Source organism: Sminthopsis crassicaudata, chromosome 2 (assembly GCF_048593235.1).
Source record: "Sminthopsis crassicaudata isolate SCR6 chromosome 2, ASM4859323v1, whole genome shotgun sequence".
Taxonomy (NCBI): Eukaryota; Metazoa; Chordata; class Mammalia; order Dasyuromorphia; family Dasyuridae; genus Sminthopsis; species Sminthopsis crassicaudata.
In genome coordinates this window covers 560,129,062-560,201,150 of record NC_133618.1, presented here as the reverse complement: position 1 = coordinate 560,201,150, position 72,089 = coordinate 560,129,062, and positions in this window count along the sequence as shown.

Genomic DNA, 72,089 nt, shown 5'->3' with positions numbered 1-72,089 from the left:
CAACTATGTCTATATGGTGTTTATATTTTCAGCACATGAAAGTCATCAGTAAATAGAAGAGGAATACTATGAAAGCTGATTGAGGTACTTTGGATGTTCATAATATTTATTTTATAAAAATAAACCTAAGGTGCTATAGTAAAATGAATGAAAGTATGCAAAAATTTTGTTAAATAAGGACTTACTATGTGCCAGGCATTGCACTAAATATTGTTCTATCTACCTTTAGATTATAAATTCACTAAGAGTAGATTGTTTTTGCCTATTTTTGTTATCACTAGCATTTATCACAGTGCCTGGTACATAGAAGGTATCTAATAAATGTCTATTAATTGAGTGATTGAGATAAAAAAGACAAGACAGTTATTTCTTTGCAAGTAACAGTCCCTGCCCTCAGGGAGTTTTTTCAAAAGGGGAAAAACAACACAAATCTGGAGAGCTAGCCAGAAAGAAGCATTATGGTCTGAGATGTCATTGATAGGATGAGTGGAGTAGTGGGACAGCTGATTAACTGGTATTTTTCAGGAATGTTGATGTACATTTAATTGGTAGAAAATGAAGGTGAGGGCACATGAATGGTGATATGGCATGAAGCTGGCCAGAGAGCAGCAACAATTATGACATTAGTTAAGCAAATAGAAAGTGAGATATACTCCAAGGTATTTTATACTGTCTAGAATGATTTTAAATGGGGTATCTCTTAGGAATTATGCCTAAATAGTTATCTATCTGTCTATGTTCTTTGATCTAAAAATGCCACTACTAAGTTTATTTCCAAAGGTGATTAGAGTAAAAAGGAAAAAAAAACCCTACATATTCTACATATTTAGAGCAGCTCTGTGGTTGCAAAGAACTAGGTTGTAGGGATGCCTATCAATAGGCTAGTGGCTGAACAGGTTGGGTATATGATTGTGATAGAATACTGTTATACTATAAGGAATGATGAACTTGTAAATTTTATAAAAACATGCATAGATTTGCACAAAATAATGGAGTGAAATGAGCAGAACCAAGAGAACATTATATACAGTAACAGCAACGTTGTTTTATGAACAACTCTGAGCTAAATCATTTTGACTATTATAAATACCAAAATTAACTACAAAGGACATATATAGCAGGACACTATATACAGAGAAGGAACTGATAAACAGAAGTATGTATAGAATGATTTTACATTTGTGTGTATGTGTGTGTGTGTAAGTGTAATGGTAGTAATCTCTAGGGTTAGAGGGGAGAGAGAAGATAAAGGAAAAAAATACATGATAACTTTATTATATATTTGAAAGGAATAGCAAGTTACACATAAAAATAAAACAAATTTCAATAATAAAAATAAACTCTGAAAAAAAGATGCATGCACAAGGGGGTGGGCTGGACTAGTTATAATGAATGCTCACTAATCAGAAGTTGGGGTGAGGGCAGATTAAGAATACCTCAATGGAGGTGGAGGTGGAGGCAGGAGTACAAGAAAATACCATGAAGTTGGTCAGAAAGAATACTGGATATGGACAGTTTTGCTTGAATCCAGCTCTCTGGATCTCATTGACTTATCTCAGAATAAGCAGATTGATCTACATTATCTGTGAGGTTTTAATCCAATAACCTCATATAATGTTTAGGTTTTTATAATGAGAGCAACACACTCTTGTCCAACTCTTTTCTCTATGGCACCTTTATGTCGGAAGCAATAAGAATTTCATTATCAATTTTAGATTTGAAGAAATTAAGATACTGAAAAGGTACATGGTTAGTTGGCTTATAAATGTGAGAGGCAGAAGGGAGTTGTGAATAGTGACCTAGCTTTAGATTCAGGAGGACCGAGCTTTCCAATCTGCCTATGACATATCCTAGTTATGTGATCAAGGAAAATTACTATTTTTTTCCTGAAAAAACTATATCTCAAACCACATAAATTGACTTGCCCATGGATACCCCAGAATTGAATGCCAGAAGTAGGATTTTCCCTGTATTTTATTTTTTCCACTGCTCCATACTGCCCCTTCCATATCTTTATCATCTATGTATTATCTATCTTTCTACCTGTCATCCATCTATCTATCTGTGATCTATCAATCTATCCATCCCATTTATCTAATTTTTCCCTGTTAACTCCACTAAGAACTAATCATAGGGTTGAGGGTAGCCAGTCACAATGTGTCTACTGGATTTGTAGTATCTGAAATCCATGATTTGATTGGGAAGGGCTGTTTAACTCTCTAGTCCCCAGATAAGAAGTTTGTATGGTAGAAAGTAAGGTGTTAATGTCAGGAAGATATGTCTCTAACACATGGTGACTGTGTGATCGTGGTTGAGTCACTCAACATCTCAGTGGTTCAGGGAATTCTCTAAAAAATTGCACAACAGGTACTGACTTGCATTTGCAGAGGATGTTTCCTTGCAATCAGTTTCTTATGCCAATGAAATCATGGCTCTGGTCAAAAAGACTAGTGTCTCTGGAGAACTGTTAATTGTGTTTGAAATGTGCCTTCTAGTTTTCACTTTTTTTTCACCCTTCTCTGCCTTTCTCCAGATTTATTACAATTCTTATGTGGAAAAAAGTTATTTTCCTAACATCTGCTCTTAACTCAACAGTCTGGAATGATCAGGTGTGCCTCTCTTGTCCTATGTCACTAGTTTATAAAAATAGTAGGTTGGACTGAACTTATAGACAGAATACTACTAGGATTTTGGTTATTTTGTGCATTTTCTCTCAAAGATATTTTGCCAAGAGAAGCAGAGAAGTCCTTTTTTTTCTTCTAAATTTGTTAGTTTTTATGTCTATGGAAAATCTCTGCCTGGCATGGACCTGCTATTTTGGATACCTGTGTTGCCAAAGATTCTGCCATCTGGGGCTGTCACAAATGCCACAGAAGACTTTAAAAAATAAAAATTTCCAAATTCCTGCTACAATTTTAGGATAGCTTGGTATTTATGTAAACAGGCAAATCTATGCTTGTTCCACCCTCTGTTAATTTGTTTAAACCTTTCATTAATAGTCACCTTCAAATAGTACTTTATAATTGAAGGGCTTTGCCAATATTATTTTATGGGGCCCTAACAGCAATCAGGTACAAATGCTGCTGTCCCTAGATTAGTAATATGGAAATGAAGCTCAAGGAAGGTAGTTAACTTGTCCATAACCAGTAAAGGGCAGAACCAAAATTAGAACTCAGTTTTCTTTCCCAATCCAGTGTTCTTTCGAATATACCAAACATTTCCTTCAAATGTACTTCTGAGCCACTGCTGCCCAGCACAATTTTTGTACAAGATTTAGGAATATTTAACAAGATAAAAAGAATTGTGATTTATAAGCCAGAAGACCAGGTTCTACTTTTGGGCTTGCCATTATCTTGTATAGTGTTCAAGTTACTTCATTTAACTGTCCCTCAGTTTCTTCATCTGAAAGGAGGATGTGTTAGACTAAGTGATCTCTAAGTTCTTTTTAGGCTAACATTTGGCTGTTCAAACAGTTTTCTGACAAAGAAATTACTTCTTTACTTTGAATGTGGAAATTGTGGTTAGAATATTACAAAGTGAGAGAAATCTTGATCTTTGACAAAAAACATTGGAATCAAACCTAAAACTGGACACATTGTAATAAAAAAACAGAATAATTGAATAATTTCTAATTAGAGAACTCTATTTCCTATACATAGAATTTCTGCTTTAGTGAATGTGAGCCAATCAAACCATAAGCACTTCATAAGCATCTATTATGATCCAGAAAAAATAGGTAGGTGCTAGAAAGGAAATGTCAAGAAAAAAAAAGCAGTTGGAGTTCTTAGATAACTGACATTCTATTGAGAAAGATAACAAGTACATGTATAAGTATAGTTAAAAAAATACAAGGACACTTATGGAAGCTGGGAAGTTGGGAAAGGTTCTTAAATCAGGCATTACTTGAGTTTGAAAGGGAACAGGAATCTTAAGAGGAAGAGATGAAGAAGGCATGACTTCTGGGAATGATAGAAAGCCAGAACAAAGAAAAAGATAGGAAAGAAAGTACTATTTGAGAGGAATGTAGGACAATTTGGTCCTTCCCACAAAATATAAACTCTGTGAGATCAGGGATTATTTAATTTTTTTGTCTTCATATTCCAAGCACTTAGCACAGTGCCTGAACATTGTAGGCATTTAATAAATGCATGCTGATTGATTTACTGACTTCAGAGTAGATGAAGGGGAATAATATTTAATAAAATTAGGATGCCAAGCAGAGACTTTGGGGAGTCAATGAAATTTACCAAATAGGAGAGCAAGATGGTCAGATCCAGATTTTAGGCTGATCACTTTGGCAGCTGTGTGAGGATAAATTGGAGTAAAAAGAGATTTATAACAGAAAGACAATTAGGGGATCTTTGCACTAGTACAGGTAAGAAATGATCAGAGCTGGACCTAAAGTGGCTATCATATAAGTAGAGAGAAGATGAATGTGAGATATGTTAGTGAGATAGAAATGGCAAAATTTGGCAACTGATTAGGTATATGGTGTGAAAGAGATTGAGGAGTCAAATTTAATAGTGAAATTATGAACCTGGGAAATTGAAAGGATGGGGATGCCTTCAACAGAAACAGGTACATGACTTTGATGAGGAGAAAAATGAGTTCTGTTTTAGTTGTTGATGCTCAGAGGAATCTAGTTTAAAATGTTCAATTGACAATTTATGATAGGGACTGGAAATTGGGAGAGCTATACAGATATCTGAAAAACACCCACATAGAGATGATTATTAATCCCATGGGAATCAATGAGTTCACTAACTATTGGAGTGTAGAAAGAAGAAAGAACTTTGGAGTACTCTCGCAGATAGCGGGCATCCAGCAAATAAAACTGAGAAAGGTAGGAGAACAAAGAATAGTATCACAAAAACCCAAGGGAGAGAGTATCCAGGAGAAGAGAATGAGGTTCAAAGAATGGCATAGTTTTAGTGAAGACTTAACTCTCTCTTGTTCTGTAATATCTACTCAGAGAATACAAATTAGCATTAACACAAGTCAATGCAAAGTACTATGAAGTTTAATCTGCTATGACAAGAATCACATTATGTCATGTCTTCTCAAGTCACAATTTTGGATTATACATGTCATCATTCTCCTATTAGTATAGGTGATAGATGAGTAAATGTCCCTATTTGCTAAGATCTCTATGGTTTTGGTAAATAAAAGAATTATTATTTTAAAAATATCTTTTTATATTATATATATAATATATAATATTCATGTAGCATTTATAGAAGACAATATAAAATTGGTGATCTATTTGAAATGAATTGAAATTGCAGTGAGAAGAGTTAAATTTGTTTTCTATAGGTATAAGTAGAAGGAGCTGGAGATAATTAACTTGGAGATGGGAGGACAGTGTGTGTGTATGTGTGAAATTGTGTGTGCTTGTGTTGGTCTGTCTGTGTGGCCATAGCCTTCTAACTTATGAAGAAATCATGTAGAAGGATTGACTTTTCTGCCTTATTTCAGATCAGTTTTTGGAATAATAAAGAGGTAGATTTGGTCTCAATAGAAAGAAAAAACTTCCTCAAAATTAGAGTTATTGAAAATGGGATGGAATGCTTAGTTGGATAGTGAATTTATTATCCCTGGAACTATTCAGGAGAACTGAATGAGTATTTCCTATGGATAATGTGAAGAGGATTTCTGAATGTTGTAAATTAGTCTAGATATCCTCTAAGACTCCTTGACATTTCTGTGGCTTTCTAAGTAATATGAAATCCAAGAGTAAAGGAATATCATAGAGCAATTTCTCTTTCCTTAAACTATTTTTATTGCTCATATTAAGTTGTTTAAATATATATTTTGTAATAAAATATTACTACTTTTCAGTAATTCTTACTAAGCTCAAATCATTAGCAAGCATAATGACTTTACAACATATCTGTGATTGAAAATTACTAAGCACTTTGCAATTAAATGTTAAATCGTAAGCAATAGCTAGTAAAAAGTACATTTTCTTTTAAATCCATCTTGCAAAGGGTGAGTGATTTTATAGGGATAGTGAAACATGTGAAAACTTAAGAACATAACATTTTTCTAGTATTCTAACTAGCTCAATATTTGACCTCTGAGAGTGGTTATTTTTAGAGGAAATAGTTTCATGGTGGGAAATTTAAAAGGTAGGGGGTTTTCCAATTGTTTCCTTTATTTCTTTGTGGATTTATCATCTGTGAATTTTTTGAAATAGTGGACTTTTGAGACTTGGAATCAAGAGATCCCTGAGTTTGTATCCTTACTCTGAGACTTATTATATGTACAACAGTAATATATCTTATTTGTAAACTATATTCAGATTTGTCAAGTGCTTTTGTCATTTAAAAATCTTTTTGAAGTTATCAAACTGTGCATACCCTTTGACCCAGCAGTACTACTACTGGGCTTATATCCCAAAGAAATACTAAAGAGCGGAAAGAGACTTGTATGTGCCAAAATGTTTGTGGCAGCTCTATTTGTTGTAGCTAGAAACTAGAAGATGAATGGATGTCCATCAGTTGGAGAATGGTTGGGTAAATTATGGTATATGAAGGTTATGGAATATTATTGCTCTGTAAGAAATGACCAGCAGGAGGAATACAGGGAGGCTTGGAGAGACTTACATCAACTGATGCTGAATGAAATGAGCAGAACCAGAAGATCGCTGTACACTTCAACAACAATACTGTATGAGGATGTATTCTGATGGAAGTGGAAATCTTCAACATAAAGAAGATCCAACTCACTTCCAGTTGATCAATGATGGACAGAAATAACTACACCCAGAGAAGGAACACTGGGAAGCGAATGTAAATTGTTAGCACTAATATCTGTCTGCCCAGGTTACTTATACCTTCGGAATCTAATGCTTATTGTGCAACAAGAAAATGGTATTTACACACATGTATTGTATCTAGGTTATATTGTAACACATGTAAAATGTATGGGATTACCTGTCATCGGGGGGAGGGAGTAGAGGGAGGGGAGGATAATTTGGAAAAATGAATACAAGGGATAATATTATAAAATATATATATAATAAAATTTAAAAAAAATTAAAAAAATCTTTTTGAAGTAGTGCAAATATTTTTATGACCATTTTACAGATGAGAGAACAGGCTCCAAGAAGGGAAGTAACTTGTCCATACCTAATGAATAATGAGGTTGCAAATCCAAGTCTCACAACATCATTTTTCAATGTTTTATGATTAACAGCATCTCTGAACCTTAGAATATGAGGCTTGGAATCATTTTTATGAGTTCAAATCTAGACTCAGATACTTGCTAGCTATGCGACTCTGCACAAATCACTTAACCCTATTTGCTTCAGTTTCCTCATCTGTAAAATGAGCTGGAGAAAGAAGTGCCTGGAGTTGTTAAGAAAACCCCAAATGAAGAGGTGGACACTATTGAAACTACTGAACAATTAATTGATGTAACTATTTACTTCACACTGATGTTGTTTGGAATCCAGTGAAATCATGTAAGGAAAGTAATTTAAATTTAAATAAAATTTAGAATGCTATGGATATGCAAGTTGTTACTATAATAGTCATATTTTCTGATTTTTTTTGATAGGGTTCAGTTGGGGGGACTCATCACTATTTTGTAATAATTATTTATTTTCATGTTCTATGAATGATTACATAGAAAGATATAATTTTTTCCTTTGTTTTTATTATTCTAGCGTCATAGCTGTCTTTCAGGTCCCAGATAGATTAATACTCAATTACTATGAGGAAAAAAACTCCTCCCCTTCTATTTTAAAACTTTGTTATTACAATTTTTTCCTGAACATATTTATATAAATATTTTCAATGTTCTATTTTTATTTATATGACTTAGGATGTTGAGCTAACTTTCTATGTCAAATGTAAATCCAAAATTGGCCATGATGAAAAATTTTCTTGATATTTTGTTATATTCTGTGGTCTATTTAGTATTAACTTTTTGCAATTCTATTATGTCAATAATTTCTCCTTTTGGGGTTTTCTTTGAGGAATTAAAAAAATAATAGCATACTTATCTCATAAAAAAGTACTGAGAAATGGTGCATGTTTTTCTATATGAATAATATAGAACATAAGAATTATTTCTTTTTAGAAAGCTTGACTAAATCTGGAGGTTAGGGGCAATTCTTTGATGAGATTTTATTTTCTAATCCATGATTGATCTATTTATAACATTTATTTCTTACTGTATGTTTTAGAAATTTGTTTTTTCATAGAAAATTGCCTATTAGTTAAAGTCTTTTTCTTTGAATGTAGCTCTGTATTATGTTTCCTAATAAAATTTAAAAATATCTTTGGTGTTTGTAATCATCTGTGTTTTTTTCACTTACAATTTTATTAATTTGAATTTTTCTCTCACTTTTGATGAAATTTATTAATAATTTATCAATTTGTAGGTTTTAAAACTTCTCTCTTAAAACTTTTTCTAGATTATTATATTGTTCTTTTTTCTGGAGCCTGTTGTTTCCTTTTCTTACACAGGAGGCACATAATTGAGATCAATTTTTCCAAAAGAGGTATCTTTGTTTTTATCCATTCATTTTTCATAAATTATATAATCATGAGTCATTTAAATATTCTGTTGTACTTTTGATTTTTTCTTTAAAGAAAACAACAGTTATTTTTAGTTTCTATATAATTTTAAACTTTTGAGTCATTTTATTGTTAATTATTTCTAAGTTTCTTACAATGTAGTTAGAAAACACAGGATTGTGTAATTTTGACTTTTTTGAATTAATTTAGAGATTTTTTGTGACATCATAAGTTTTATTTTCACATGCATTTAAAGTGTATATGAAATTAATTTGTAGCCCTTATTTCTTCCATATAATTATCTTTATATATCTAATAATTATAACTTGCTGAGTGGGTATTAGCTTTTAATATTTTATTATCAAATTTCAATGTGAATTTTCATATTTTGAAAGTAGAATTTTATAATGTGATTTTGTGAATTTTTTATTGTCTGTATATCTTTCATGTATGAATTAACTGTTGAATTATCCATGTTTGTATGAATTAAGAAATAATATATTTATCTGTCATTTATTTTTCCTTTTTTATTATGAAATGTCCTTGTGTTTCTCTTTCAGTTTTTCTTAATTTAAATTGCATTTTCTCAGCTGCAATTTCTACAACTTTTGCTTTAAAAAAAACTTTAAACATATAATTATATGATATACAACATAGCATAGTGAATGGAATATTGCCTTAGTACCAGGAAAACTTATGTTTAAATTTTTTCTCTAACACATACTGGCTATGTGATCCTGAGTAAATAATTTAATCTCTCAGTGATCCAGGCTGTACTTTAGAACTGTAAATTTCTGAGAAAATTCTAACCTGTATTGATAGAAGGAGTTTTCTTCTTTTAGAGTTTCTTATACTAATTAAATTTTAGATGCAGATTCTCCTCTCTATTTTAGAACAACTTCTGCATTAAAATTGAATAATAAACACACATATTTTCACATATCTAAACAGCATATCAACAAATTTTATTCTATATTTTGTAATCTTATTTCTTTTAATAGAATTGCAACCATTTACATTTATTGTTATAAGTTCTAAATTGTATTCAACTTAGATGTTTTTGCTCTGTTGTTTTTTGAATAGTCTGATGTTATTTTAGTATATATATCATTAACTATGAAAATAAAAAGGAACTTTTCACAAAGTCTGGCACATAGTAAATGCTACATGAAAATATTTATTCTTTTTTCCTTTTCATTGTAAATAGTAATTATTCCTTTCTTTTCTTTCTTAAAAAAAACCCAATTTTTAAAAAAATTTACTTCATCCTATCTAAAGGGGATCAGTCTTTCACAGTTCTAGTTCTTTTTCAATTAGTGAAATATATTTCTGTAATTTAGAAGCTGTTAATTCTTTTATTTGCTGTGATTTTTTATCTCTTTTAAACAATTTTAAATGGAAGAGTATTATTCTTAGAATTGTCATTCCCCATTTCAATTTTTCTTTTCTTTTTATTGTTGTTCCTCTATCAAATACATTTTCATCGGTAGATATAGATTTTGGGATATTCTTTACCTTCTTGAGCTAATCCTTAAAATATACATTTTTCAAGCACCAATTTGAAAATTTTCTTTTACAATAACCTATTTTTTCTAGGCATATTTATATTAAATATTAGCCAAAGGTAATTCATGGACAAAGTATATTATGATTTTGGATAGTCAATCATTGTTCAGTTAGTTCATATTTCCTCTTTCTCTTCTAAGGATTCCTTTATTGGGTTTTTTATGATAAATTCTTTCAGATCTTATTTTTCTTTGAAATCAGCTCTGAGTTTCCAAACAATGCAATCATGTAATTAGAATATGCAATTTTTTGGAGGAAAAGGGAATGACACTGATTGCCATCCAAAAGGCTGAAGTAGATGAAAGAGAGACTATGATGTCAAGGGAGGATTTTCCAGGAGATGGGAATGGGGGAAGGTCTATCCCTGACTGAGGAGCGTTCAGCATTGCAACAGGGAGTCCACATGACTTTTATGCTCTAGCTATATCCTGATTGTGAAAGATAGATATTGAGGAGTAAAGTCTCTGGCACCCTTGGCTAAGGTAGGGCAAGACAGGTTAGACCATTCATCATGCTTTGACCAGCACTGGAAAGATGAAGCTGGGGGCTGCCACTTCTTCTGCTCAGACCTGGATTCTCTGACAGGGTGCCAGGTCATTCCAAGATCATCCATGGAGTCAAAGATCCTAAATGAAGCAGGTGAACTGAGAGGACTAAGTAGAAAAAGGTTCCCACTGCCCCTTATCTCCCCAAACCAGTCTTTTGGGGGACATGCAAGGGATAGATGAAGATGAAGAGGAAAGCAGCATATCAGGGTAAGCTCAGCACTGGTTTAGGGTTATAGGTCACTGGAGCACTTGAGGCAGCATTTCTCCTTACAATCTTTCCAAGATGGGTCTCTAGTCTTTACTCTTTTTGTGTTTTTATTCTTGGTCCTTCCCTCAGCATTCTGGATGGGATGAGTAGGGGTTTGAATAATCTTTCTTAATCTGTGAAGGGGTTTGGGAACCTATCTCTATGGGCTTTCTTACTGTTTTGCTGTCTTTACTGGAAGTCCAGCCCAATAACTTTATAATCATGGCTTCTTTCATATAACTTTAGAAATAACAAATTGAATAGGTTTTTCCATAAGAAGGTCCCTACCCCATCTAACCCCTCCAAAATATTAAGGGTCACATTGTGAGTTAAGTGGAGAATTGGCCTTAGAGGCCTGACTTTCAGTCAATGCAGTGACTTCTCTGTATACTTAACTAATGGTTGGACTGCTTTTTCTTCATAATTTGAACTGAAAACTTTAAAAGAGGAGTTACACTTTTAAAAGTGAGCCAAGAAAATGTCTGCACCAGAATAAATACGCTTTCCGTCCCTCCCCACCTCCAGGCTCAACTTTCACTTTTCAATTCTTTCACACTTACTAATAATCTTGGGAGAAGCAGCTTTTTCAGTCAGAAATTTTTTCCTTTTGCGAAGTTCTTGGGACATTCTGAATCATAGGATTTGGAACTAGAAGGGATCTTAGAAAGCATTTATTTCAATACCCCTCATTTAGCGCTTGAGGAAATTGAGACCCTCAAAGGGTTAATTGACAGTCAGGGGTCACATAGATAATAAGTAATAGGGTTGGAATCCAGACTGAGGTCTTCTGGCTTCCAATTCAGGGCTCTTGCCACTATACCAATCCATCATCTATGTATTTAGAAGTTAGGCCTTTGAATATGACTCATTTTTCCTTTTCTTCATCTATAAATTGAAGGGTCACACTAAGTCATACAAAAGCACTGGCATTTGGGTTTTTATGATCCTAGATTCTAATTATGGTAACAATATTTAGGAAAGAATTTGGTTGTTATTCAGTCATGTCGGACTCTCTTTGACTCCTTTTGGCATTTTCTTGGCGGAGATACTGGAATGCTTTTGCCATTTCCTTCTCCGAGTCATTTTACTGTTGAGGAAACTGAGGTAAATGGGATTAGGTGACTTTTCAAGAGTCACACTGCCAGTAAATGTCTGAGATTGGATTGGAACCCAGAAAAAGGAGCCTTCCTGATGCCAGGCTGAGAGCTATATAAACTGTGCCATCTAAGTAGGGAAGACTATCCAAATGCATATGTACAAACAACATTCATGACATACGTACATACGCGTACCAGTAAGTTCATAATGTACATACTATAAATAACAATAATAAACAAAGCAAAAACAAAAAGTAAACAACATTATTATTAAGTTAAGTTATGATATGAAAATATATAGGTTCATGCCTTCATGGGGACAAATAGAGAGTTACAGATTCTTGTCTTGTATTATCCTATTGCAAAGGCTTGAACAAAAAAGGTAGTCAAAGAGCCAAATATGAGAACTCTTTAGCAGGCTTCCAAATAGGCTTAGTCTCTAGTGATAAAAGTTGCAGTGAAAAATAGGTTCTAGCTTCTTTCCTCTGACCAAGTATTTAACAAAGTGTGTGTGTGTGTGTGTGTGTGTGTGTGTGTGTGTGTGTGTGTGTGTGTGTGTGTCTGCAAACTGTCAAGTCAATATTGGTACCTAATGGCTTTAGAAAATTGTCTTGCTTGCATAGATCGTCTTGAAATTCATTTCATTTAGACTACTAAAATGGATCTTTATGACATTCTGAAAAAGTTAAGGAAGTTTCTAAAAGTGTCTAATGTACTCTTGGGGAGTATGTGCATGGGGAGAATTTGACTTTATATTAGATGTTAAAATACTAAAAAAAAAAATAATATGCAGTAATTAGTGACCCCTCTGTGTTTTGAACAACCTAAATAATTTCCCCTCCATTATTCTGCCAAATAGTCTGACTTTTGCTGCCTTTCATGGTATGAATTTTAATTCAAAGAACATTATAGCAAAGTGTTAATAGGACAGTTGGGTGTTCATTAAAGCAACATAGTAAAAAGAGACTATTTGTAGTTGGTAAAATGGTATTACAAACCTCATGCACATGTCTAAAGAAGTGTAGTTTGGAGATTTGTGTTATCACTTAGAAAATAACTTGTATTCTATTTACTTTGAACAGAAATGGATTGCTTCAGTAATTATCAAATCATGCTGTTATTCCTGAAAAATTGGAATATGATTCTCTTTCTTCTGCTAGAGCATTTTTCCAATAGCTTGCTGTGGTGTGGCGCTGACCCCATGGTTCTTAAGGGCTGTTAATAGACTACAAATATTGGCAGGTCCCACCAAGCTGGGAACTGCAGGTATGAATCCAGTAACAGTCTGTAAATGGATTTTGTCCAAGGACAAGCTTAATTAAATTTGGGAAGACTCATTAACAGGTTGGCTTTAAGGTGATACTGTTTTTGGTCCTAGCATTTTGTGGAGCCCTTCTGTGAAGGTATGAAAAGTTTCTGATATGTGTTGATAGAGGTAAGGCCCCTTTGGATGAATTCAGAGGTCCTGGAAATTTTAAAGTATGATTCTTTCTACACTAATGAAGTAGATTTTAGGCAAAAATCAACAAAGATGTGCATTCAAACATAGTCACTTAAAAGTTGCCAAAAATTACTTTTTGATAAAGAAAATTACATTTTGATAAATGTAATCTCCAATGTCTTTTTTAATATTGGAAAATATATAAGGATGGAAGAGTATTTAAAATTATTTTATATATAGCACACCCTAATAATACAATAATGTTGTTACAACCTACTCATGAACTATGGATGTTTTGGGGGGAAAAACAAAACATCAAAAAGGCAATTAGTTTCCGTGTTTTATCAATAGATTGGATATTAATCTATCACCGTTTATTCTTAGCAAAAAGCCCTAGGAAATGATCTTCAGTTTCCTCCTGGGAATGACTGGAGAAAACTGAATTTTAAATTTTGAGTCTGCTTCATGCTTTTGTGGTAGAAACTAAGAGTGAATTTATGGGACTAGAAAATGTACAGGCTGGTCGTTCCACCTAAATTCTCTTTTACTTCTGGGTTCTCATGATTGCTCTCATCTGTTCTTTTCCCATCTGTCCTACCATTCTTTCTCTGTCTTCTTTTCTTGTTTTTCATACATACCCACTATGGATTTCTCCCATGGTTCTGTCTTGATTCCTTTTCTCTCCTCCCTCCATACTATTTCATCTGGTGATCTTAAAAGCTCTATGAATTCAATTATCATTCAATTGCAGATAATTCCCAGATATATCCATCTAGCTCTCATCTCTTTCCTAAGCTTCAGTCTTACAGCTGCCTTCTAGATATCCCTAATATGGGTTGGTGTTCACTCAAACTAAGACCCCACTAAGACAGATTGATAGCCTTCTTCATTCTCTGATAAGTTTCTATTAAAATTATTATAAGCACCTATTTATACAATTTTAATTGAGTATTAAGAATAATCATAGTAAGTTAATATCTATTGAGCCCAGTTAGTCAGCAAGCATTAATTGAACTCTTACTAAGTATTTGGCACTGTTAGACACTGGAAATATAAAGAAAGGCAAATAATAATTCCTGTGAAACAACATGTAGATAAACTCAGTTCATATAAAATATAAATAGTAGATGGAAGATAATATGAGAGATGTTACTACAGATAAGGGAAGAAGCTAGAAAGGACTGCTTCAGAGGGTGGAACTTAAGCTGAACTAGGAATATCAAAGATGAAAGCAAAGGAAAATAATCATTATTGAAGGGCAGCTGAATCTGGATCATTTTCTGTGGAAATATTAAGATAATCAATAAAACATAATAGTTAAATTTTAGCTGTTTAAGTTCTGTTGCATTTAGTTTTTCTGTAGGTCACCTAATATCTGACAAAATCACCAATATTCATGGGTGCCATCGAAGATATTGAGTGACAATCTTCTCTAAAAGACTCTGTTCAATGAACACAGTAATATATTCTCTATTCTCTTCTTCTGTCAGGTTCCCAGAGTTAAGAAGTAGAGAATTGGGAAGGCAGAGTTTTGTTGTGATACAGATGGTGAACCTGACAAATTTGTTAAGCAAATTAGATGTTTGGTTTTTCCCCCCACTGAGGAATCTTAATTACTTTGGGATCTTCAGAAAAATAACAGTCTGTTTTCGCTGTCTTTTTATGGATGGTCTGGGTCCTTTTTGTTTACCAGGCAGAGGCCATGAACACATCCTTGAACACATTTGAAAAAAAAAAAAAGGAAATAAGTTCTGGCAGGCATAGTTGTTAGAACAGAAAGAAATTGAATTGGATGGGAAGAAGATAGTTAAAATAAAATTAAAAGTACAGCAGTATTTTAAGTTAGAAGCCCTTACTAGCTAAATGACCAAATTTTAGTTCAAAAACTTATTTTTCTTTGGAATAAAAAGTTTTTCTCTTAAGGAGGAAGTTATTGATATAATAGTTTCAAATATATTTTCAAATATGGGGCTTTGGATAGGAAAAACCAATCTCCGTGAATTTTGGCTAGAGATTATCATTAATTCCTCTTCTTCAAATTTTCCTTCTAGGATCGATCAGCAAAGTCAACAATCAGCAAGTTAAATCCAAGGAAGGACTAGCTCTCTGCTGGCCATAGTTTACTGGCAAAAAAAGTTCCTCACTCCAGGGCATTTTAAATGCCATCTTAAAAGTCACTGCCCATGAGAGAAAAAGAAGTTCCAATTTAGGCAAAATTATTGGAAGCTGCAGGTGTTTTATCCTCATTTAACTTTTATAGACATGTATGTTCTGAAAAAGTTACTGGACAAAAAAAGAATAGTGTGTGGAATATTGGAAGAAAAAGAAATGTATATATTTTATAATTGAAATGATCTGTTTCCACATTTATCATGGTGCACAAGAAAAATCAGGTATCCATCTCTAAATGAAAGATTTTTGGCTTCATATGGTAAAACTTATATGATATACTTTTGTTTATAGTCATATATATATATACATAATCTATATTTACATACATATGCATGTTCATATGCATACATACATATACATGTGCATATAAATATATATATATATATATATATATATATACACACACATATACACAATGTGGTGAGCAGCTCTACTTACTGAGAAAATTTTCAAATATTTCATTGAAACTTGCTTCCCTTTAAGTATAAAGCATTAGTTCATGTTTTTTCCTTTGAGGAGAAACTAAAAAAATATGCATGACAATACCTATAAATATTTGAAGGGACCAATTCTTTTCTTTGTATTCATTTTTTTTTCTTTAAGATACAAGTCTATATAGCCCATCTCCAAGTCTATAGGTGGTGTTCATATAGTAAAATATTTAGTCCCATACCTTTCAAGATGGCTACTTCTGTATTTGTCAGTCTTACAATGTGCCAGCCACAGAGGGAAGTTTATACTGTGTGTGTGTGTGTGTGTGTGTGTATAAATTAAAAAAACAAAAACAAACACAAAATGAAACCTAAAGAAACAGAAAAGCAATTCCTGTTCTAGAAACTCACAATCTAAGAGGAAAAACAACCTACAAATAACTTTGTCTAAACAAGATATATTAAAAAAATGAGATAAAAAGGACTTAATCTCAGAGAGATAAGATAAGATTAAGGAAGACTGGAAAAGACTTCAAGTAGAAAGCAGAACTTTAGCTGAGACTTTGAAGGAAGCCAGGGAAGGTAGAAGATGGAGATGAGGCAGGAGATTATAGCTGACTTGGAGGTAACCAGTGAGAATGTCTGGAGGTGAGGAACAGTAAGGAGACCTGTGTAATTGGACTGCACAGAATGTGGAGTTGTATGTAGTAATATGAGTGCAGTTGGGGGTAAAAAGACAAAAAGGATAGGAGAGTTCCAGCTTATTAATTAATATTCTCCATAAAATGTAAATTTCATACCTAAGTACCAGGTTCCATATATGTTCTACAAAGTACTCCTAAAGAGAAAAGTGAAACATGAAAGAATATGGTTTTATCACTTTACTCTTTATTTCATTATACATTTCTTGATGATCTCTTAAGAGTAGGGATTATGTAACATCCATACCTGTGAAATTATTTATATGTAGTTATATATCTCAATATATTTACCTATAGCATCCAGCATTATGTTTTGGGTCTGATGTTGTTTATTGTTATTCAATTATGGCCCTGTGGATCATGGCATGATATTACTGTCAATGGGGTTTCTTGGCAAAGATACTAGAGTGGTCTGCACTGAGTAAATGTCCATTAGTTGGAGAACGGCTGAATAAGATATGGTATATAGATGTTATGGAATATTATTGTTCTACAAGAAATGATCAGCAGATGATTTCAGAGATCTCTGGAGAGACTTATATGAACTGATGCTAAGTGAAATGAGCAGGACCAGGAGATCATTGTATACAGCAACAACAAAATTATGTGATAATCAGCTATGATGGCCTTGGGTCTTTTCAACAATGAGGTGATTCAGGCCAGTTCCAATATACTTGTGATGGAGAGAGCCATAGGCATCCAAAGAGGACTTTGGGACCTGAATATGGATTACAGCATAGTATTTTCACCTTTTTTGTTGTTGTTTGCTTATTTTTTTTCCTTTTTCATTTATTTCTACCTTTTGATCTGATTTTTCTTGTGCAGCATGATAATTATGGAAATGTGTTTAGAAGAATTGCACATGTTTAAACAATGTTGGATTACTTGCTCTCTAGGGGAGGGCAAGGGAGTGAGAAAAATTTGAACACAAGGTTTTGTAAGGGTGAATGTTATAAACTATCTTTACATGTATTTTGAAAAATAAAAAGCTATTATTATTAAAAAAAAAAAGCTCCCACATAAGAGAACCTCCTCTACCAAGACAGCTTTGCTTTTTCTCTGCAAAGATTATTATAGAAGAGTCAAATACATGATCTGCTGGATGTAATAGAACCAGATTAAAATGTAATAGGGAAACATTTAAAAAATCAAACCCACAAAAGTACAATAGAACACAATGTTTTTTAAGTCAATGTTCCTTGGGGATCCTTTATGTGCACAATTTAGTGGCCCCTGTTTCTATCTGAGTTTGATACTATTGGCTTCCATCACTGAGAAGGTAAGGGATTTTTTTCAAGGTCATACAAATAGTTTGTGGCCAATTGAGAATAGAACATAGGTCGGAAGAGGGAGTTTACAAAAGGGGAGTGGAAAGTGGGAAAAGTACAAGAGAGAGATGTACTCACTGAGAAATAAAGTGGAATTAAAGCTGACAAAATAACTGGCATGTGGCTTCACTTTTCTATTCTCATAAACTTGCCTTTTTTTTTTCTGGAAATCTGCTATTTAATTATTTTTATTTAAAAATTTTTTTATTAATTATAGTTTTTATTTACCAGATATATGCATGGGTAATTTTACAGCTTTGACAATTGCCAAACCTTTTGTTCTCATTTTTTCCCTCCTCCCCACCCCACCCCAGATGGCAGGTTGACCAATACATGTTCAATATGGTAAAGTATAAATTAAATACAACATATGTACACATGTCCAAACAATTGTTTTGCTGTACAAAAAGAATTGGACTTTGAAATTGTGTACAATTAGCCTGTGAAGGAAATCCAAAATGCAGGCGGACAAAAATAGACGGATTGGAAATTCTATGTAGTGGTTCATAGTCAACTCCCAGAGTTCTTTCGCTGGCTGTAGCTGTTCAGTTCATTCCTGCTCTATTGGGATTGATTTGGTTCATTTCATTGCTGAAGAGGGCCTCGTCCATCAGAATTGATCATCATATAGTATTGTTGTTGAAGTATATAATGATTTTTGGTCCTGCTCATTTCATTCAACATCAGTTCATGTAAGTCTCTCCAGGCCTTTCTGAAATCATTCTGCTGGTCATTTCTTACAGAACAATAATATTCCATAGCATTTATATACCACAATTTATTCAGCCATTCTCCAATTGATGGGTATCCACTCAGTTTCCAGTTTCTGGCCACTACAAAGAGGACTGCACAATGAAGAAATAGACAGCAAAACTATAACAGTAAGAGATCTCAACCTTGCACTCAGAATTAGATAAATCAAACCACAAAATAAATAAGAAAGAAGTCAAAGAGGTAAATAGAATACTAGAAAAGTTTCATATGATAGATCTTTGGTGAAAGCTAAATGGAGACAGAAAGGAGTACACTTTCTTTTCAGCCATTCATGGAAACTATACAAAAATTGATCATATATTAGGACATAAAAACCTCAAAATCAAATGCAGTAAGGCAGAAATAGTAAATGCATCCTTTTCAGACCACAATGCAATCAAAATTACATTCAATAAAAAGCCAGGGGAAAATAGACCAAAAAATAATTGGAAACTAAATAATCTCATACTAAAGAATGATTGGGTGAAACAGCAAATCATAGACATAATTAATAACTTCCCTGAAGAAAATGACAATAATGAGACATCATACCAAAATGTGTGGGATACAGTCAAAGCAGTAATAAGGGGAAATTTTATATCTCTAGAAGCCTACTTGCATAAAATAGAGAAAGAAAATGTTAATGAATTGGGCTTACAACTAAAAATGCTAGAAAAAGGAACAAATTAAAAACCCCCAGACAAACACAAAACTTGAAATTCTAAAAATAAAAGGAGAGATTAATAAAATTGAAAGTAAAAAAACTATTGAATTAATTAATAAAACTTAGAGTTGGTTCTATGAAAAAACCAACAAAATAAACAAAACCTTAGTAAATCTGATTAAAAAAAGGAAAGAGGAAAAGCAAATTGTTAGTCTTAAAAATGAAAAGGGAGAACTCGCCACTAATGAAGAGGAAATTAGAACAATAGTTAGGAGCTACTTTGCCCAACTTTATGCCAATAAATTCGATAACTTAAATGAAATGGAAGAATACCTTCAAAAATATAGCTTGCCCAGATTAACAGAGGAAGAAGTAAATAGTCTAAATAGTCCCATTTCAGAAAAAAAAATAGAACAAGTTATTAACCAACTCCCTAAGAAAAAATCCCCAGGACCAGATGGATTTACATGTAAATTCTACCAAACATTTAAAGAACAATTAACTCCAATGCTATATGAACTATTTGAAAAAATAGGGATTGAAGGAGTCTTACCAAATTCCTTTTATGACACAGACATGGTACTGATACCTAAACCAGGTAGGCTAAAAACAGAGAAAGAAAATTATAGGCCAATCTCCCTAATGAATATTGATGCTAAAATCTTAAATAAAATATTAGCAAAAAGAGTACAGAAAATCATCCCCAGGATATTACACTATGACCAAGTGGGATTTATACCAGGAATGCAGGACTGGTTCAATATTAGGAAAACTATTAGCATAATCGAGTATATCAATAACCAAATTAACAAAAACCATATGATCATCTCAAAAGATGCAGAAAAAGCATTTGATAAAATCCAAAATCCATTCCTACTAAAAACACTTGAGAGTATAGGAATAAATGGACTATTCCTTAAAATAATAAGGAGCATATATTTAAAACCATCAGGAAACATCATATGTAATGGCGATAAACTGGAACCTTTCCTAGTAAGATCAGGAGTGAAACAAGGTTGCCCACTATCATCATTACTATTCAATATAGTACTAGAAACGCTAGCCTAGGCAATAAGAGCCAAGAAAGAGATTCAAGGAATTAGAGTAGGAAATGAGGAAATCAAACTATCACTCTGTGCAGATGATGTGATGATATACTTAGAGATCCCCAAAGACTCTACTAAAAAGCTATTAGAAATAAGTCATAACTTTTGCAAAGTTGCAGGATACAAAATAAATCCACATAAATCCTCAGCATTTTTATACATTACCAACACAATACAACAGCAAGAGATACAAAAAGAAATTCCATTCAAAATAACTGTTGAAAGTATAAAATATTTGGGAATATATCTACCAAAGGAAAGTCAGGAATTATATGAGCAAAATTACAAAACACTTGCCACAAAAATAAAGTCAGATTTAAATAATTGGAAAGACATTCAATGCTCTTGGATAGGCCCAGCGAATATATAATCAAGATGACAATACTCCCTAAACTAATCTATTTATTTAGTGCTATACCAATCAGACTCTCAAGAAACTATTTTAATGACCTAGAAAAAATAACAACAAAATTCATATGGAAGAACAAAAGGTCGAGAATATAAAGGGAATTAATGAAAAAAAAATCAAATGAAGGTGGCCTGGCTATACCTGATCTAGAATTATATTATAAAGCAGCAATCACCAAACCATTTGATATTGGCTAAGAAATAGACTAGTTGATCAGTGGAATAGGTTAGGTTCACAGGACAAGATAGTGAATAAAAATAGCAATCTAGTGTTTGAAAAACCCAAAGATCCCAACTTTTGGGATAAGAATTCATTATTTGACAAAAACTGCTGGGAAAACGGGAAATTAGTATGGCAGAAACTAGGCATGGACCCACAGTTAACACCACATACTAAGATAAGATCAAAATGGGTCCAAGATTTAGGCATAAAGAATGAAATCATAAATAAATTGGAGGAACATGGGATGGTTTACCTCTCAGACTTGTGGAGGAGGAAGGAATTTGTGACCAAAGGAGAACTAGAGATCATTATTGATCACAAAATAGAAAATTTTGATTACATCAAATTAAAAAGCTTTTGTACAAATGAATGCAAACAAGATTAGAAGGGAAGTAACAAATTGGGAAAACATTTTTACAGTTAAACGTTCTGATAAAGGCCTCATCTCCAAAATATACAGAGAATTGACTTTAATTTATAAGAAATCAAGCCATACTCCAATTGATAAATGGTAAAAGGATATTAACAGACAATTTTCAGATCATGAAATTAAAACTATTTCCACTCATATGAAAGAGTGTTCCAAATCACTACTGATCAGAGAAATGCAAAATAAGACAACTCTGAGATATCATTACACACCTGTCAGATTGGCTAAGATGACAGGAACAAATAACGATGAATGTTGGAGGGGCTGTGGGAAAACTGGGACACTGATGCATTGTTGGTGGAGTTGTGAAAGAATCCAACCATTCTGGAGGGCAATCTGGAATTATGCCTAAAAAGTTATCAAACTGCATACCCTTTGATCCAGCAGTGCTACTACTGGGCTTATATCCCAAAGAAATACTAAAGAGGGGAAAGGGACCTGTATGTGCCAAAATGTTTGTGGCAGTCCTTTTTGTAGTGACTAGAAACTGGAAAATGAATGAATGCCCATCAACTGGAGAATGGTTGGGTATATTATGGTATATGAATGTTATAGAATATGATTGTTCTGTAAGAAATGACCAACAGGATGAATATGGAGAGGCTTGGAGAGACATCAACTGATGCTGAGTGAAATGAGCAGAACCAGAAGATCATTATACACTTCAACAATGATACTGTATGAGGATGTATTCTGATGGAAGTGGATATCTTCAACACAGAGAAATCTAATTCAATTCCAATTGATCAGCGATGGACAGAATCAGCTACACCCAAAGAAACACTGGGAAATGAGTGTAAACTGTTTGCATTTTTTGTTTTTCTCCCCAGGTTATTTTTACTTTTCGAATCCAATTCTTCCTTTGCAACAACAACAATGACAAAATTCAGTTCTGTACATATATATTGTACCTAGGATATACTATAAGATATTTGATATGTATGGGAATGCCTACCATCTAGGGGAGGGGGTGGAGGGAAGGAGGGGAAAAATTCGGAAGAGAAGGGAGTACAAGGGATAATGTTGTAAAACATTACCTATGCATATGTACAGTCAAAAATGTTGTAATTATAAAATTAATTAAAAAAAAAACATTCTTGCACATACAGGTCCCTTTCCCTTCTTTAAGATCTCTTTGGGATATAAGTCCAGTAATAACACTACTAGGTCAAAGGGTATCCACAGTTTGATAACTTTTTGAGCATAGTTCCAAATTCACAATGTATTCTGGATGTATTCACAATTCCACCAACAATGCATCAGTGTCCCTGTTTTCCCACATGCCCTCCAACATCCTGCATTATCTTTCTCTGTCATTCTAGCCAATCTGACAGATGTGTAGTGGTGTCCAGAAACTTGCCATTCTTAATGGAGACTTGGTGAAATAATATACTCTCTGCCTTCTACTAAAAATGGAGTAAGATTATCCATGGTCATCTAACAAAAGGAAGACTTTGTTGAAAAGTTAACACTACCTAGTTTTCTTTGCTAATATCATTATTTCATATTATAAATACATAGAACATGATGCTTGAAATTTTTGAATAGCTACAAGTTTGGAGCCATTTAAGTGCATGATTATAAATTCTTCATATATTTCTGTTTTTTTGGGTTTAAGCTTGGACAAGATTTGGACCTCTTCTACTTCTTTCCATGCATTTCCTCACCCCGGAATGTCTTATGTTTGGTTCTAGAAGGAGGGACCTGATAAACTACTTTATACAGAAGTGTTAGAGGCTGATAAAAACTTAATGACTAATTCTTTAATGTTGAAATTTTAGGCACTTGGATAAGGGAGACATTTTGGGGTTATAGGCTTTTGGGAAGTCTTAGAAATTTCATTATGTAGGTGATAATAGTATGTCTGCTCCAGTACCTATTGGGATTTACCAAACTGCAGGAAGCTTTTCTAGATACTTCCTATTAGTATTAACCTCCAACTCCTGACCCATGATTACTTCATATTTATTTTTTGTATGCATTGCTTTACTCTCATATATGTGTTGTAGGTATTCTCTTTTAGCAGAATATAAGCTCTAATTTCACTTCTATATTTTTTGTTCTTAGGGCCTAGCAGTGTCTTGCAGAGAGAATAATCTTCAAAATACCTGAAATAAATGGAATTAAATGATACAGAAATATTAGATGAGCCTGTATATTCTCACAGATTTTTTTGTTCAGGATAGAAACAAGCTGAGGAGATGTGATTGTGTAAAATAAGGACATTTCTAAGTAAATTTCTACACAATTAAATACAAAATGCTCTTGGCCAACCAAATATTACACTGTTCTGATTAAATCAGAAACAATGGCAAATGGCTCTTTTCTCATTTTTTTATTTAGAAAACTAGCTCCTGAGTTGCACAGAATTATGATGAGGTCAGGAAATCATGAGTAATTTGCTGAGAAAGTGGACATTGCAGCAAAACATCTTTATATCAGTGGAGATCTATTTTATGTATTCCATTTGCTTATCGCAAACCTCCTGGTGCTATCTTAATTGCCATATTCCAGTTTTTCTGACTGGAGAACCTGATTTAATTCATTTTTTCCCCTTATGTGATTATAGTAAACTTTCCTTTCCTAAACTCATCTTCATTCATTTGGAGTTTCAAAAGTATTTTGTATTCCTTGAACCTACTGTCTTCATCAGTATTTGCAGCATACAGGGGTACATTCTTAACATTTGCAATATCTAAAGTAGAAGGGAAGAAGCCTGCATAACATCTATTCCTTGCAATCCCTGGGCATTTCATCTCCAATGTACCAGAAGCATGAAATGTTCTAGCCAACAGGCAGGCAGAACTGACAGTCTCTAGGAAGGAAATCTGAGATGAGCATCCCCCTACTTCCACGGTGCACAAGGGGTTAAGTGAGTTACCTGCCACACTGGGAATGAATGCTTTTCTCATTAAGGTTGCTGGTTTGTATTAGCAGGTGCTTCTGGCTGTGTTGCAGATTTGTGACTGCTTAGGACTTTAGAGTTGGGCAGAGAGAGCTTGGATGGCCAAGGGAGGGAAACTCAATCACAGTGCTGGAGGAAAAAGCAGGCTTTTAGTCAAGTGCCAGTCAACAGGGCAAGCTGATACCATCACCCGCAGCAAGAGTCTAATTACATTTTACTGCCTCGGCAGCCTTTGAACCTTTAATGAGAAACCAGCAAGGAATGGGAGAAAAAGGTGAAGGAGAACCCTGGAAAGGGAAAAGGAAAGGGGAAGGGGTAAAGAGTAAGGGGGGCAGGTGGGACTGGGAGAGAAATCAAAGTAAGGAGGGAGTTAAAAGAAGCCAAAGCCTTGGAGAAAGGGAGAGAATGGTAGACCAAAGCTCTAGGATTTTCAGGAAGGCTGTTCTCATAGAAAAGCAGTAGGCAAGAGATGGTTTTGCCTGAAAATAACTCTTCCTCTTTTTAAACTTACACAGCGAAGGCTCAGCACAATTTCTTAGGGAAAATTGGTAGTGGTTGAGCATGGGTAAACTCATTAAAATCAGATTTCTTCAAGGAACATGCCAGTATTTGTGCCACCCACCCCTCCTAACCACTGCCATTTGGCTAGTGCAAGCTCTTTCTCTGTAGAAAGAAAATTGGCTAGATGTTCAAGACATCAGGCTGTGGGTGAGGAATTTGGATCCAAACACAGCCTTGGGTCCTTGTAGAGGAGGGGTACCTTGGACTGAATGCTGCTACGCCCATTGGCATCCCTGTTTGCTGTAGCTGACCCGGAGCCAAGCCTGAAGTTACATGTGACTGGTGAGCTCAGCTCTAAAGCGCAGAACTAATGAGGTCAAGGTCAAGGGTTTGACCCATGGATAAACCAGATAGTTTTACTCTGTCATAGGTTCAGGCTTTATTCCTAATCTTGGTGTTGGAAGCATTTGAACCATTAGCTGTAAGGTGAATTCATCTGAAGTGTGGTTGTATGACTATGCATTCATTATGACTATTGATAAAATTATGTAAAATGACAAAGGTCAGTAGGGTTTTACTTATATATTAATAACAGTATGTCATTTTTTCAAATATTTAATTAAGATGATGAAGGGATATTTTATTGGTTTCTATTTTTTTTCATTAAATTTAAAATTAAAGTCTATTTATTGATTTCCCTTTTTAGCATTCTGATTTCAGCGCTCCTATGTGTTACCATTCAACCTTATTTTAAGATTACATTTTATTGATTCGGGACTAAGGAAATTGTGAATTTAACCCAAATGACAGCCAACTTCTGGGAAACAGACTCTATCACCTTCAATTGTTGAAATGATTAACTCCTCCTATTGGCTTTACAAGATTAAGGATTAATTACCAGACTATTTTTCAGATCTCTTCTATTTTTTTGGAAGTAGCTTAGATATTTGTGATGCCAAGTTTTGGATAATCTGAGTTTAAGAAATAATGTAGCTCAGTGGAACATCAGGTTGTGGTTATACCCCCAGGGTCCAACTATAGGGCAGATGTTTTCTAAACTTTTCTCAAATGTTATGGATGAGTTTAATCCAACCCTACTTGAGCTGTTCTCCATTTCTCTTCCAGATTCCTGTCTTTCTTTTCATTCACCAGATCATTTATTTTTGAACTTCCAATTTAAAATGGTCAGAAATTCCACCTCAAGTTGCTGCACATGGAGCATCCCAGGATAAAAATCTCCAAGTGGTGTGTGGGGACTTGTCCACATGGCTCTCTTTATAGCAGCCATCCTCATTGTGCAACCAAATCCTATGCAGACCCCCTTGGAAATTTCTTCTCCCTATGTAAGCCAGGCAAGTGTGCCAGATTCAGAGGATCTGCTCAGCTTCTGACATTTACAAAGTACTTTGTGGGATTTAGAGGACAATTTCTTAAATCTTCCACACCTCTCTCTGTCTTTGTCTCTCCCTCCCTCCCTCTCTCTCTCTCTCTCTCTCTCTCTCTCTCTCTCTCTCTCTCTCTCTCTCTCTCTCTCTCTCTCTCTTCTCTCTCTCTCTCTCTCTCTCTCTCTCTCTCTCTCTCTCTCTCTCTCTCTCTCTCTCTCTCTCTCTGTCTCTCTGTCTCTGTCTCTCTGTCTGTCTCTCTGTCTCTCTCTCTCTTTCTCTCTGTCTCTCTGTCTCTCTCTCTCTCTCTCTCTTTCTTTCTCTCTGTCTCTCTCTCTGTCTCTCTCTCTCTCTCTCTTTCTCTCTCTCTCTGTCTGTCTCTCTCTCTCTGTCTCTCTGTCTCTGTCTCTGTCTCTCTCTCTCTCTCTCTCTCTCTCTCTCTCTCTCTCTCTCTCTCTGTCTCTCTCTCTCTCTCTCTTTTAATATCCTTCTTCACAACATGCAGCAAGATCCTTTCTTATTCTAGCAGGGATGTACTCCCACAAAGCCTGTTGACACTGATCTTTTTCTTTGGTAACCTGCACTACATCAATCTATCACTGAATATGATAGAGTCCATAATGTATCAATGTACTACTCCCTTCTTTATCTGAATAGATTTCTCTGTGAATTCTGAGGGTCAGCCACATGGATAGACAAACAATAATTGGCTAGATTACTCTGACCATTACCAAGGAGAGAAAATGGGTGGGAGGACATTCAGCTGCCCAACGGGTCCCTGTGACCCTGGCTAATTGATTTTGGAGAGAAAGACAATTCCTCCGTTCCTTGGCCTGCAGAACTGTTAGCATTTTCTACTGCTCCTGCCTTCTTTGGGTTGCAGTGCATAAATGGTTAAGGACATTTGGCTTTGCTGTCCTCCTGGTCCCTGTAGATTACATTGGAAGAATTGAATGAAATTGATAGAGCTAACATTACAGTGCACAAACCCCCTGAAGAAAGAGTAGATGGGCGGATAGAGAGAATGACCCTGGAGAAAACAGCTGTCAAGGGCAGCTATTGGTTTATCTTTCATGGAAAGAGAGACGTAATGAATTCTAAATTAAGAAGAACTAGAGGCAAGGCAGTTTATCAGTTGAGCGAGGCTGCTGCAGCACAAACAAGCACTTTAAATGTATCGACTGCCGTCTAGCTTACCATGGACGCATTGCCCCAGTGTGAGGTACCGTTGGGCAATTCGTCAAGTCCTGTAATATTTTTGGAAAGGTGTTCGGAGGCCTCTCAATTGAAATTTCACTTAAAGGGCCCCAGAGTGTATAGTAAATGGGTCTTTGACACAGTGCCAGCTCGGCCTGCCTGTCTGATGGTGGGCTGCACACAGGTGGTGATACCTTGCCTGCAGATTGATTTCATTTCATATCCCTTTCCCCCAGAGGCTGATACAAACCTGTTCTGTCTCCTTCCCCTCACCATGCCCCTCCTTTCCATCTTGTGCATGCTTAATTCTCTGGGAGACCTAGCATCAACTTAACAGGGCTTTTAAAGGCGCTGAACAAATTGGGATTCTGTGATGAGGATAAAAGACATCTCCAGAATCCATCCACATGGTGTGTGTATTTATCACCTTCCATAGCTTTCTTCTTCCAGGTCAAAGCTTCCTTCACAGGTAGCAGTAAACTCAGAGGAGGATAAGCTAAAATGACGATGAGGAATTTTTTCCCCCTAGGGCCTTCCGTTAGCTCTAAACAGAAATCCATTTACACAGGTTTACCTCATTGTCTTAATCCTTCTGCTTGACTTCTAAAGGCAGCTGTTGGAACAGAGGACTGCTGGTCTCCGCTATTCATCTGTTTATTCCCAAACTTTGTATTTATCAATTAAGTTCAGACCAGGCAGGGGACAATTGCAGCTTCTTACTAGGTGTCAATTTTTGAGGAAGTTCCTTTGTAATCCTTTATTCAGTTCCTAGTGAAAGTTTGCCTCATGAAAAGCACGGACAATAGTAGGAAGAGTGTTATAAAAGGAACTACTCTGAATGTGGAAGTCAAGAGACCTGGCTTTTTGTGCATGCACCCAGCTGGGTGACCCAGTAAAATTAAATTCATTTTCTGATCCTTAGTATCTTCACTTTTAAAATAAAAGATTTGGCTTCAAGCATCTTTAACGTCTCTTCCTTACTCTATATTTCAAAGTATCATAATAAGAATGATCAAAACTAAAATTTATAGAGTGGTTTCAGATTTATGACAATATACCTACATTTTAAAAAATTCAATGAGCCAAGTTGTGTAATTATTTTTAAGGATGATGAAACTAAGACTCAGACTTAGTGGCTGGCATGCTAGATTTGCTGCATTCTCATCCTGCCAATGCTACTTACCAGCTATGTGATCGTGGACAAGTTGTTGAGCTTCTGTTAGCCTTCATTTCCTGATTATTAAAATAACAAAGATTGGACTACATCTTTAAGATTCTTTTCAGCTCTTAATTTATGATTGAATCTCTGAGCTTGCTCAAAGTCCCCAAACCAGCAAGTGTCAGAGCAATGACTCAAACCAAGGATATGGAATTCCAGGCAGACAGTTCTTTCCACTATATCATTTACTCTTTCCAGATCATTATTTTCTAATTGGTAATATGTATTTGTTGGACTTGGAGAGGTCTAAAATTCTGATTCTGTGAAATGATATTAAGTAATTTTGGGGGTCCTCTCAACATCAGGTATTATAATTAAGAAAAAGAAAGGAAGTGGATTTTGGTGTTGTTGCTAATATTGTTGGCTATAATTCAAGTTTTGGCTTTCTAGACTAAGGAGGTCACAAATTAAATAGTCAGCTGTGTATATAAATCTTAGGCCTGATAATGGTTTTTGGTTGGATAATAAGCAAATCCTTTTAGATTTCCTTTTCTTTGATTTCATTCTCAGTAGGTCTCAAATCAAGGAGGCACAGAGATGATGCTATGGAGGTCACAGACAAGAATGAGAGATTTGCAGTTGCAAAAGGGATAGATAGGGATAGAATCAGTATCAGGTTGGGAAAAAGATGGCCACTTTTTTTGCTTATAACAACCTAGACAACTTCAGTTCATGGTCAAACAATTCTGACCTTAGTGGTGAAGAAAACATATACCTTAGTGATTTAAAATCTCCTCACAGCTTCCTCTGAAAATGGGAGGAACAACCCTGACCTCCCATAAAGGGTCATTGAGATGAATAAAATCACTTTAAAGGGGCTGTAAATCATCTCCTTTCTTTAAGGCCATCAGTTCAGCTCCCTTCCTCTGCCTGTGTTTACTTCATTTTTGTGTAAAGTGTACTTTTCTCCACTTGGTTCTCTGTGTCCCTGTCTGAATTTGTACTGAAATCCAAACATGGGGTGACGAGTGACATTGCTGACAGACTAATCACTTTCTGGAAGGTTAGAAAAAAGCTCAGCTGTCAGAATAGAGGGCTCTCTATCAGCTTGAGAGATGACATCCCCAGTAGCAGATAATGACACAGGTTACTGATATCTAGCCAACACACTGTTTTTACTCCTTAACTAATCAGCACCACTTTTCAAGTTGTCTTCAATGTCAACTCAAGTCCAAGTGACTTTTTTTTTTGGAGGGAAGATGATGAGAAGGGCCATGGTCCCAGAAGACTCTAGAGGAGAAATGGCAGTGGTGTTTAGTCATACCCCTTTTTAGTGAAAAAACAAAAAAAGAAAAAGAAACTCCTATATGTTTAACCAAAGAAAATTTATTGCTTATGTTATCCAGTCAGTTCTTTTGGTCTCCTTTCAAATAATAATAAATACTTTTCTTTAAAAAGCATGTACAGGATATATATTTTTGGATTCCCAGCTAGATTTTTTTTAAGGACCAAGCCTTACACCCAAATCACTCTGGTTCTCATAAATTGGCCAACAATAAGTCTCACCCCAACCACAACTTGGTCATTGTTTGGGTCCTAATGGCTCAGAGCCAATATAAATATCAATTATTTCTCTCTTTTTTTTGTCCAGAAACTCTAAGGGTCTTCCTCTTCCAGATTTAAAGACACATATATTACATATATAGGCTGTTAATATCCTGAGAATGTGATACCTGCTTATTTATTATAGCTACTTATATGCTTCAGAATCCCACCTGAGCTAAAAGACATGATCAGCTTCCATGGTTCTAATGCTCCATAGAGAATAAGAAAGAAAAGCATCAAAAGATGAGGAGAGTTAAGAAATAAATTTTAAAGGAATCTGGACAATGAATATAATGAACAATGAAACATAAAGATAAGGGTAGAATTAGGGAGAGGAAGATAACATTCATTCATTTAACGAGAAAAGATGGAACGGCACAATAGAAAGAACACTAGATTTTTAATTAGAGAACCTGTTTTAGAATCTTAACTTTACTATTTATCAATATGTGGATATGGGACCTTGGATAAATCACTTCATTCCTTATTTTATCGTGACATTCATACTAAGGAGAGAAAATTTGTTAATATCCTCTTATGAAACTATCAAATGCCACCAGACTAATAGCATAAATTTTTGCAATCTAAATCATTTATAAGATTTTTGGGGAGGATGAGGGGAGGAGCAAGTGAAGGGACAAAGATAAAAGAGAAAGACAAACAAGTAATTTTTTGGTACCAACTAATATCGAGAACATTTTAAAATGGCGAGCCACAATGATACCAAAAACTTTAAATTCTCGCTCTCTGTGAGCGATTTGATGTTGAGAGTGAATTTTTCCCTCCTTCAAATCTCATCATAGCTTTATAACTCACATAGTGGATTATGAAACTCAATGAATTCAATATTAGATAACTCTGAACTTGGACCTCATCTCTGCTACTTAATATCCGAATGACCTTCTGTAAGTCATGTAACTTTTCTGAAACTCAGTATTCTCATCTGTGACTTGAAGATGACCATTAAATTATTCTCTAACTCTCAAGCTTATTCTCTTCCCCCTACTGACAAAGGTCTAACAAAGAGGTAGATATTTCTAAGGTGAGTCAGACATTTTTCCAGCATTTGACTTTCATAGAGCCAGATAATTCATTCCTTTTTCTCCTCTCATCATTTTATTCTATTCTGTAGCATGTTGTACACAATATATTTATGAAACTTCATATACAATCATGTTTTTAAAAATTATACTGTTATAGAAATGCTTATTTTATCCCATAATTTAAAAAATAAGAAATTTGGTGGCCCCCAAACTTGTGATAATAGGGACATCCCTAGTAAAGCAACTAATTAAAATTTGTTTGGTTATGAGGAGAATAATCCTTTTTAGTTTTAGTGAGTAGTTTCTCTTTTTCTTTTGAGTTACACAATCAATGAATATGGATGTGGGAAAGTAGGACAGAATTCCAACTTCAATACCCTTCACTAGCATTATAAAGTATTATTAGAATACACACTCTTTATTCAGTCATTCTGCAAATACACATTTGTTAAGTGCCTACTGTGTACTAGGCATTGTACTCAGCACTGGGTATTAAAAAAAAAAAAAGCAAAACAACACTAACAACAACAACAACAACAACAACAACAACAACAACAACAAACAAACAAACAAAAAAACAACCCAGTTCCTGATCTTTAGGAACTCACAATCTGAAGGGAGAGACACACGCAAAAACTAAATGCAAACAACTTACATATAGGATAAACTGGAGATAATCAACAGCAAAAGCTATTACTATAAGGGGACCATGGAGGGAATCAAGAGACCAATAATAACTCTGGAGAGCGCTTTGTTGTTAAGTTGTTTTCATCCTGTTTGACATGATACTTGTAAGAGTCCTGTTTGGGCATTATTTCCTTCTCCAGCTCATTTTATAAATGAGGCAAACAGGATTAAGTGACTAGCCCAGGGTCACACAGCTAGTAAGTATCTGAGGCCAGATTTGAACTCTTGGAATCTTGCTGACTTCTGGCCTAGTTCTCTATCCATTTTGGAGACACGTTTTGGTTTAATGAAGAAGTCAGACATCAGACTGTAAAGAATTAAAAAGAGAGTGAAAAGAAAAAAAAAGTAGATATAGGATAAAAACCTATTGTAGTCAATCTTATCAAGGAGTTTTAACAACAAAAGAGAGGAAGGAATGGGAGAGATTGAGTCACTCTATGGGATTCTTAAAACTTTTACTCATTCATGCCCATCAACTGGGGAATGTCTGAACAAGTTGTGGTGCATGAGGGTAATAGAATATTATTGTTCTACAAAAAAAAATGATGAACAAGTTGATTTTAGAAAGACCTGGAAAGAATTCTATGAACTGATGCTGAACAAAACAAGCCGAATCAGGAATACATTGTACATAATAGCAGCAAGAACATGCAATGATTAATTATGAAATGCTTGGCTTCTCAATAATTCAGTGATCCAAAGGAATCCCAATAGACTTTGGACAGAAAATGTCATCTGCGACCAGAGAAAGAACTAAGGAGATTGAATGTAAGTCAACACTTGCTATGTTCACTTCTTTCCTTTTTCTGTTTTTTTTTTTTTTAATATCTCCCATGGTTTTTCCTGTTTGCTCTGATTTTTATTTCCCAATATAATTCATAAAATGATGTGTATTAAAAATAAACTAAAAAACTTTTAGTCATTCAATACCCCTGATCTCTAGTCCCCAATTCAAGAATTGCCTACTTGAGTTTCATGGTTCCTTGGTCTGCTTCATCCCTAAATTCAGGAGCTAGCTAATTTATGTGAATTTTTATTATCATTACTTACATCTCAGGAGCTCCCCATAAATTCAGAAGTTATAAAACAGGGCAAAATAATTAAAAAGGGGTGGCACCTAGATGTCACAGTGGATAGAACACCAGCCCAGAAATCAGGAAGAGATCAAACACTCAGACACTTAACACTTATTAAATGTGTGACTCTGAAACAAATCCATTGACTCCACTTGCCTCATTCCCCCTAAAAAAAAACCCCTCAAAGATAATTAGAAATGCACAAAAAGAAAGTTAATCTCTGGTTAGACTAGGTGGTAATCAATTTTCAGAACTATCATCTACTAATGTTTATATTTTGTTTGCCTTGATTTTCCTCTTGATTGCACCCTCTGTCACTTTTCTTTTTGTCCCCAGATGACATTTTGTCTTCTCTTTGGAAAAACCTGAATTTTGAATTCTCTCCTCAAAGTTCTTGGGACTGTTTATTGGCATGTTCTTTTGAGAGGTGTCTTACTTTCAACTGAGTCTCCATAGTCTGGTGGGATTTTGCCCCCTAGTAGAAGCAGTTAGAGGGCACAACTGATAAAAGCACTGTCTCTGGAGTCAAAAAGACATGGACTAAAATCCTGCCTCAGGATTTTACTATTACTAGCTATGGTGTCTTAGGCAAGTCACTTATTGCCTCTCTCAATCTCAGTTTCATCATACTTAAAATTGAGACAATTTTAGCATCTACTTCATTGTGTTATTGGGAGGATCAAATCAGATGATATAACATATGGAAACAACTTTGTGAACTTTAAGGTGTTAGATAAGTGATATCTATTAGCTAAAGTACCAGATTCCTTAATTACCTGGACATATATACCTGTACCTCCCAACACATCAAAGGAAGGAAATTCAAACACCACATTGAAGCAGTTGCCATCAGGATAATTGAACACAGAAGTCACCCTGTTACATTCTACAAATGTCCCCAATTCTTTGCATAGTACAGGAGCCACTCTGAGGTATAAAGAGATAAGGATAGTTTCCCTTTAATGAATGTTTGGCAAGTATAACTGGTGCTCTGATAGCAAGAATCCTGGGAGCCAGTGTGCCTCGGATTTGTGTACCTCTATGTCTTGGCCAATAATTCCAGCACAAAGCTCAAAGTGGTACCATGCAAACAATTTATCAGGACAGCAACTTGTCCTTGTCCTTGTTCAGACCTTGTCGGTATCATAGAGGGCTAATACCTGAAATTTTCTTGTTCAAATTCTGTAGAATTAAATTGAACTGATGTGAGGTCCCAGTATGTCACATGACCAATTTTATTGGGAGCACAGTGAAGAATGTCATATCTTTGAGGGAAAAGACTTATTCCATAAAGGATCAAACCCGTGCAGCAAGTAGTTAGTGAATATTAGTTAGTAATTATTATATTCTCATACTAATTAGCACTAAAGCTACTCTATTCAAATATTTCTCTATTTCTTTTATTTATCCTTTTGTTTTTTTCTTTTTGACAGGAAAATATTAATCCATTTCCCCACTTATTTATTCATCTATCCATCCATTCATCTATATTCTGTGCTTAATTAGCACTAAAGCTACTCTATTCAAATATTTCTCTATTTCTTTTATTTATCCTTTTGTTTTTTTCTTTTTGACAGGAAAATATTAATCCATTTCCCCACTTATTTATTCATCTATCCATCCATTCATCTATATTCTGTGCTTATATTTTATTTCTCCTTCACTAGGGGATATGTTAAATAAAATGCCCAATTGGTTGGTCAAGGTGTCAAATGAACTCTCTTGACAAATACAGTTGGTAAAACAAAATGCTGCAAGTACCAACTTTTACTTTGTAGTATTGGATCTTATCTTCACTCATGGGATATCTACCATAACTGAAGAGTGGCAAAGTAACTTGATTATAGGCCATATGAAGGAGAAAAATAAAAAAGAGCATAATATTATTTCCTTGATGAAAGAAACCTGAGTTGATTTCTTGGAGATGAGTGGTTCCATTTCTTACCAAGAGTCACACACTTTGGTCATTTTTATGTCTTTAATTAAAGATTAAAAGGCTCTCTGCCCTAGAAAATTAATTAGGACAAATATTCTGCCATTAATACCTGCCGCATTTGGAAAGAAATGATTCACCCTGTGATTAAATCCAAACAAAATCTCAAGAATAATTAGCCCACAGTGGCTTGTAAGGCTGAAGGAAGCCCTATTTATCAGTGGCAGTATTAATGCAATTACTTCTGCACCACAGCCTCGTGGACTGATAAATCACATTCTCTGCCTTTGGAGATGCCATGAATTCTGAATCACACTCCTTTGGGCTTGGAGAAGAAAGTTTGATTGGAAGAAAGAGAAACGGACTGGTTCTGGATTAAACTGACAACAAGGCTATCATGACAACTGGAAAGAGTGACCTCCTTTGTGTTCATTTTCCTAGAGAATACTAATGTCTTTAATTGCAGTTCTAAAAGAAAATAATCTTCTGCCTCCCCCCAAATGGATATAAAAGAATGAATCAAGGTAATGCAAAACTCTGTTCATGTGGCTTGTTTGATTCTATCAAAATACTGATCTTTCTTATTATTTGTAAATAGTATACAGAATTTCTAAGTTGGAAAGGGATTTACTGGTCATATAATTCATCTCCTATTGGAAAAAAATTTCAACATAACAAATGATCATCTAGTGTTTTGTAAATATGGGATTTAAACCACTACTTTCCCATTTTAGCTATAATACCTTAATGTAAGCTCATTCAATTAAAGGACATTATTTATTATGAGTGAAGTCTTTGAAGTGACATGACACTAGATAATAAATTTCATTTGTCTGGGAGAATTCTTTATGTTCTTTGGGTCCTGTATATATGCAGTGAGTTGTTGTTTGTCCTTTGTTCTCTGAGCCAATCAAGGCCCAAACAATGACCAACTTGGGTTTGATCTGGCAACTGTTGTTGGTCAATCAATGAGAGTCAATGATTTGAGTTTAAGGTATGGTTCTAGTCTATAAACCCTAATATATCTTGCAAGATTTCAGTGATCAAAATTTATATTCCTTTGGGCAGAACACCTGCAGATATGAGTATGATAGCCTATGTGGATAGAGGGAAGGGAAGGGAGGAAAAATAATAGAGAGGGGGAAAAAAGGAAAAGAAGGTACTGTATTGCTCAACTGGCCAGTTCTAATTGGGTTCCCAATTGTGTAGCACCTACTCCTACTTGTCCAGAAATCCTGAGAGTCTTCCCCTTCCAGGTATACACACAAAAATATATATATAAGTATATATAAATATATATTTATATGACTAGACAAAAGAGACCATTCTCTGTTTCATTTTTTGCTTAATCTTGATTACGAATGAGCGTTAAAGTGAGACCTGTTAAAGATCTTAGTTTAAAAAGGCCAAAGTCTTTCTCTGTGTCTAGGGTCATCTCTGGTCATCCTGATCTATACTTGGCTGCCAGACACCAGATGGCTCAGGGTAAGAAAATGAGGCTGGTGACTTTACACAGCTCTCCTTCACTGAAATCCAATTTCCTTGCAAATCATGGCATCACTTCTCTGATGTCATGGTCCTTTTCAAGTATAAAGAACAAATAACAATATACAGTGAGTTAGCTAGAATGAGGAAGAATTTTAGACATTAGAATCTATAACTTTTAAGCAAATCTTTGAGAAGAAATGTAAAACTGATCTGTCACAGTGAGAGGAGATATCATGAAAGATTATTAGCTCTAAAGGTATCTCAGAGCAAAAGATCCAGGTTTAGAGGAATTCCCAAGAAAAGGTCAGTTTAATCCCTCTTCTCTTCCTGTCAGCTGTCTATACAGAGCCATAATATTGTAATCAGTTGTTTCATTAACCAAATTTTAAAAATAATTTTGTCTCAACCACAAAAAGGCCAGGTATGCTAACCAGACATAGGTATCCCTAACTCTTTCCTAATGTTAGGAATTTTTCTGAGGCTTCATAATGATTATGGCTGAACTCAGAAATGTTTATCTAAAATAAATATCCTAAAGATGAAGTTAACTTCATGGACCTTAGAGACTATTCTATTGCCCTCTAGATATAAAATGAGCTAATTAGCACAGTACCTTGCACATAATATGTTCCTAATATTAAACATTCCAGTTACCCTGCAACATATCAAGGTTCTCCTTAAAATATGGTGCATAGAACTGTGGACTGACCAGAACAGAGTATAGTAAAATTATTACCTCTCTATTCTTAAATGCCATGCAGTTTTAATGTCATCCCATTCTCTGTGGTCCATTTTGTATTTGTGATTTCTACTGGCAGATCATTATGGGGGAATATTATTAGGTACATTGGGAAGTGTATTAACTCATCTAGGCTAATTATGCCGTTCTTTTACATTAGATATGGTTCCAATGAAGTCAATATCAGAAGTTGAGTAGCCATGATGTGAACACCAAATGACGGTATTCACAGATATTTTAAATACTGAAAAAGGCTGAGAATTGACTTCTTTGTATTACTCCTAGAGAACATTTTTTTCATTGTGAATATAAAAATGACTATTCTGTATGCCTTGAGAAAGAAAATCAAACTCATAAAATCATTAATAATAAAATGGCATGCTGCTCTTTTTGTATGGAAGATTTAATCTCAATCTATTGGGAACATTTTTAGAAATTGGTTGATATTGCCTGGAGAAACAAATTGCTATCTATTAAAATATTTTCTTCTGAATATGAGCTAACATGTGAGAGTGTTTATATCATCTAACTCATAAAAACTATAATTATATTACTATTGTATCCTAAAACTTTTATTTCAAAAATAAATCTTCCCAAATAACCATATGTGAAGCAATATGGAGTAATAATAGCTTTTATTTATTTAGTGCCTTGGAATTGTAAACTTAGGTTTTAGATCTACCTAAATGTATGATCTCAGATAAGTCCTGTAGGCCTATGGTGGGGGGGAGAAGCAATTAGGGTTGGGTGACTTGCTCAGAATCATGTAAGTAAGTTTCTGAGGCTGGATTTGAACTCATCCTCTTGGCTACAAGGTTGGTGCTCTATCCACTGTATCACTGTGGCCCCTTAGCTTATTCATTCTTAAATAAACTCATATTATGTATGGATGGGTTGCATCTATCTGTATGAGAGTGTTTTTTTTTTTTGAGGAAAGCAGCTTATAAAACTTTAAAATGTTTTATAAATGCAAATCGCTAATATTAAACATTATCCTCTCTGCAGGAAGGTTATCTAAAGTGTCGTCTGATTGGAATTTCAGTGAAATCTTAAATGGGAGTTTGTAGGCACAGGCTGCAAAAAAAAATTATGGACTAGTTTTTACTAGGCTGAGATGATTCATTCCTTATAGTTAAAATGTGTTTTTAATAATATTATCCTGTTAGAAGAGACACTTTAGATAACATCTCTCTTAAGCTAATGAATCTAGTATCTACTGGTGTCAATAGACAATTTTTTTTGGGGGGGGGGAGAACCATCTTGCACACAAGTAGAATGGAATGTCAGATTGCAACCAGTGCCTCTTGGGCAAAATACACTTCCTCATGTAAGCAGGAGTACTTCAATTTTCTCTCCAGGAGGTCAGTGGTGGGAGGTGTAGGGTTACAAAGCAGTCAGATTCCAAGAGACATTTGAAATGTAATTGCACTGCTGTTTTTGTTTAGCTATAAGGTTAGTCTTAGACATAAGCTCTGATGGGAAAATAATAATGGGCATGGTTTTGGTTTGACCCATGAAGAAATAGTTGAACTTTGTTAAGGCTAGTGGGAGGAGGGGATGGGTGGTCAGTTATGACTGCTGTTACTTCCCGATGCATTTGGCATTGGGGGTCAACTGACTAGAACAAGGATGCTTAGGTCACTCCATTTTCCTGAATCTCAAGCCATCAATCAAAGCCAAGTATCAAACTTCAACTCTGCCAGTGACTCTCTCTCACCTCTGGCCCAAGAAAAGACTGGTTGCTTATTTATATTCAGTGGTTTGAATTGAGCCAGTGGCAAAACAGCGCTGCTGATTCTGCAGTGGTAAATACTTCCAAAGAGAAGGAATGCCAATAAAGACTTTAGTTATGGATATTTGAATAATGTATTCGGAACTGCAGAGACCACTTCTGACTGCCCCTGGACACCCACACAGATTTTGTGGAAAGGCTGGGAATTGCCCTCCTATAATTTTTTTTTCCTAAACAGGTTGAAATGTGCTGTTAGGTACAGATTAAATAGAACAACTCTTGCTCCCTCAAATTGAGCTTTCCCCCAGGAAAGGTTCTTATTGTTTGGAAAACAAAAATCCCACACCTTTTCCCCATATGAGTTGAAAAAAAAAGACCTTTTAAGAACACTAGTCTGTTCCTTTGGTAATAGAGAAAGCTTTCTTTGGCCAGATTTGAAATTAAAATTCTCTGGGTTCTAACATTGAAGCAAATCAAGAGGCTTTTTCTTCTTCTTTTTTTTCTTTTTTTTGCCTATACCAACTGTATTCCAACTTTTCATCATTTCCATTAGATTGGCTTATACATTATTTATAGCTTTAAATATGAACACCTTGAGTGCCTGGCCAGAAAGCTTTCATATTTAATTCAATCTAACAAGCATTTATTGCATGTTTACTGTCTGTAAAGCATTGTATTAGGTGTTGAAGAAAATGAAAATTGGTCCCTGGCTGTAAGCAACTTACATTCTAGTGGCATGATATGACTAGTTTATTATTATCATTATCGTGATTATTATCTTATTATTATTATTACGATTGTTGTTGCTGTTTGAATTGTCTTAGGAAGATTCTGAAGGTCACCTGGCAGGATAAGATCCCAGACATTGAAGTCTTTTCTTGAACTTCCAAACATTCAAACTCTATTACAGACAGTGAAATTCTGTTGGTCTGCTCACATTGTTTGAATGCTAAATGTGCACACTTGCCTAAAAGACTATTTTATGAAGAACTTACACAGGGCAAAAGCTCACAAGGTGGTCAGAAAAAAATGATACAAGGACACTCTCAAGGTCTTTCTGAGGAACTTTACAAGTGATTGTACAAATTAGGAGATTGGCAAAGGATTGCCCAGCATGGTAAGCCCTCTTCAGAGAAGGAGCTGTGCTCTTTGAACAAAGCAGAATTGAATCAAGTCAGAAGAAATGTGAGATGTGCACAGTTAGAGAGCTCCCCCCCCACCAATGTTCATAGGGACTATTTGTATTTGACTTGTGGTGAAGCATTCCAGTCTTATATTGTGTGATCAGCCACAGTCAGACATACTAATTTGAGCGTACCATTTTGGTCCTACTGGAGAATGAAGGACAACAACGGAACCAAACCAAACAGAACTGAGGTGTTAGATTGGGTTTCTCTTTCTCACTCCAACTGGAAAGGCAGGGGCTTCTCCCAGCTCTGCTTCCATTCTAACTATCATGGGAGCTTTGTCTTGCTTTATTTCTGACTTCAGTTTAGACAACCTTGTGCCCCACTGCTATGTTTACAATACTAATGCCAACCCAGCTCAACCTTAGCCTACTGCTCAGCTTAACCTACTGTAATGATTCACAACTCTTGAACTCAAGAGATGGGCCAGCTTCAGCCTTTTCATAGCAGGGATTACAGGAGCATGTCTACAGGTAATAGATAAATGTTTGAGGAGGAAGAGGGTATTAACAACTAAGGTAAAGGGGAAACTTTTCATATTGTTGTGGGACTTGGAAAGAACCTCAAAGGATGCTTGGGATTTAAAAAAGTGGGGGTAGGAGGTTGTATATTAGAGACATGGAGGAAAGTCTGTACAAAAGTAAAAGAAATTAAATAACAGCCTGTAGGACAGTTTGGCTGGAACGTAATGTACTTAAAATAATAAAGGAAAAACCTGGAAAGATAGGCTGGAGCCAGACTCTGAAAACTTTTTGTAAAACCTGAAGAATACTTATATTATCCTAGAGGAGATAAGGAGATACAGCAGTTTATTGAGCAAAGGAGTGACTTAGGTAGATATGTGATTTAGAAAGATTTTAGCAGCTGTGTAAGGATGGATTTGAGAGGAAAATAACTGAAAGCAGGGAGATCAATTAAGAGGCAATTGTAGCAATCTGGCTAAAAGAGACATGGACTTGGGTAATGGCCATAGAATAAAAGAGGAGGGGATGAATTGCATCTATGCAGTTGCGTCTCCAAGAAGCTGTAACATGTACAATGACCAACACTCTGGTAAAACTTTCTTGGTTGATGGGCTAAACCAGGATTGAGGATGTTACTTAAAGGCATTAAAGCCATCAGTGAGTTAGGGGATATCCACTCTAAGAATGTGAAGACTTCCCCCATTGGAATAGGCAGATGAAAAGAATTTGTTCCAATGGCCATGAAAGCAGCTGAAGCAGATTACTTAGAGATTGCTCAGACATCTAAGACACTATAGTCATCCACTGCATCCAGAGCCATTTCAGTCATTCTGACTTTTGTCTTGCCATTGGAGTTCAATAACTCAGAAAGGGTAAGACTGATGACTTTGTACCTCATATAAATCCAGCAAGGCAAAATATCGCCCCATGATGTCATTGAACTTTTCTGAAAACAAAGGATGAACAACAGTAAGTGTTCTGAAACCTATTGCTATATAAATAATGGATCTCAGTTTCCTTATGTGTAAAATGAAAAATTAGAGCTAGATGATCCCTGAAGTGCCAACACTAAATCTGTGAAACTGAAATCTATGTATATTTTAAAAGAATTAGCTTTCCCTTCTCTTATTTTTTGTGAACATAACTGGAAATTAAAACCTATGGTCCACTGGATGATGGAGTCATGGTGACATCATCCACAGAGTTTGGGTGATTGATTATGCATAAATCAGTATTATTTGGATTTCTTGATCTTCTTTTTCATTATTGTTTTTTATACACCAAGCATTTATTAATGTCTATTATGTGGCAACAACTTTGCTAGGCACTGGTGGTATGAAGATAAAAGTGAAATCATCACTATCTTCAAGATATTTATATTATAATGAGAATATAAGCAAAATGAATGTATGGTAGTTTCCAGAGAAAGGTTCCTAACAAAGAGATCAGAAAAGAAAAAAAAAACTTCATGTAAAAAATGGTGCATAAACTGAGTATTTGAGGAAATTACTGATTCTAAGAGACAGAAGGAAAAACATTCTAGTTAGGGGAAAAATGGATATAGGAGACCATGCAGTGTGTGAGGAGCATCAAAGTCAGAATAGCTGAATTGTAGTGTAGGTATTGGGGGAAAAGTAAAGGAATTACTTATGTAAGTCTGCAAGAAATAGGATGGTGTTAGATTCTAAAGGATTTTAGATGACCCCATTTATAGTTTAGTTTTGTGGCAATAAGGAACCAGTGGAGTTTGCTGAGTAAAGAGAACAGATTGGAGTAGAGAGAAGCTTAAGGTAGGAAGATCAAATAGGAGGGTTTTGCAGTAATTCATGTAAGAGGTAAGGAGATCCTCAATCAGCAATCTCAATCAAGCTGCGAGTATGGAGAGGAGACACAGACATGTTCCAGATACAGAAATGATAAAGGTTTGCAACTGATTGGATTCAGAATAAGAAAAGGAAAATAACACTAAAATTGCGAACCTGGATGATTGAAATTTTGGCAGTTCTCTCTACTGGTAACAAGAGTTTGGAAGAGAGGTGGTTTAAGGAGAAAGATAGAGCCTTTAAATGATAATTGATTCTGCTTCCACAGCAGTCTTTTTCTTAAAAAAAAAAAAAAAATAAATGCATAGCTTCCTCACCAATGACACTTGTCCCTACCTATCAGCATGTATTGAGTTCTCTGGTGTTCCTTGATTCATTGTCTAATTGTTTTTAATGTGGTCAGCACTAAGGGAAGGCATGGAAAAAGTGAGTTTGTGAAGCCCATGCCTGTACTCTCAGGGAAATGTACCCAGCTGGTAATACAACAGACCTTGCCAGAAAAGCTTTAGTTTTCCATGTCCAAAGCCAAATCATCACAGTTGCAATTACCCAGGTAATTCAGTCAACATCACGTTCACACTGGTATGCCTGCTGCTAATTCAGGCTGTCATTCTAAAGGCAAAATCATCTTTGATCTGATTCTGCCAGATAATTTCAAACTTCATTTCATTTTATGCTGATAAATCTGACCCTAAGTCCACCTCTTGTTGGACCAAGAAAGAAAGAATATCAGCAGAGCTGAAGTCATTGTTCAGCCAAGTACAGAATAAAAAGACTAAGAAGGCGTTTAGCTGGGAAGAAGAGTTGGAGGAAACAGCTGCATTCTGCTACCACTGCAAACAATCAGATATTCAGACAGCCTAACAATTTACTCAGCCTGTTTTGTAGAGAGGGTCCAACTTTAGCTTTTTGAATGTAGTAAATCATTGATTTATAAGATTTAGAACTGGAAAGGCTTTTAGAGATCATGCAATCCAATGTCCTAGTTTAAAGACCTTTTCAGGGCCACAAGCTAGTAAGAAGGAAATTTACTCCTGTTCCTAGCACTTTAAATCTAGGGTTCTTTTAATGATCTTTAAAAGGTGTCTGCTATTGATGAGTAGGTGGAATTGGCCAGGAAAGCCTGAAATACTGATAAGATTACTCCCTGAGGCAAGCAGGGAAGGGCACTTATGGGGATGTGTTCAATTTTATAGTCCCACCCTCTTGGTATTTAGCTTGTATTTAAGGTGAGCTCTAACCTCATGGTGTATATTCCCTTCTCCTGGTTAATTGGGAGTTCCACTAGGGAACTTGTCCTTTCCATTGTTAAGTGATAAAAATCCCCTTTCTTGCTAACTATATGCTCTCCCAAATCTGTTTAATATTTACCATTCCTAGTGTCTATTGTATCTCTACATCTTCTCTGAAACTTCTTTTCCTAAATAAACCTATTTTGTCAAAGAGAATGACCCTTGTGAATTCTACACAGGACTGAACCCTAACATTTGGGACTAAATCTCAACATCTGATGCCAATTGCTTTCCTAAATCTTATCATTTGGTGCCTGAACCTCAATTACATAATTTGGTGCTGAATCTCAAAACATCTTTATAGAAGATTCTGACTAAAGAACATTGTCAAAAAATTGAATTTCTTATATAAAGTCTTAAAAAAAATAATTTTGGTGCTAAGCAAGGCTTACATCAAACAGGGAGAGGGAAATTGGGTAAATTAATCTGAGTATTTCTTAAAAATTAGGAGATGCCATTTCTAGGGGACCCTGGAAATAAAGAGCTGCCCTAGAAGAGTTCTAGTTGGAATTATTTGAATGAATAATGTGATAATTTATTCCTCCTAACTGAGCCTAAGGTTTTTGAAGGAGAAAAACGATCTGGTGGGTTTATTAACTCAATACATGAATATCTTGCTTTATCTGTCATGGGAGTTTATTATTTTCATAACTGACTAGAATATAACTGCCTTTTTGAGGGTTTATATTGGAGTACTGGGCTTCTGTTTTCTTGGCTTGAAGATGAAAAGAAAAAAAAAAAAGAATCAGAAGCCAGCTAATTGCATTTTAAAGTTTAGCAGCCAAAAAGTTATGGATATACTATGGCCTTCAGATTCATGATTGAAACAGCAGCCAGCCAATCCTTTTTCAACTTAATGAACTATATATAAAAATAGAAATCTTAGATATGGAACAAGAAAAAAGTTAACACTTTAAGTATCTCTAAACAGAAATTAGGTGAGGAAGAAGGAATGCAGGTTTTAGAGAAGTGACTAGAAGTAGTCTAAAACCCTAGACTTGTAGTCTGAATAATCTTCAGAATCAATACACTGACATTTCTAATCTCCCTAGGCCAGGGATACAGTAGAGTTCCTGTCAAAGGTGAACTTCCTTACCAAGGGGACAGGTTTTGAATATCAATAAAGGCGTTTCCATTGAGAATTCTCCTAGAGAGGGAGGAAGGCAGAAACTAGCCCTGAAGATCAGAAGAAATAATAGAGGATGTTTGGAATTCATGTGGAAAATAGGCTAAATTTAGACTTTTTGTCTTTCTCATCCAAGAAAATTTATTTTTGTGTTCATGTATTTTCTATCCCCTCTTCATCCTGTTATCTAGCTTAAGAAAAGAACCACATTTTTGTAGTTTACAGAAATATGTATACTTTCAGGCAAAACAAAATGGAGTAATGAAGAGCCATGAAGATATTTTTAAGATTTATTAAGTCCCTGGGGGACAGCAGCTAAATATGTGAAATCTTATGCCCTACAGAGCTTGAAGGAGACAATTCTTAATAGTGCTGGTGATTTCATTGGAGCATATTACATATAAACTACAGCTCATCTATCTTAAGAGATAAGAAATGACTATTTACTGATATGGGAGTCATAGCAAAAATAGCTCTCTGTAATACCAAACTAAATGTCAAAATCATCATCACTCTTCTCACTAGCATCTTTCCTTGGAAATATATTATTGAACAACGGATTGCATTTAGATCTTTTACAGCTCAGAACTCCTGAGTTCAAATGATCCACTGCCTTTGTCCTGGTAGCAAGGATTATGGATACAACTTTATCCAATCAAATGATGCTTTATTTTCCTTGCTTTCTAAAATATTTGTTTTGTTATTATTTAGGATATCTGTTGTATTCTTAGTGATTCTCCATGATAGGTAAAATCCTGTAGTTGGGAGTGCTCCATTTACTTAAGTGGACCCACTGAGCCAAGGTTTATGATCAAATTACTGAAAGACATCTCCTTGAATTCTGACACTGTTTCTCAGAAGTCCAGCTTGAAATAGACTGGATTTACTTTTAAAAAGTTAAACTCTTTCAAAGACAAATTATGCCTAGTTTAATGTCAATATATTTGATGAACGAACAGGAAAGTCCTACTGAGGTCTGACCTGATCATCTCATCATTTGCTAGCAGAATTGTTGCCAGGTAAGCCTCATGGGATGTTCCCTCTAACCAAGTGGGAAGAAATTTAGAATAAACAGAGTAAGCCCTAATTCTTAGAGTTGTTCTTCAATATTAAAAACAACTTTCCAAGTATCCTTATCCCTAGCCACCTCCATTTATTTAATAAGAAAAGAGCTCAGTACAGCATCTGGTTTACTGTGACGTTCTTACTTCTTACTCAATTTTCCAGCTGGGTTGACTTATTAAGATACAGGGAGGTTCAACTGACTTGCCTAAGGCCACACAGGGAGTAAGAAGTTCAGCCAGAACATGAAATCCAAAGTTGAAAACAAAGTTAAAAATTATTTTATTGCAAATTTGTTGGGACATCTGCAGCTGTTACACATGGAATGCTAATCATATTCATTTTTAAATTATAAGATGATACAAGATTGCACAAAGCATATGGTACTACTCGTTAAATAATTTCACTATGGCATGTTACTAAAATCAGATAGCCTATCTTAATCAAATATACTTATTAATGTTCACCTGTATTTCAATACAACTGGTTGCCTTTATAATTCTATTTTATTTTATCCATTTAAATGTTATTCCAAGAAAGGCTCTGCAGTCCTTACCAGACTGCCCAAAAGATTTATAACCATTAACACAAAGTTAAAAACCCTGATCCTAGACTAATCTCAGAGAAGATATGAGAGTAAAATATAAAGAAGGGAAAAAGAAAAATAGGATAGAAAAAAGAAAAGGGGAAGGGAAAGGAATAATTCCAAGCAGGATGTCTCTACTCATAAGTTGAGGAATAAAGCGCCAGAAAAGGAAAACTTGAGTGCTATTTCCTTTATAATAAACACTGCCTAAAATATCAAATTGTTCCTTGTAGGTTTGTTTTTGTGTTAGTCATTTGCAAGAAGGGTAAAATTCTGTATGTGGATTTAATTAAGCCAAATTGATCTATTTTTCGCTCTTTATTCTGAAATACCCCAAATGAGCATCAACAATATTCTGCCAATGGCCTGCGGCTTAGAAGATGCCTGGCAATAGGCAATTAGGGCCCTTAGTAATAGTCACTGGTTGCTGTGGAACCACAAACCAGCATATTTAAGTGCTAAAAAAGAAAATAACTTGTAAAGGAAATCAGTTTTACCAAACAGTTTATCTAGAGTAAGAATGAAGAGAACAAGGCTACTTCCTGACGATTGTGACAATAGGAGAAGTTTTATTGGAATTTATTATTTTTCCTGATGAGTTAAATCCCACATACATAGATGAGAAAATAGAAAAACCTATTATTTCTTATCATTCACAATGCCACAATCCTAGTTCAGGCCTTTATAACTTCTTGCTTTGACTTATAATAATATCATGACTCATTTTCTTGCTTCAAGTCTCTTCTTAATCCTTCCATTCTTCACTCAGCTACAAAAATGATTTTTTTATTTCTTTTTTTCATTGGTTAATTTTCATTCTTGGTTCCAAATTCCTATTAGACATTATACATAGGAAATCATGCAAAACATATTTTCACATTAACCATTTGAAAAAAAAAGAAGCAAACAAAATAGGAAAAAAATGCTTCAATCTTCATTCTGTCAGTTCTCTATCTAGAGACACACTATTTTTCAACATGAGACATTTAGAATGGTCTTTAATGATTGTCTCCCTCAGAGAGTCTTTCATGATTAAGCATAATTATAATATTTCTCTTTCTTTGTACATTGTTCTCCTTGTTCTGTTCACTTCACTTTTTATCAGTTTATGAGTCTTCTCAGATTTCATCTTCTTTATCATCACATCTTATAGGATGATAGCTTTAAAAATAACTATATATATATCTATATATATATAGGATGATTTTTCTGAAGTGTGGGTCTAAGCATGTCAACCCTATTCTCCAAAGTTTTTTTTCCACAATAAACTCCAGTATCTCTTTATTATATCCAAGATGAAATATAAATTCCCAGTATTTAAACTTTATCATTATTTGGACTCATTGATTTTTCAGTCTTCTTAAATTTAATTTCTTTCCATATACTTTATGACCCAGCTATATTGAGCTGATTTTAGTTACTCAAACATCATATTTTACCTCCTTTGCCTTGATTGTTGCCATGCCTAAAATGTTCTGTCTCTATATTTCTACTTCTTGGTTTCCTTGGATTTTTTCAAGACAGGTCAAATTCCACCTATTGTAAGACACCTCTTCTCTTCCTCTCAGCTGGTAAGGCTTTCCCCTTTCAAACAACATCCCTTTTACTTTGTAGATTTCTTAGATGTACCTAGTTTCTTATATAATGCCTCCTTGGGGTATATGTGTATGTAAGGAAGATATACCTCTGGTGTGAGGGCTGCTGAGCCCTTTACAGGATTGCTTATCTACCTTTTTTGTCTACCTGCCAGCCAACCACCTCTATCTCCAAGAAGCTGTAGCATGTGTAATGGCCACACCCCAGAAAACCATTTTGGCAAAAGGACTAAATGAAGTTGAGGGTGATTGAGAGACCTCAAACTCGATAAGTTTGGGAAGCATCTACCCCAAATATGTGAAATGGATGGGACCAATTTGTTGTGATAATCAGGATGATGACTAAAACAAGCTCTGGGGAGAATTAGAGCTTGATCAGACATTGTAGACACCAATGTCATCCACTGGATCCTGAGCCATTGCCAGTTATCTTGACCTTTGTCTTGCCACTGGACTTCTGTGACTTGCAAAGAATGAGACTGATCATTTTACACAATTCTGTCTCACCTAAATTCAACTTCTACTTGAGTCAAAAATATTACTTATAAGCTGTGTGACCCTGGACAAGTCACTTAACTTTGCCTCCAGAAACAAAAAGACATCATTCATTTTACCAACCCCCATAGGGACGTGATGAAGCAGCAGATGTGGATGCATTGGAAACTGTAGTCACAACCCTGCTTACAGGAACAACTGGCTCATGCCAATGCAATTGCCACTTGCAGGAGAATGCCATACTACCATTATCAGTGCATATACTTCCACCATGATGAGTCCTGATGAGGTCAGAGAAAAATTTTATGAAGACTTGGAGCTCTTCATCATCAATGCAGAGGACAAGCTTGTAATTCTGTATGACTTCAATGGATCGGCAAAGATTCTTGGCGTAGGATTGCCCAGGAATTTTGGTGTCTACTAGGCGTTGTGCTACAGGAGCAAAACAGAATTGCAACATAGCTCAAAAGAAATGCAAAATGAACACATTTAGAGCATCTCCACTCTAGATCTTCATATGGACTGTTTACACCCTACCTTCAAGCTCATTTTAGTCTGATCAGTCTCAGTTAAATACACTGTACCTTGACCTTTTCATAATGATATCATTTTGGCCTTCTTCAAACACAAAGGACAACAACCAGTCAACCATACTATCTCACTTTAGAATGTTTATTTGAGGAGAGGAACTATTTTCATTTTTTTTCAGATTTTCAACCCCTAGCACAGTGTCTAACACAAGTAAAACACTAATTAAATTCTTGTTGATGCACTATCTACCTATAAAATTTGTATCATTCCAGTCCAGTTTTCATCATGTTTCTAAATCCAGCTTGTTACCTGAGCTTAAGTGACTTGCCCAGAGTCACACAGATAGGACATGTTAAGTATCTGAATCCAGATTTGAACTCAGGTCCTCCTGACTTCAGGGCTGGTGCTCTATCTACTGTATCAACAATCTGCCCCAAAGAACTTTCTATTAGGTAAGAAATGCCCCTCCTCTTTTTTCTCCTCTTCCTCCTCCTCCTTCTCTTAGATGAGCTAAGTTAACCTACTCCTAATGGCAGAATTTCTTCATTGGCTGATATGTATATGTGTATACACACATGCACAGACACAGACATATACATTTATATATGTGTGTATATATTTGTTTCCTGTGTATGTATATATATATATATTCCTATATATATCTTCTCTCATTTCTGTTTTGTTATCAATTTATATAAACAGATTTTCTTAATGAAGTGTTGTGTGTGTTCATTATGGAACTGTCATTCAGTAGGAAACAGCTCAAGCCAAGGATAGCACTTAGGATTCTCCTTCCATTCCTACTTACTCCCCAGTAATAAAATAGTGATCAGAAGTTAGCTTGAATCTGACCATATCTCCTAGACTAACAATATGTAAGGGAAAAGGTAGACGGAATTTTACAGATGAGATAGCTGAGATTGACAGATTGTGACCTGCCCAACATCACCCAACTACTAAATAGGAGAGACAAGATCCCAAACCAAATGTTTTGACATGAAGCTCAATATTCTCTCCATAATACTATACCCCTTGTTACAAGTAAATATTAGACAAAATCTCAGTTCAAGCTCTTATGGTCACCTTTGAATATTTTATCAACTCTTCTTTCTTGGTTCTGGATTTCAGCTTGTCATTTAAATTTTTGTTGCTTGGTAGTGGACTTTCTTGAAGATTGTTTTGAGAGTTTAAAACTATTTTTATTGACTTCATTAAATATTTTTCATTACATTTTAAAAATGTTTTAATATTCATTTAAATTTTTTTGAGTTCCATATTTTGTGCCTCCCTCCTTTCCCTTCCTCAGTTTTTTGAGAAGGCAAGCAACATAGATATCACTTATACATGTGAAATATGCAAAACATATTTTCATATTAGCTATCCAGCAAAAGAAAACACACTAAAATACAAGAAAAATAAATGAAATAAAAGAAAAGGTAACCTTTAATCGGCACTCAGAGATCATTGGTTCTCTCTCTAGAGATAGATAGCAATTTTCATTATGGGTCCTTTGGAATTTTCTTTGATCATTGTCTTGATCAAAGCAGCTAAGTTGTTCTCAGTTAATAATTGTATAGTATAGCTATTATTGTGTACAATGTTCTGGTTCTACTCTTAGTTCTTAGACCACTGTAGGTGCCAGTACCTCAGGATCCTGTGAAGGGAAATGTAATTATCAAAGATGAGATCATCATTTAAAGGACAAGTTGCTAGTTCAATTGCTATTGATAAGACTAGAAGCAAAGGTATTATGATTATTTAGCACTTCTTGTTTTACAGATTAGGAATATGAAGCCTAGAGAGAAACAACATGGAACAGTAAAAAGAATTCTAGATTTGAACTTGGAAGGTCTGCTACCATCTAACTACCAACATTACCTGGATTAGAATTTTTTGTTTTCTGATCCTTTGTTTTCTCATCTGGACATATCTGAGGGGACTTCTACACCTTGACAATGCTTCATTGAGATAGTTTTAGGATTATACTTCTAAGAATGTTTTTAATTACCTATACCAGAAATGTATGAAGAATTGAAGTACTTTATGTTTGAAAGAAAAATGTTTCAGAAAATCTTGGGGACAGAAATGAGCAAAACACAAGGATTTTCTCCCCTTCAGATAAAGAATCTGGCCCCATTTTACCTGAAGGTAGGTTCTTTGAAGACACAGATGGTTTTTTATCTGTCTTTGTGTTCTCAGTGCTTAGCACAGTGCCTGACACATAGTGGACACTTAAGACTGATACCGGATGAGCCTGACTCTAATCTTGTCCAGATAGTTGTCCACTACTATGGAGTAGCAACCTTAAGACGCCCTGTAATTTCAATATTCCCATGCCGAAGGGGAAACAATAGCAAATACTATGGCAATCCCCAGTCTCTGTGTTGACACTAGAGACTCGGTATTCCCAATACTACTATTGTGGTCACTCATCTACCATCCTGTGGTGAATGCTGCCTTCAATGTGCAGTGGATGCCATATGATAAGGCCTACCTCCAAAAGAGCCGAGATTAGCCGAGATAGGACCATCACCCTGCAGGGATAGATGGTTGCTTGGGGAAAAGTGTGATCAGGGTGTTCATTGCTTGATTTAATTATTTGCTTTTAATTTAATTAAATATTCTTTGCTTTATTATGGCATCAAGTGGTTTATTCTGGCTTAGTCATCAGAGTATAAGTGGAAATGGGGGTTTACGAACTGTGGATTAAAATCCCTGATTAATCTTTGGTAACTAATGTACTAATAAGAGACCACATTAAGGCCTCTCTGGTGCTAGATATACAGTGAGGTATTAAATGGAGTAACCCTAAAGGTTCCTTTTAGTCTCCGAGTTATTTGTTTATGGTCAAACAGGTCAATAATAATAATAGTAAGTAGTAGAGCTCTACTCTGAACCTAGGTTTTGAGACTCCAATACTAGTATTGGTTTTTTTAGACAGTGCTATCTCTTTTCAGAACAGAAAATCCCACCCTCATTTTATGGTCTTTATTACCACCTCTAGAATGCTCCTCACCATGCTTTTCCCTTTTAACGCTTTGTGCAGCTGTAATAAACTTTCCTCTAAGTGTGGGTGTTTAAAAGGATTGATTTTAGTGGTGTCTCTGATACTTGGAAACCTTTCCAGAGCCTCAGAAGTGAAAAGCCGAGGCAGAAAATAGCTCAGAGGAATAAATAATATCATCACTATAATCTGAAATCTTTTACCCATCCCAGCCCACACTTGCTGTCCCTAAACTCGTGGCTCCTTCCCAGGATCTAGATTTAAACTTGTAAGAGACTCCTCTGAGAGAGGGGAGCAGAGAAAAGCCTCCGAGGTGTGACCTGGCACAGGAAAGTCCATCCTGGGACGGGGAATGTTCCAAGAAAAACAAGCAGCCTTATCACACTGGACTTTCTTGGCATAGAGGAGCTCTTTTCAACCTAAAAAACATATTTTCATGTGGATAATGGACAAATAGTTACAAGGCAAACACGTGGCATGTTTGCAGGTGCTGTGTTCCATTGTGTTAGCCAACCAGATGTTCTGCTGTGGGACTTGGTTCTTGGCCCTCTGGCTGCCCTGAACTGAACCCAAATGTTAACTTTTTTTTTCAAATGCAATAAAGCAGTTCTCTGTTGTGAGATTTCCTAAAATGAGCTGTATATTTTACTTGTAAGCTATTCATTTATTTGTAACTTTTTTTTTTCTGGATTAGGCCGGGTACCAGTCAAAATAAACATGTAAATCTTGACCTTTAAAAAGTAAGTACTGTAGCAAGGCTATAAAAGTCAGGACATGGAACTTATGCAGCAGGACACACGCCTATGTGCGCACACACACACACACATACACACACACACACAGACATATACACACACTTACAGAAGGCCTGAGGTCCTTTTTGTATTTGTTATACACTGCTTCAAGGCCGTGTGGTCCAGGCCAACATGGAGAATGCCAATACTGTTTCCTCCATTCCTGTTCAAGAAGTTCAACGTGCTGTGGACACTTTGGAATATTTGGACAGCATGTTCCCTCATGTTTTGGCCAAGTGTCTCATATAGCTCTCAGTGTGTCAGATTAGAGAGCTGTGTTACTAGAATGCATGACAAATTGAGGGAGAGCTTTACACACATTCCCATCTGATCCTCCCAGCAAGATTTAGCATTTTGTAAGACATGGTCAAATCAGTCAATTAAATTTATCCCATCGCTGATTAAACATCTACTATATACCAGGTTCTACACTAGAAACTTTGGTAATAAAGACATAACCGAAATAATTTCTGCTCTAAAGGAGTTCACATTCTACTGTGGTAGGAGAAAAATAAGGGAAAACATGCACACAAATAAGTACAAAGTATTTACCTGTTTTCTTTATTTATGTTCCAGGCCCACAGTTTTACCCTTTAAGAGCCAATCTCAATTCTTTCCTCTCTTTAACTTCTTTCAATCATTTGGTTGACAAGCCTTGTTAATATTACAATTTCTTTCTCTTTGTTCACAAAGCCAACATTCTAATTCAGGCCTTTGTATCTTACCGTAATACCTTATTGTATTTGTATTATTCATTCTCTCCCTTCTCTAATCTAATCCCTGACAAAGTCACCAAATGGATATTCCTAAAGCTGCGGCTTTGCCCAACAAGTTCTAATGGTTGCCTCCAGTTAAAAAGGGCTTTGGGTCAGAAGTTATGTCTTTTTCTCTTTCTCTCTGTCTCTATCCATATCCATCTATCTCTCTATCTCTCTATCTCTCTATCTCTCTATCTCTCTATCTCTCTATCTCTCTATCCCTCTATCCCTCTATCCCTCTATCCCTCTATCTCTCTATCTCTCTATCTCTCTATCTCTCTATCCCTCTATCCCTCTATCCCTCTATCCCTCTATCCCTCTATCTCTCTATCTCTCTATCTCTCTATCTCTCTATCTCTCTATCTCTCTATCTCTCTATCATCTCTCTATCTCTCTATCTCTCTATCTCTCTATCTCTCTATCTCTCTATCCCTCTATCCCTCTATCCCTCTATCCCTCTATCCCTCTATCTGTCCGTCCGTTTGTCCGTCTATCTATCTATCTATCTATCTATCTATCTATCATCTTACAGTGAATATTAGTACTTACAGAATTATAGAGGTGAGAGATCTATATATTTATAGATTCCCCATCTCCTCCTGCATAGTCAAAAAGATTTCCCATCCTTTTAACGTTATTAAAATATTTGGATATGGGATGTGTCTAACTGCAGAGAGCAGCAATTTTTCATTCAAGACATAATGGGTAATTGCATACAGTAGTTGAATGTGGACATCAACAAATAGTGACTCAGATAATGGATTCAGTCATAGGCTCATTATTTTTTTCAACATAAATGCATTTGTTTTCCTTCCCAATTATAGTTTTAATGAAAAGATTCAAAGGTCATTCTAGGCTGACAGAGGAGATGGTAACTCCCAGATTGCCTCTGTCATATGGAGAAAACCTTACCTCCCTCTCTTTCCATCTGTATTCAATGACAAAAAGGTTCTGAAATTTACTGGAATCTTACTCTAATACTGAGTCTTAGAATATAGTTGTTCCATCCTAGCACTTACAAAGAAACAAAAACAAAAACAAAAAGAAAAACAAAAACCCAAAATACTCAAGAGGTCCGATTGCAGGGTAGTTTATCAATAAGGTTTGGGCTTTAATGATATTAGATACATATTTATAGGTATATATTTTTAAAAAATGTTCCAGATCTATGATTTCATTGATATAGAGAATTCCCAGTGTGGAAATGATATTCACCTGTATAGATTTACTAGTCCTTTGTAATTTATAATTCAGGATCTTACTGACAGATAAGTTAACTGATTTGCTTATAATTACACAGTATGTATCAGAAACAGGATATGGATAGAAGTATTCCTATTTCCTAGAGCAGTCTGCTATGTCATAACTACCTTTTCTTAGTCTACCATAGTAGGTCATATATTTCTAGTCGCACTCTAAATTTGATGGGACCTGAAAGATTATAGAGTTTGGGTTTATATTTCTAACAAAATATAGTACAATACATAGGTTAGAATAAATTTAACTTCCTCTCATGGACCTTGGATAAATTATGTGTTATTCTGCGATTGTCACATTCAAAAAGTAAAATTGACATGTGCATGAAATGAGAAATAAATGGGAGTGGATTGGTGGGGAGAGCTGGAAAAAGAAAGGCATGATCTGGTTAATACTCAGTTCTATTAACTAAGGTAAGAGTGATTTAGGGATGGTTTTAGGTCGCACGGGACCTACAAATGACCTTCATTACTCTTCCTTCATCTCATCTTCTGACCCTGGTTTTACACACCTCTATTTCAAATACTAGAACAGCAAGATCTATCTGCCTATTCAGTAGTTCTCAAGATGTTATGAAGAGATTTTTAACATTTTTGAGCTTCTTGAAATATGGTTCTATTTAAATTCCCAGTGATTATTTTTAAACCTCCCCTTCCTTCCTTGGTTTCTAACATCCTACGCGATTAAAAATAGATAGCATTTTAAACACCTGCATTACTTTTCTTTCAATCATTTATTGTGCTCTTTTGCTTTCTGTAGTTCACTCAGGTTAGACAGAGAAACCTCAAGGTCACTTGTAATTCCAGGAAGTTTTACTTACTTTTTCTGCCCTCATGGCTTATGTGTAAATTGAAAATGACAAAAAATACAATACAAAAAAATTAAAACACCCCTCCTAAAAATCTTACACCTACATATAGCAAAACATGCTATACCTTTTGGCAAAAGTGATTTTTATATATTAGCTTCTTATAATCTCATATATAAAAATTACAGGCCCAAATTTGAAGCTATACTTTTACAGTATAGAAAGAACATCCTTACCAATGAGTGCCAACAAGAATTAAAATGTGATAGGGCCAGTGGGTCAGACATCCATATGTGTCAGATCCAGATACTTTTAAAAACACCAATCCAACTGCAACAATGTTTTGTTTTGTCCCTTATTAAACCATTTTTATCCTAAAAAGCGTCCAGATCTAAGGTAAAGAGCACAATCAGAGACCTCTCTGGAGGCCAAATTTTCATTTGTTTCTTTCCTTCAGTTTTTCAGTTCTTTCCCCTTCTTCTCTCCTCCCCACACTCCAATCTTGCTCATAGTGCTCTATATATTCTTATTAAAATGATGAAAATGTTGATTGGTTCTTTTCCCCTCCCTCCACTTAATTGATTGAAGTCTCTCAGAGTGAGGAAACAAGCCTCAGAGGACCCCACTTTGCTTTTAAAGGAACTGTTCTTGAGGCTGCTGGTGCAAAACCCTATGTGAAAGACAGCTCTGAGTGTTTGACATGCTAGAGAAGCACAAGCTTTCAATTTTACTCTGTAACAGTGTCTGGAATCAATACTACATAGTGGAGAACAATACAAAGGCACTTAGGAGTCTGTGTGTGACCTGAAGTCCTGCTCTTTATGTATAAGTTGTCAGACTGCATTTATATCCTGAGAGGAGTGTGGGCAGAATCCAAATAGGATAATATTCCATGAGTCAGATTATTCTCTCCAACATGTACCCCAATACTGCTTTCTGTAGGTGCCAAGTTAGTAGTAGAAGAGAAATGCAATATTGAATTTTGAATGATTGTAGATCCCAGTCTCTGATCTGCAAAGTTTAAGAGTGAAATGAAGATATGTTTTTGATTTTGATACAGAATGGTTTCTTTGGGAAGTGTTTCTAGGGTTGAAAAAATTTTAAAACGACCATTTCCTGCTAAAATTCATCAAAATGATATAATTTTTGCTAGATTACTTATTAGATTGCCAACCTGGAATCCTGAGAAAATGATAGGTTGGATGATAGCAGTTTTGGTAGAGTTGCCTAGAGCACTGAGAGTTTCACAATATCCACATATATATTAAAGGTAGGATGTGAATCTAAGTTTTCAATGTTTCAAGACCAGCTATCCTTTCACTATACCATGACATACTCAAGTGAGTCCAATCTATTAAACTTAAAAGAATTGGTTAAAAAAAAGTAGCAAATGTGATGGAATAATACTGTTTGTTAATAATAGAGCTGATATTTACATGGGATATATGGAATTTGTCTCTAAATTGTCAATATGAGCTGGTGGGCAATAATCATTCCCATGCCTCATCTTAACACAATTCTTTTAAAAACCATAACAGCACCCTCGTTGCTACTTGCCTGCCTTTCTTCCCAAGCTACATAACTTCTAAAATGATTGTATTCATTGTTCAACTGCCAATTATGTTGCTGCTATTGTGTGCTGCACCCTCTTCCCAAATCTCCAGGTGCTGTTATGGTTGGTTATGGCTCTGATTAAGACATTATCCTCACATGAGGAAATCCAGAAACCAGAGGGAAGAAGTATGGTGAAGAACATTTGGATGAGGAACAAACAGGCGGAATCAGAAATGATATTGTCATCAGATTTTACTACGGAACACCTGGACTAAAAGAGGAAATCAGTGAGGAATTTGGGAAACAGATCACAAGCCTGGCACAGAGGTATAAGACAGTAGTGACAAGGGACTTCATCTATGTGGACATCTGCTAGATCTTTCTCTGCCAAAAGCAGAGCAGCTAATGAGTTCTTGACTTCTGTTAATGACAGTTTTATCCTGCAAAAGATGGAAGAATCAGCAAAGAGGAAATTCTGTTCTGAGTCTGATTCTTACTAAAAAAAAGGAAGAGATGATGGTTGGGGTAGGAAAAATGGGATTCTTGGGGAACAGTACCTTTTTCATCATCACTTCATGACAGAGTGAAAAAGTAAAGCCAGGTGTAGTCTGACGTGTTCTGTAGTGTTGAAGAAAATGGATTTTAAAAGAATCAAGGAATAGATGGAAAGTGGGTTAAAAAGTATAAAATTCTATAGGGGAATGTAATGGAAGAGGGAGAGGAAGTTCTTAAAAATGAAATTACACAAAGAAATAATTCTGATAAAGAGAAAAATGAGGAGTTATTTAAAAGATTTTTTAAAAAGACTTGTTCAAAAGATAAGGATAAATGATGTAGTATAAACATAAAGTAATATTGAGTTCTAGTCTCTAGTCTCTAGACAGATGAACTATGTCCCAGGACAAAGAAAATACTAGCAGATATGATTTCTGAGTCACTGTCACTGATATTTGAAAGACTGCTGACTACAGAAGAGACTATAGGGAGAAGAGTAAAGAAAGGAGTAAATTCTATTTTCATAGCAAAGAACTGAATATTTAATCTATATATTAGTCAGCCCGACAAGTTTCTGGAAAAAATTATAAATCATGTAATTAAAGGTATAGTTAGTGAATACCTAGGAAAAGAAGCAGTTTTCAGGGGGAGTTAGTATGGATTTTTGAAAATTATATCTTTCCAGATTAATATTATTTTCTTTATTGACAGGATCACTAGACTGAGAGATCAGGAAAATTAGAACAGATGTTTTAGATGTCAATAGAGGTAGAGATATTTACACCTGCTTAAATAGATAGATTGGTTGTTACCCGAGAGTAGTTTTGAATGGTTTAGTATCAACTTGGAAGGGGATGCTACTACAAGGATCTATTCTTAGCCCTTCTGCTATGGAGTAAAGATTAGTAGGGAGGCAACATTTTCAACATTTTTTCAACAACTTAGATAAAGGCAGTTAGTAAAGTAGTGTAGGGTAGTTCTTGATCTGGAGTCAGGAGGACCTGAATTCAAATCTTATCTCTGACATTTAATAAATGTGAGCTCTGAAGAGATATAGTAGGTCATCTGAAAAAGATTTGAGAGTTTTGGTGAATTGCAAAGTCAACAGTGTGAAATGATGTTTAGGAAAGATCCTGTTGTCTTATGTTGTATCAACAATGGCACAGCATATAGAAACTGCACCTTTTTCACCAGAGTTTTGGAGGCCATTTCTCTGGCTAAACACTTATAAATTGGTGAATATTTAGAGGAGGGCAACCAAGCTGGTGATGAGCTCCAAATTCTTACCATATCTGGGTCGAGTAAAGAAACTTACAGTGTTTAACATGGGGGCAGAGAGAAGATTTAAGTGCTTATATGGCATTTTGTAGTGATGCAGGAAGAGTAGAAAAAGACTTGATTTCCTTTGTCCTCAGAAAGAGGAATCAGCAGTTCTTCCAGAAGTATGGAAATTACAAAAAAGCAAATAAGGGCCTGAGGAAAAGACAAATTTCCTAATTCTTAGGAATGTAATAGGTCTAATTCTTAGACCTATTCAAGCACAGAATGAACTTCCTTGAGGGGTAATGGGTTTTCCCTTAATAGAGTCCTTGAGGCAAAGGTTGTATATAATTTGTTGCTTATATAGCAGGTAGAGTTCCTGCTCAGGAATGAATAGATAAAATTAGATAGTCATCAAGGTTCCTTCCAACTTTAAGATTCTTTCATTTAAATCAATGATAATAATAACAATAACAACAATAATATCTATCAGAACTTACTGCGTACTAGGCACTGTATTAATGCTGTACAATTATTATCTCATTTGATCCTCACAAGATAGGTGCTATTGTTACCCTCATTTTATGGAAGAGGAAACTGCAACAAGCAGATCACACAACTATCTACTAAGTGTCTGAAGCTAGATTTGAACACAGGTCTTTCTGACTCTGTGCCCAGTGCTCAACCTACCTGCTCATATCTAAGCAGGTATGTAAAAATTAAGCAAGCAGATTAATTAGATATTAATTATTTTCTTTACAAAGGAATTCTTTACAAAATTGACAAAGTATATTTTTCTCTTCTCAGTCTCCCTATTCCATGCCCATATTTGCCTAGTTTCTAGTGTATGTCAAATAGTAAATGTTTAATAAATGTTTATTTATTGATACTTTTTTTCCCTGAGGCAATTAGGATTAAGTGACTTCCCCAGGGTTACACAACTAGGAAATGTGTCTGAGGTCAGATTTGAACTCAGGTCCTCCTGACTTCAGGGCTGGTGCAATAAAGCACTCAGTGTCTTCTTGCCCTTCTCCCCTCTTCCCTTTGAAAACTGGCCCACTATTAGCAATTTATTCATAGTAATGAACAGATAACTGCTGAAAGTATTACTGCTAGAAGTGTCACATTGTATGAATATATTAAGATAAAGGGATAAAGCTCTGTTTGTGGAATTTTAGATATTAGTCAATTTTTTTCAGCATTAGGGTATAACCTTGAAATCATAGACTCAAAGTTACAGCTAGCAATTTTTGTGCCAAGGGTAAGTGGCAGGAAACAATTTCAAACACTGCTGGTGAGGAGTGTGTGTGTGTGTGTGTGTGTGTGTGTGTGTGTGTGTGTGTGTGAGATCTTCTAGGTTTCTATTTTAACTAGTTATTCTTGACAACAATGTGCAGAAACTGAGCTAAGCTCAATATTTTCTTTGTTGCTGGAGAACTCCAGAAACTTTCTTGCTGTCTGTGTTACTACTTTCATTACTTTTGTGTTGTCCTGCCCTAGTTATGATTTTGGCTGTCTATTCTCCTTAGACTGTTCAATTTATATTCTTTTCTTTGTTTTACAAAAGAATTCATCATGGGTATAGAGAAAGTCTTATAGTTTATTTAAAACATGTTCAGTTGACAAAATTTGATTTACACATAATTTTTTCAGAGGTATACATTATGTAAAATGTACTATAGTACAGACCTTTACATTTAAAAGTTAGTGAAAATGACTCTAAGAAATTTAATATGTATTAATAACTTGGCTACTGAATTTTAGCTCTGAGTATTGTACTAGGATGGCCTTAGGAAACTGTCAATGGGCTTACTGACTTTGCAAAGTTCTTTACAAATGGATTAGACAATGAGAGTTTCTTTATTCTTTATGACTTCCTTAATGTTCATATATGATAATCCATCTACTCCTTAGTTTCTCTGGAAGTGGAGGGGATAAAGGGTATCCAAATAAAATTTGTGGGAAGAGTATACTTTATGATAAGAACGCTCATTAAATGAGAACAGGACCACAACTGTGTTTGCTAGCTCCTCAAATGAGTGTTGCCATCAAGTAATAATATAATTTTATCATGATTGATCAAAGTCAGTTTTGAATCAGTGACCTAGAAGTAAGAGACTCTTAATCCTTTTCATTCATATTAATGACTTTTGACTGATTATTCTCCATATTCATGGTTCACTTGTCCAAAACATGTTTTAAATTTATCTTTTAATTTGTTTGATGAATGGCTACATTTGAGTGAAGAAGCAACTGAGCTTTTGAATGTTTAAATTTTCCATATTTAAAAAAAAATCCAGTGTGAGCCAAAAGACCTTGGGAAATTGAACAACAGGAAGAAAAATAGGTCAAACACCATCCTAGAGATCGATAGGAAAGTTTGATTTTCTAGAAACTCCATTTCCTGACACAGAGTAGTTTCTTTCATTGCCTTTTGCTTTATGCCCAGAATTAACTATAGTGTTTAGAAATGGCCCCATTTTTCTACTGACTTCTTTACTCCTTCATTTTTTCTTTTTTCTACCTTTATGTTTGCTCAGGTGGACAAAAGGAGATTAAAAAATAAATCTAGTTTTTTCTGTGATTACAGATGCCCAGAACAAATGATTGTAAAGCAAAGCAAAGAAAGTCTGTCAAACTAGTTATTTGGGACTGTGGAGAAAAACCTAAAGGCTATTAGTTTGTTTGATCGAATATATTGATGCATTTCTCTGATACCACCTCTCCTTCCCAGTTGTTTCTGCATTTCTATCGACTACCTCTTTGCTTCTTTTTCCATGTCTGTTTCTATTTTCCCTTTCTCTCCCTTCCTATTCAAACTGATTTCAGGATACACGCCAAGCTTATTAAAGTATTTTACAGTTGTCATTTGGACATTTGTAAATTGTCATATTAGAATAGCACCCTCACATTGTAATCCTATCACTTTAAGGGCAATATAATGACACTTCAGATTTATTTGCTTTTCTTCTCTGATATGTCAGGGTATTTATATGTAATGAAAAGTTAGAGATACCATCACAATTAATGTTCTCTCCTTCACAACTGAAATATTCCCCCATTACTCTGTGAATTTCTTGATAGAAGACAATCTCAGTTTTCTTTTTGTATCCCTAGTATTTAGCACAATACTTTGCACATTATCCATCTTTCCATCCATCCATTCCTTCATTCATTCATTGACATTATTTTTTCTTTACCCTTATTTGTTTTTGTATTTATCTCTTTGTAACTACTGGAAAGATTAGCAAAAAGAAGCTACAAAGTATCCTATAGTGTCCACTAAAGGATAGGTACCTGAACAAAAAATTAAAGAAGGAACAGATCTTCCTTGGACTTTCCCTCAGGCTTTGAAGAGGTAATCATCTGTTCCAAAATGCCTGTAGGAACTGTTCCAAGATGCCTATAAGGGTACTTGCTCTGTCTTTGTCTCTGTTTCTGTCTCATCGAATACTTCTGTGGGGTCTAGTTTGTGCCACAAATTAGGACTAGGCAGGTCCTGCCTATAGCATGCAGGGGTTCTCAAACTATGGCCTTCAGGCCAGATGCTGCCGGCTGAGGACATTTATGCGACCCTCTGGTTATGGCAAATGGGCTGAGGGACAGAGACAGAATGTGAGGTTTTGTTTTTACTATAGTCCCACCCTCCAACAGTCTGAGGGACAGTGAATTGGGCCCCTATTTTTAAAGTTTGAGGCCCACTGAAAGGCACATTGACCTGAGTGCAGACTCTATAATCATCTACTGAAGCAAATGAATTGATCAAATTAATTAAAGCTCTTAATCCCCTGCAGAGACACCTTAGTTTGAGAGAAACTCAGGGTACAAACCAAAGAAAAGATAGCAATCCTTTGAGTCTAGTTAAAATCTTAGAGGAAAAATATTCTGGACAGAAGAACTGTAGGGCTACCTGAAAGGAATGAAGAAAGAGATATAAGAAAACAAAAGAAAGAAAAACCTAGGGCCAAACTATTGGCAAGGAAAATTGATACTTAGAACAAATTGTGAAAAACTTCATCTAAGAAATAAATGCTTTAAAAGTTAGAATTGGCCATTCAGAAATAATGACTCTATAAGACAATGAGAAATATTTCACAAGACTAAAAAAATCCAGAAGAAAAATTAATATTATATAAAAAATAATTGCCTTAGAAAATAGGTAAAGGGAAACACTTTAATAAATACTGAAATATCAAAAAACCTTGATAAAAAAAAATCTGGTACCATATTGCAAATAAAATTATAAAAGGAAATTGCTTACCACTCTCAGAAACAAAGGACAAAGTGAAAAGAGAAAGGATCCACTGCACTTGTGAAAAGAAACTCCCAAATAAAAATTATCAGGAAAATCAAAATGAGAAGTCAGAGTTTCTGGGTCAAAGAAATGATACTACAAATACAATAAAAGAAGGATTTCATGGTCCATTGAATAACATAAAGATCATAGAAGACTTAGTAGCTTTTGCCACTAAGATTGATTAGAATATATTTTAAAAGCCAGGCAATAAAGGCTAACCACCAAGCATATTCTAAATGACAAAACTAAGTAAAATTCTACAAGGGAAAAATGAGACTTTAATAGAATAGAGATTTTTTCCAAGCATTCCTGATGAAAAGGTCAGGATGGAGTAGATATTTTGAAAGGGAAACATAGATACCAAGAGAAATATAGAAAAGCCACACATTTGTTTAATTGATTGAGAACGTGTAGGAATGAATTGTCCATATGTTAATAGGAGAATAAAAAGAAATATCTTCTTGGAACACTTAATATTTTTTAAAGGTCACAGAGAAGGCTAAACATGACAGAGAATAAGTAGTTTTGTTTTAATGGTCTTAGAAGACAAAAATGATGGAAGCATGAGGTCTGTACTGAGAAGAAAGGAAAAAGAAAAATAGAGGTAAAAGAGATGAAGGATATTTCTATTTATCTGTCTGTCTACATATACCTCTGTTTAGAGGAGGCTATAGTCATGGAGGGGGAATTGGGAAGAATAGTATCTTATGACTCTCAGGATTCTGAGTCTGATAAAGGAAATTAAATAGAACTAGCATCTTCTATACTCACACACCCACCCACATACAAACATGTAAGCACACAGATTTCAATATAAAAATACATCAAACTAAAAAGAAAAATAAGGTAGGAGGGAGAGAGGGACAAAGAAAGAAAGGAAGAACAGATTAGATAATGGAATAGTCACTTATAAACTAAATTCAAATTTTGATGGAGGTATGAAAAGGAAAGAAATAATAAAAACATGAAATCAAGTTGGGGGTAAGAAGAAGAAAGGAGCTGCAATAGAAAGGAGAAAGAATATTTCATTTATAAGATCAAAATTATCAGGCAAACACACTAGTTTATCACTTTCTTATTTTATTTGTAAGGATTTGGGGTAGAAGTAAAGAGGAAAACATCACAGGAGAATAGGAGAAAGACCACAGTCTCTTGTTATGATTTTACTCTTCCTTCTGCATTATAGAACCCCAGATATCTCTCCTAACTTCCCAATTCCCTCCTTCCTTTAGAAAAAAACTTATCAAGGTATGACCAACTTCCTTACCCAGACTTCCTGTCCCATTTTAATTGAAGCACCTTTAATTCAAGGCCTTCTTCATAGTAAACACCTGAGATGGATGCTCACCTGATCTATGTATTTGGCTTGGAATCTTGACACTTACTTTAAACGGGGTGTGATGATTTGCCTTTCATTACCTGCCTTTATATGACAACATTGGGGGTTGAAAGAAGAAGAATGCCATTTTAATTATTTTTCTCTTAATTTACAAAGCAGCTCATCATTGTGCCATCCAGTTCTTCAGAGAAGTGATTCCTCGAATTTCTTTAAACCTTCCTAATTTTTTACCTCAACTACACTTTAAAGTCAGCTTATACTATTGTATGTGGGCTCTATTTCATTCTGTTGCATAAATGAAATATTGAGGGCAACAATATCCTAATCACAAAATCTGTGGAGGGATTTTTCTGCTAGGATTATGTGAGCTCTCATTCATCCTGAAAGTGACAGAACCATGCTTTGTTCTTTCTCTCTCTCTCTCTTTTTGAAAATTTGTAGAGAATTTTAGGAAGTCATTGTCTTTTCTTAGTAGGTAGTTCTGATTAAATGGCTGGATTAAATGACTTCTAGTTCTTTTCCAGATTGATAATTTGGTAATAACTGTGTTCTTCCTTCTCCTTCACTTCTTCCTCTTCTTTCTTCTTTTTGTTTTCAGTATTCTAGAGCACATGGAATGAAAGTAGTATTGAATGTCTTCAGGTTTTCCCACTGCATAGTTCTGCTTCTAAAACCTAATGTAATGATCAATGCCACAGGGTATTTCTAGCTGTCACTTATTGACTTTCTCTCACTCTCTGATATCAAAATGCTTGTCCTCAAGTGAAGCCAGCAGAACTGATAGTGAGAGAGATGCAAAAAGATCAGATAACCATCTCCCACCTCTTTTAAAAGAAACTTTAATTAGATTGCACGATGGGGGGAAAATCACCTCATAAATTCAACACAAGATCAGGGGAAAAGATCAGAAAGAAGAGTAGACAATATATTGATAATGGTAGGAAAAATTGCTAGAATCTTGAGAGAAGATTATTTATTTGTGTGACAGATGGATTCTTCCATATGTCATTTTGAAAAATGATTGTTTCATTCCAAAGACCAGGAGCTCTCCATTAACCAGTGATTTTCCCTGAGATTTCTCAATGTATATCTGGCTGATCAGTATTCTGTATAGAGAACCAAGGAGAATATGAATGCCTGTGTACATCAGGCCAGAGTTTCCTCTACTTACTCAAGACCTCCATATCAATTTCATATATAAAACTCCCAGAAAGTTCTAAAAGAATTTTGAATATAGAAATCAGGGATGATCAGTGCTTTTTCTAAACTTCTTTAATAATTAAGGTAGAAATCCATAGCTTTAATTTAAATAAGTTCAACTACCAGTGTTATATTTCAGTAAAATACATTCCATTTTTTATAGAATTCAAGTATATTTTGGACTACCTTTCATTATCACAAATGTAAACATTAAGAAATCTTCCTGCATACTAAACTGACACATACAAGGGACTAAATTGGGCTTTAGCTTTTAAAAGGACTAGACTCACAAGAAATGCCATAAAGGCTAATTTTCTAATGAAACTTACAGTTTCTGAGACCTTAACAAATACTTACACAGTAATCTATCTTGCTTGGTTGGCTCTGTCCTGTTTTCAACAAAACACTTATGTACTATGTACTAAGAAATAGATTGTGTCAAAGGTTAAAAAAATAACACCAATAACAACAATTATAAAATTGACATTTATATAGTGCTTTCAAATTTGTTGAGCACTTTGCACATCTTATTTGTTGGTGTTAGAGAAGTGTTGCTTCTTTCTGTAGTAAGAATCTATACATATGCACATACACATATACACAGACACTATAATTTAGATAGCCATTCAACCTAGTAACAATAAAACTAAACAATGGTTCCTAGCTTCAAGGATTTCACAATATAATAGAAGAGATAACACACAGATAAGTTTGTATAGACAAAATACATAAATTAAAGGTAATCAACAATGGAAAGTGACAAACATTAAAGGGACTAGGAAAGATTTCCTATTGAAGATGGGATTTTAGTTAACTTGAAGGAAAGCAGGAAACATTCTGGGTATAGGGGATAGCCATTGCAAATACCCAGAATTGGAAAATAATGCATAGGTGCAAAGAACAGTGTCAATGAGTAAAGCAGAATATATATGTGATGATGAGGAGAAAATGTATAAGAAGACTTAAAATGTAAGAGGCAGGGAACATTATGAGCTTTGAATAACAGAGTATTTTGCATTTGATCTAAGAGGTGATAGGGAGCCACTGGAGTTTATTAAGTAGAAAATAGTATAGGTAAGGAAGGAAGGTTTTTGTGTCACATATTTTACTGTAAGTGGAATTTAAATTTTAGCAGATTAATTTTATTAACTTACAGTTAATATTCAATGTCACTTGGGTTATTTTTTGAACATAAATGTGTTTTGAACACAATATTTTCTTTCTATAAATATCACACTTTAGAAGTGTTTTTTCCTTGTAAGAAAAAAATTAAACCTGAACCTAAATAATTTGACATAAGAGTCATTTAATAATGTATCTTCTTTAGTATAGTTTAAGCAATTTATCAAGGGAAAAAGAGACTGAGAAAGACAAAGAGGATCATGTTTTGTTAATTTATAAATGATCAACCCAACTATATCACTGAGATACCCATAATAAACTATTTTTATTCTTGCCTCTTCCTTCATTTTTAAAAATAAGAATTTCTTTAAAAATGGAAGAAAATAACCTATTAATCAAATTCCTTTTAATAAGTTTATTTATTGTTAAAAGGCATTATAAAGGACATTGATGAGCACTTTTTTCCACTAAAAACCTAAAATTTTGGTCATCTTGCCTTCTGTTTTGGAGACCTGACTATATTTCTTATAAGATATTTTAATTCTACTTAAAACCATCAGCCCATAAATACTTTGTCATAAAAGCAATGAATGCATCTTTGATTCTGGGCTTGATCTGATATAAACTGGAAAAATATTACTGGTTCTTAAGCAAGGGTAATATGATTAAATTAGCATTTCCAATCAATCAACAAATAATTAGGTATCTGCTACTTATTATCTGTGTGACTTTGGAAAAAATGTTTTATTTTCTTAAACCTGTTTCTTAATCTACAAAATGAAATTAAACAAAATGGCCTTCCTAATTATGACTTGTCTAAAGTCTTCATTAATTGTCCTAATTCAAATGTTGCTTAGTGGCCATTGAACTATTTTCATCACCTAAGGATCAGCTTGGTTTGGAAAGATGTGTTGCCAGAGGATTAGTCACTAGGTGATGATTTTTTTTTCAGTTATAGCAACTTATGAAGACTTTTTACCAAAGCATGGCAAAGTTGTGATATCTAGAAGGCAGGAAGTAACTACACCAATGAAATCATGAACTCTAGAAGTAATGTTTACTAGGAAGTTCTTATTTTTCATGAGGCTTTTTTTTTTCTTTCCATAAATAAGTCTAGCATAGAACTAGTATAACTCTACTTCTTATTCAGATAGAAGGAAATTTATAAGATGGTTTATATCCTGAAGTCAGACAATTATTCCTATAGAGAAGTTTCTTGACTCAAAAAAATTAATAATCATGGTTTCTAATTTGGCTCCTGTACAGGAAAATACTTCTATAGAAAATCCATATTAATTAGAAGGTTCTTTGGTTTGTCCCATTTGGGATATTTCTACATCCTTATTTTGTCCCTATTTTTCTTTGAAGATAGATTTGACCAATAAACAGTCAGATTAATGGCTAAGTAGGTGGTGCTGCCAGTTAAAGTATTGAACTATACAATCAATCACAGGGCGGCTTAAAATTGGCATCTGTAATACTTATAAAAGTGTACTTTTAAGTAGGGCATCACTAGCAAATTAAGAGAAAAAGAAATCTTCAGAGAATTCTTAAATGGCTTTAGAAATTCTTAAACTTTTAAAGTTACAATCCAGGACAATTAAAGCCATTGATCTTTTTCTCTCTTTCTTCTGTCACTCTCTCCAGATGGTTTTAATGTTCTCTTGTCCATCAGAAAAGCCAATATTTTGTCCAGATTAAAGAAATAGTTTACATTGTCAATTAAATGAGTCCATTATCTTTGCAAAACTGGAAATGAGAATTCTCAAGAATTTATTTGGATTCATCATCAATCTAGCTGTTAAAGTTGTTTCACCATTCTCTTCGATAGATAGGATAAACAAATAAGTGGTGACTAGCAATAAATAGATGGAAACTCAGCCCCTGGGATGCCATTGTCCCTTCTGTTCTTTTTAGACCTTGAATCTTTCCATCTCTTCTGGAAGCTTTTGATTTTTCTATAAATAGACTGAAGTCTTCCCAATCCTACAAAGTATTCACTTGACTCTTGCAGCTCTTTTAGCTTCCATTCTAACCTTCAACTTTCCTTTACTGCCAAATTTCTAGGAAAAAAAAAGCTTGTGGTTGGCATTTAATCTACCAACTGGATTACCTTCAAGCTGGTTTAGCTGGTCTGCCAAGACAGTTTACTAGAGTGTGGCCATTGTGTATCATATAGCTTCTTAGAGCCACAGGTGAGAGTTGGGTGAAAGATAGTCACCAAAGGTGACTCAGAAGCTCTGAAAAATGCTCCCCAACCCTCACATCAGAAGTGCTATTCCTCCTAGAACACTCTAGATACCCCATATACTACCATTTGGTAGCATTGATAGGATTGATTTTCTCCACCTTCTAGATACTCTCACAGGTATTTCTTCTTCTCAGACCACCTCTCAGTGTTTTTTTTTTTTTTTTAATTGGATTGGTATGAATCTGCTGTTCCATTAGTATGAATACTCTCCAAGATTCTTTCCTGAGCCTCCTTCACTGCCTGAACTTTTGAAAAACTCTTCTTAGCTCCTATTGGCTTGTTGAAGATGACCCTCAAATTTATATTTACTCCAAATATCTTCCCTGAATTTCCATTGTACAGCATGTGCTGTTTTATATCATCTGGAAGTCCCTCAAATCCCTCAAGTGCAGGATATTCATTATGAAACTTATGACCTTCTACTCAAACCTCTTTCTCCTCCAAACTTCCCTATTTCTCTTGAGATCATCATACTCCCATTCTCCAAAATTATCACCTTGGCATTTAAAAATAAATTATACTTACTCTTCTCTTTCCCTTGTCACACATATATAATCATTTTCCAAGTTTCATCAGTTTCCTTTTTTCTTTATAATTATTTCTCACAACTATTCTATTCTTGCCCACTCATCTCCAGGTCACCATCACACTCTCATTCCCTGAACATATTAGCTCCCTAATTAATCTTCCTGCTTCCACTCTCTCCTGTCTCCATTATATCTTGGTCTTTCTAAGGCACAGGGAGAGGTCATTATATCACTCCTGTACTCAAAAATTTTTGATGGCTCCACACTGCATATAGTATAAAATTTCAATCCCTTGCTCGACACTCATGGCCATTTGTAACATGTACCCACCTTACTTTTTAAGTCATTTCATTTTAGTCTCCTTTCTAGTTTAGCCAGAATAGATTGTTGGTTGTCCTCTGCCCTTGATTCTTCTACATCTATATCTTAACAGAATCTGTGTTCTAAGCTAATAATAATGCACTCTTTCCTCAGAATTCTTGTCTTCATTCAAGGTTCAGTTAAGGCTATTTCCTCCATGAAGACTCCTACTTTTAGCTATTGGTACTCCCTCTCTTTGTATTATACTTTCTTGTACATGTTGTTTAACCCATCTCCACTAGAATAGAAACTCCTTGAGGGCTGGATCTGTTTCATTTTGCCTTTTTCCCTCTCTCCTAGTATACTGCAAAGTACATAATAAGGGCTTAATAAATATTTGTTGAATTCAACTAGAGAGACATCATACTCCCTTGATTTTCCTTTTCACTTTAACTCCTATTTATTTGCTTTCTTTTTCTTTGTCTTGATGAATTCTCCCAATGTTTGAATTTTTGATCCTCTTTGTTTTCTGTCCTTTCTCCTTTGACTTTCTCAATTTCTCTTCAATGTACAGAGAGTTGCCTATTGCCTAGATTTGCATCTTGTAGAGAATATCAAAGGATTTTCTGGAGAATGCAAAGTTAAGAACATGAACCTAGCATTACAGAGCTAATATTTGTCAGAAACAAAAAATAAACCTAGTTTTTCTGGGCTCTGAAGCTGGGTTTTTTCATCTCTATGCAATACTCCTTATACCTGGAATTACTTGCTTGTAAAGTATGAGGGAGTGGTGTGTGTGTGTGTGTATATGTATGTATGCTGGAACTCTATCTTTCCAGAAATCAGCAAGAGTCAGGATCACTAAACGTCTTTATTCTAGATCTTTACCGTCGCCTCCAACGCCAGGTCACGAGTGCAAGTGAGCGTGAGTTCCACCACCCAAGTTTCTCTCGCTCCTCCCACACAAGTCACTTCCCTCTCTTTGTCTCACCAATCAAGTCAGCACAGAACAGCTGGGGAGGGTCAACCTTAAACAAGTTAATAGGGAACGTCCAATTGGCAATTAGTCTCACGTGCTTCATCATCCAAGTGCATTGCTCAGTTCTAGCCCTTTACATATGTATACATATTATATTTATATTACATCACATATATATGTATATATATATATATTTCTTTTAAATTGATTGTATCACATGAAAGATGGCCCCATGACTAGGAAGCTTTAAAGGCTGACCTATGGAAAGAAGAAAAGCATTCTTTTCATTAGAAAGCTGAAAGAAAGGACAATTTCACTTTTTCTTCTTTTAAAGCCTAAATTAGACCACTAAGAAAATTATTCTTCCCTATTCTTCCAACATGTCTACTTTTCATTCCCTAAATCATGGCTCTAGGCATGAGGGATAGAATAATCAATCAAAAGGGCTTAGTTTACTAGTTTCAAAAGACAATTTTCTAAGTTTCAAAGAAGCAGTACCTGTTTTTTGGGATTCTGTTTTAAATTCTGTTTAAATATAGTTCTTCCATAGGATTTCTTTTCAAAGTATCTAGTTTTAAACATTGTTTTAAGGAGGAGAATTGAAGATAGCATAGATTTATGAATAGCTGATATTTTAAAAATCTGTTTTAGAAAGGTGTAGCATGAATTCTTGTGAAGTCTCTGATGTTCTGAGATTACACAATGCACACTATAATATGATGTTACATAATGAAAAAAATGGGCTCAGGGACATGAAACCCATTTCCCAAGTAAATTATCAAATTAGCTTAAAATTTGTGCCATCACCTCAGGCCTCAGTTTCCCCATGTATAGATTTAGAGTATGCATGAGATCATCTCTTATATTCTTTTTCAGTTGTAGTATTCCATCATACT